At 52.5% G+C, this 70,958-nt stretch overlaps 1 long non-coding RNA gene across 1 annotated transcript; it reads right to left on the bottom strand.

The window, feature by feature from the left end:
* Window positions 1–25,499: 25,499 nt before the first annotated feature.
* On the bottom strand, window positions 25,500–39,015 carry LOC134477143 (uncharacterized). Its single transcript, XR_010049055.1, has 3 exons — window positions 38,357–39,015; window positions 25,879–26,022; window positions 25,500–25,712 (listed from the first exon to the last, which is right to left on the bottom strand). It is a non-coding gene; the product is annotated as an uncharacterized LOC134477143 (long non-coding RNA).
* Window positions 39,016–70,958: the final 31,943 nt, after the last annotated feature.

Below are 70,958 nucleotides of genomic sequence, written 5' to 3'. Positions count from 1 at the left end.
TAGTGATGGAGATCCTGTCTCAGAATAAAACATAAGGAGACCACAGCAGCTTGGCCCTGCGTTCTTGAGGCCAAGAACTGTGTCTTTTGTCAGTGAGACTTGGCCTGTCCATCTGTTGTCTCTGCCTCAGTTTCCTGATCCCTAATGGGAATAACAAGCCCTCCTCGATTTCATTCTACAGGGGTACAACGGCGTCACAGCAGTAGGCTTCCATTCGGAAGTTAAGACGACAGGGTACTCTGCATTTATTTCCCCAGTACCAGGGACTGAACCCAGCTCCTCACACTGAGCAGCAGTCCCAGATCTTTCTACTTTTAAATTTTGAGGTTTAATCTCACTAACTGGCCCAGGTAGAGCTACAGAGTGTGATGCTCCTGCCTCAGCCTCCTGAAGCAATCCCTTCCATACAGTCTTAGGTAAATCCTCGGGGTCCTCATGCACACACACACACACACACACACACACACACAGGTACGTGAATGCCGTTTTGTGGTACCCCCTCCCGGGTGGCACGGGCCCATGGGCATCCCTAGCCAGGGCCACAGCAAGGCTGCTGCCTCCTCCCTCAACACCCAGGCTGCTCAAGTTTCCTGGTGAATGGCGTCAGATCCAAAAACCTGTCACCGGCACAGATGGCATTGCTAGCACAAAGGAGAAAACCAATTAGAAGTGAAAACACAAACGCAGACTCGCGAATGCGAACAAATTGTTTCAGTGTGGGCGAGCAGCACACAGGAAGCCGGCTTTTTTCTCTATCTTCCCCAGCACTGGGGATTGAACCAGGGCTCTGCATGAGCGGCAGCCCCTGCCCTTTTTATTTTTTATGTTGAGTCAGGATCTCACTAAGCCACTGAGCTGCCCAGGCTGGGCTGGAACTTGCGATCTTCCTGCCTCATCCTCCAGAGTGCTGGGATCACAGAGCTGTACCACCACGCTTAGCCAGGAAGGCTTCTTTTTGCTTCAGCAGTGCTCACCAAGTGCTGAAGAAACTACCCCATCCCTCTGCTGACCTTCTAAATCCAAGCTTTCAGACCTCACCTTGGTCATCAGAGGACACTGTTAACTGGGCCCCGTCACCCACATAGCAACAGAACACTGCTTTTCACCCAGAAGTGACCACTGGGCCATAAGTAGGCTTCAAGACACAGCCTAAATACTTGCATTCATTCAGTCCATCAACAAACCACTGTAGAGGACTATATATATCTAAGCATTACCTCTCCACCTCAGCACTAACAGATCCCCAGGCAAAGCCCACAGGCCAAGGCAGGGACAATCAGCTACCAAGAGTAGCAATGGAGTGGGATGGAGTTGGCACAGCCCATGGGGGAGGCAGGGCAGGGCAGGCACCCAGGCAGTGCCCCGGTATCGCTGGCTGCTTCCAGTCTGTGTTGCAGGAGACTCAGGGTGCAGAGCAGGGCAAGAAGATGTGAAATGTTTGGGGCTTGGCCAGAATAGGAGGCCGAGTATAAGTAAGAGCCCCAAGAAGCTGTCTTGGTCACTTCCCTATTACAATGACACAACTCTGACACTGAAATGCAAAGGAAGAGAGAGAGAGAGAGAGAGAGAGAGAGAGAGAGAGAGAGAGTCATGAGGCTCACAGTTTCAGAGGGTTCAGTCCATGGCTGGCTGCTCCTAGGCAGGGACATCATTGCTAAAGTGTCCGGCAGAGGACAGCTGCTCACAGCATGGCAGCCGTGAGGCAGAGAGACAAGGGAAGAACCAGGGACAAGAATGCACTCTTCCAGGTCACACTCCAGTGACCTCCTCCTTGGGCCCTGCTTCCAACAGCACAGTCAGCCCTGAACTCACCCATGACAGATCTGCTGATGAACCTGGAGCCCTGTCTTTGTGACTTTTCTCATTGCTGAGACAAAATGCTGGACACTCACAAGTTAAAGGAGTAAAGGTTTATTTCACCTCAGAGTTTGCAGAGTTTAACCCCATAGCTGGCTCCAAAGCCAGGCACTGTGGCAGATGGGCATATATGTGCAGTCCGTGGCAGGGTGGGTGGGAGGACGCTAGCAGAAGCAAGCAGACCTCCCTTTCCCTTTCATCCCACCCAGCCTGCAAGCCTATTGGTTGGTGCCACCTACTCCCAGGGCGGGGCTTCCATTCTTCACGCCCCCATGAGGTACTAAACCCATGTAGTTATTGCTTGCCTTCAATCTACATTCACATTCTAGATCCAGCCACCTCCCAAAAACCTGCCTATGAGCACATGAGGCTTTGTGGGGACACCGAGACACAAGCTGTGACACTCCCACAGACCTGTCACCTTTCACATACGTGGGGCCTAAACCATGACAGAGGCTCATGCTGATAAAGAGGAGCCAGGTGCTTTGCACTAGGACAACAGGAAAGATACTCAAAAGTATCCCAAAAATCAGCAAGGCCACCACCCTCCCATCAGAGACAGAATGGGCTCCTCTGAGATTTCAAGCAAAATCTGGGAGGCCGGGTGGTAAGTGGCAGTCATAGTCTCTGACCTAGGGCTCTCCCTTGAAAAGATTCTGTCCTGAAAATCCCTTGAAACAAATTTGCATGTCTGTATCTCTGATGGGAGAGTGGTGGCCTGTGAAACCTGCCTGCCCTGGGCAGGTAATGCCAAGGTCCACCTGAGTGTGAGCTCTGTGGGGCCTCCTTGGACCATGGCTGCTGGGTCCTCCTACAGAGGAAGCCACGCAGGCTTTCTGTGGACTGTGACGGAGCCTTCCAGTAGAATGTGCCTCGAGTCTCAAAGGAGACTGTGGACTGGGACCTGTGGCAAACGCCAGGGCAGTGGGGACTTTGGCCACTCTCAGACATGCAACCTGGGGACTAGAGGCAAAATTGACAGTCTGAGTGTTGAATGCCCCCAAAGACCAAAGCACTGCAGGCCTGGTTCTTAGGGCTGTGGCATGGGGGTGAGCCGTGTGTTAGAACTAGAAGGAAATTACTGCACCCCAGCCACTTTTTCATCCTGGGAAACCACAGCCCAAAAACCACACAACTGACAAATGGTCCAGCTAGAATTCCAACCCACAGGGCCCTGACTTTCAAGAGTGCTCTGCTCAGGTTCCTGGCGCTGTCTTAAGGGCGGCGTGGAATCTCATGCACATAAAGTTCATTTTTTAAAGCAATGCATATTTGTATATGCAATCTGACTTTAACATAAAATATTAGGACTTGGGGCTGGGGATTTAGCTCAGCAGCATAAATGCCTGTCTTGCAAGTGTGTGGTCATGAGTTCGATCCACGGTACTGATAAAAAAAAAAAAAGACACACATAAAAAATATTAGGATTCACATGTACACCTCTGAGTGTGAGTGTGTATGTGTGGTCCTGGGGGTTGAACCCAGCGCCTCATGCTGGCTCTGTCGCTTGACCTCTTATGCTGTGGTCACTCAGTTATCCAGGCTGGACTGGAACTCACGATGCTCCTGCGTCGGCCCCAGAAGTGCACTCAGCCTGGGTGCTGGGCTGACAAGTGCTCACCATCACACTCTGATGGGGTTACACCTAAGTGTGGCCAAGCAGCTGGAGCTCCTGTGGGACCAGGTTCCCAAACACCTGCGAGGTTGTGGACTCCCAGCCCCACTGCAAACCTGAGCCAGCTACACCATTGCCCCGCGTCTCTTCCCATAGTGACCCCGGGCACCTGGCACTATGTCCAGTGCAGGAGTTCACTTTCTGAGCCTCAGGGATTCATTTCTCCAAAGAATCTCCAGAGTAGAGCCGGGCATGGAGGCACATGCCTGTAATCCCAGCACTTGAGAGACTGAGGCGGGAGAATCACAAGTTCCAGTCCAGCCTGGATGATTTAGCAAAGAGCCTGTCTCAAAATCAAAAGGGCCAGGGATGTAACTCAGTGCAAAGTCAAGCCACTACCACAGGGAAGGAGCAGGAAAGGAAAGAGAGACTAGGAAGACGCAGCCAGCTGTGGCAAGAGATCTGTCTCCATAGGAGGTTGGAATTAGCAAGAAATTCTGCTCCTCGGCCTGCACTCTGTGTTTTTGTTTATTATGCTGTGACTCACGGTGGCCCTGGCTGATGGGCCCTGTGCAGGCAAATCTGTTCATCAGGGCCTGGGCTCGGACACTGGCCTGGCTGGGCCCCGGGCCCCCAGTCACTGTGGATCCTGATTAATTTTGCCGGAGAGCCTGGGACAGATCCGCAGAGGGTGTAATGCACCTTGGATGGCGCCACAATGAGCACCTCAAGTATTTGAGCAATGCGAGGAGCGATAGCCATCAGCAGAGCTCCTTTCTGTCCTTTTCCGTGATTCACCCAGAGAAGCAGGCACACAGAAGCCCCGACTGGCTGCAGGGCTTGGAGAAGGCGATTTCTCTTCTGTGCATCTCCCCGCGCTCCAGGGCGCAGGCAGGCAAGCCCCAGCCGGCCCAAGCGGCCGCAGGACCCGCAGGCAGTCCCAAGCAGAGAGCTGCCCCAGCCACCTCAGTGTCTCCAGCCAGTCTGGGCCCCAAGGAGGCTGCTGTGTTCCTGACCGCCTCCTTTAGTCTGGTCTTCAGGGCTCCTGAGAAGTGTAAAGTTGTTTTTGAGACAGAGTCTCACTGTGGAGTTCACGATGCCCTCTTATGCTGGTGATCCTCCTGCCTCAGCCTCCTGAGTGCCTGAACTACATACATGTACCAGCACTCCCTGTTTGAGAGCACATCTTTGGCTTGAGAAAACAGATAAAGGTTTATCTCAAGCAGAAAGGGGCAGCCTCCGGGCTTATATCCAGGTGTAAGGGTTACCGGTCCCTTTGGGTGAGGGGTTGGACTCAAGTCGTCTTGAGTCTCCTGCATCTCCAGGCCTGTTTTATCTTTTAAGTCTTCTATGTAGCCCAGATTGGCCTCGAATTCACAGGGACACTCTTGCCTCAGCCTCTTGAGTGTGTGCCCTCACACCCGGCTGAAAGTCTTCTGACAAAGCGCAAAGACTGAGACCTCAGACGTGAGTGAAGAGGGCAGGGGCTCTGGCTATCACTGGCCCAGGCCCTGCAGAGCCCATCCTAGCCCTCGGGTGGGAACCAGGGGCAGAGGAGGGCCCATGCTGGGAGTTGCCCCTTTCCAGACTATGCCATGGCCAGCAGGAGACACAGACGCAGAGCCCCTGAATTTTAAAACCGAAGTTCTAAGCTGGGCCTGGTGGCACATGCTTGTCACCCCGAGCTCTAGAACCCGAGGCAGGAGGGTCTCCAAGAGTTCTTGGCCAGCCCGAGCAGCAGGACTCTCTCTCAAGAACCAAGTAAACGAAAACTTCCCACCCAAGCTCACTCCACCTTCCCTTTCCAATTCCATGCTGAGCAGGAGGGCAGACAGGTCAGCTTCAGAGAAGCCTGGCCGCCTGCCCTTAGCCCTGGGACCACAGGGATGGCTATGGGAGGTGGGAGTCACCCAGGACTCCCTGGCCTGCCGATCACAGCTATGCTCATGCTAAATAAGATGTGCTGGGGCTGCAGACAGCACAGCTGTGAGCCTCATGCCCCTGATTAGCCGCATCCGGCCCTGCCCTGGTTCCGGACCCTGTGCCCCTATCCAGCCCCAGCCCTCCCCAGGCCGCCCGCTCACTGTGGGCCCAGTGGAGACACAAGGCCCTGTGTGGAGGAGCCTTCCTCCCTCGAAGGCTCAGAGTCCAGTGCTGCCCTGGCTGAGATCATGTCTGCCACATCCCATGGCATCACCAGAGGGCAGCAACACTGGTGCAGGGGGTGAGGGGAGGACACTTCGGGGACAGTGCTCACTGGCCAGGCCTGGGAGCTTGTGGTTTGGTTTGGTTTGGGTTTGGTTTGGTTTGGTTTGGTTTGGTTTGGTTAGGTTTGGTTTGGTTTGGTTTGGTTAGGTTTGGTTAGGTTTGGTTTGGTTTGGTTTGGTTAGGTTTGGTTTGGTTTGGTTAGGTTTGGTTTGGTTTGGTTTGGTTTGGTTTGATTTGGTTTGGTTTGGTTTGGTTTGTTTCAAACTAGGGTTTGAAGTCAGGGTCTTTGCACTGAGTGCCCGCCTCCTCTGGTTTTTTTGTTTTGTTTTGTTTTAATTTTGAGACAGGGTTTCACGATGGAGCCTAGGCTGGGCTTGAACTTGTGGCAATCATCTTGCTTCAGCTTCCGGAGTGCTGGAATCACGGGGGAATACCACCACACCTGGTTAATGTCTTGACCTGTGATTTTTTTTTCTATTGCACAGTAATACAACAAAAAGCCCTCACCAGGTACAATTTCAATGTCAGAGCCTTTTGGGAACCCAAACCACATAGATGGTCCATCCCTTCAGGTAGCAGCAGAAACAGGAAATCCTGTGAATCCTGCCCAATCTACTTTTCTTGCTGAGCATGAGAAGTCTGATTGCCAAGCAGAGGGTAGTGACTCACACCTGACATCCCAGCACTCAGGAGGCTGAGGCAGGAGGATTGCCTTGAGTTTTGGGGCCAGCTCGGGCTACAGAGTGAGACCCTATTCGGCAAAAGAAAAAAACAAGAAGAAAAGTTTCATGTCAGTCGGGTCTCAATCCTATTCGCCCTCCCGAAAAAGCCGACTGGCTCTGTCACCAGCGCCTGGACATCTCACTTCTCGGAGCCCTCAGAGCCCCACACAGCATCACCTGCTCCACGCACTACTCATCCTGGTGCTGGGGCCCAGAGCGCTCTCCCAGGGGCTGGTGTCTGCAGCCACTGTGTCATCCATCCATCGGGGTTTCAAACGGGAGGTGAGTCTGCCCCTGCTGTGCTGTCTACATTTTTTTTTTTTTGGTCTTTTTTTTTCGTTTTTATCGGTATCAGGGATCGAACTCACGACCGCCTGCTTGCAAGGCAGGCGCTTATGCCGCTGAGCTAAATCCCCAGCCCCTGTGCTGTCTACATTTACACATTTATTCTTTTGGTTTTTTGATACAACGTTTCACTATGTGAACTGCAGTCATCCTCCTGCCTCAGCCTCCCAAGTGCTGGAATCACAGGTGTGCATCACACGCTGGGCGTCAGTTTTGTCATATCTCAAGTCTTTTACTTCTCTCTTCCTTCTCCTAGTTGGGGACAGGCTCAGGGCCTTGAATACCGAGCCAGCCCCCACCCCACTCCTCTTCCTCTGGTGGATTCATTCTGCAGAGCCGCCCTGACGAAAGGGTTGAGGCAGAAAATGTTCTTGAGCTCTTTCAAACTGGGTTTTTTTTCCCTTAATTTACATTTGATTAACAATTTGGCTGGGCTTAGCTATCTATTTGGAAAATATTTTCCCTCTGAATTGAATTTCATATTTATTTATTTATTTTATGGGTGGAAACCAAGCCATGGGTGGAACTCAAGAGCTGCCCGGGGAGCTCCACCCCGCCACCCCCCACTTCTTTCTGTATTTTTTAATTTTGAAGCAGAGTCTCACTAAGTCACTACATTGTCCAGGCGGGGCTTGAATGTGTGGCTGTCCTGCCTCAGCCTTCCCAAGTGCCCCGCCACACCTGACTTTCCTGACTGTAAAGCCCTGGGTCCCTGTTTTTTGTGTTGTGTTTTGTTTTGTTTTTTCCCAGGGTGAGGCAGGAGTGTTTCTATGATGTTTTTTTTTTATCTACCATTATTAAATATTACAACCCTAGATTCTTTCCATGCATTAACAGTGGGCATCCAGAGGACCTCTGTGTAATTTTCTTCTGTAATTTCTGTGAGCAATGGCTCTGGAATTCCTGAAATTCAGATAAGGATTTTTGGACTGCTTCAGGATACTTTTTCAAACGGTTTTAACTTCTCTATCACAGTAGAGGTCTCTACAAAAATGTGGCGACCTCTGGCTAAGCCACGTGTCTGTGGGCTGAGATGCATCTGGGTGCAGTGGGGCACATCTGTCATCCCAGCACGCTGGGAAGCTGAGGTAGGAGAATGGAGGATCCTTGCTAAGTATCCCGTTTCAAAATAAAAATTGGAAGGGCTGGGAAGGTAACTCAGTGCAAAGGCTTCGGTTCAGCCCCAGTTCAGGGCTGGAGGGAAAATGAGGTTCTAAGTGCCTCTGTGTGAATATGTGGTATTCCAGCTGATGAGTATTTTTATTTTTTGTTTTTGAGACAGGGTCTCACTAGCTCAGGCTGCCTTGAGCCCATGCTGACTTTGAACTCAGAGACCCTCCTGCCTCGGCCTGCTGGATTGCTGGGACTACCCGGTTAGAAAGCCAGGACTGCTGCGCTTCCCATGTGCGGGTCTGTCCATCAAGTGCATGCATGGAAGTGTGTTTGTCCATCTGTCCGTATGCCTGTCTAGCCTACTCCATGGCCTCACCAGCTGTCCTGTCCTCCTGCCTCAGGGTCCAGCTAACACCTGGCTGACAGGTGCTCACCACTGCTGCCGGCTCTCAGGCCTGGGCATGGGAAACATGGCTTGGACAGGGACAGCCAGAAGCAGCCACGAGGAGCTGATGGACTGTGTGCTGAGGGCAGTGTCCAGGAGCCGAGGATGAGGTGGGGGCTGAAGCCGTCGGCCTGCTCAGAGCACTCAGGCTCCTGCTTCCACTGGTGTGGGATCAAATCCAGGGCTTCACACCAAGCTGCATCCACAGCCTTTTAAATTTTTTAACCCAGTCACTAAGTAGCCCAGGCTGGGCTTGACCTGACCAACCTTCCCTGTCTCAGCCTCCCAGACTGCCAGGACAACAAGTGTGCACCAGCAGGCCCGGCAAAGCCCCTCTGAGCGTGGCAAGGTGCTGGATGCCGAGGGACCCTGACAAGCTACATGGTCACAGGTGGAACCTGCCATTTCACCCAGGAGATAACTGACCGTTATGCAGGGCGGAAAGGGGTGCTCATCCCCCCTCACCGGCCACAGGGACACAGACCTGTTGAGGAGACAGGTAAAAACAGTGCAGAGAGCAGGTGAGGCCCCCTATAGCCACCTGCCCGCCCAGGGCCGGGCACGCTGTGTCGTCATCTCACCTAATGGAGCTATGGGGCTTACGAAGCATCGTGATGCATCTTTTTCATTGTTGTTTTTCCTTTTGTTGTTTGAGAGAGGATCTCACCATGTTATAGGGAATCCTTTGCTGCCATGTTATAGAGAATCCTTTGCTGTCCTCATCTCGATCCAGGAAGGTTTATATTTGTAATCCCATGGAGAAGTCACTGGAATTCTAGTAAGCTGATTCCCACCTACACTTCCGGTGCGACCCACAGGAGAATAAAGACACTGAGACAGAGACACAGTAGTGGGGAGCTAAGGGGTCCTAAGTCCAGCCTAGACGGTGTTCACCGGAACAAAGGCCTTGCCCACAGGTTTTCCTAGTTCTCCATGAGGGGAGTGGCTCGGGGGTGGGTGACAGTGAGAGCGGCAGGAATGCACACCGGGAGCGGAGTTAGGTAGCAGGCCTGAGATCATCTCTGCGATAAGCAGAGGACAAAAAACGCAGAGACAGCTGGGGATTGAGCTCAGCGGCAAGCACCTGCCTGGCAAGTGCGAGGTTGGATCCCCAATACAAAAAGCAAAACACAAGAAACGCAGAGAGAGAAATCTGCATAACACAGCTGAGGTAACAGCTAATCATTTGGGGTCTGTGCTAGAGTTCTGATGTAAAATCATTTTTGCCTTGAGAAGTTGCAGCCTCTGGAGCACAGCTCTCCATCCTGCCCAGCTCAACCACGTATTTGGGGGTCACTGGGCAGGGAAACACTGACCTGTCCCTTTGCTTCAGAGATGACAAATCAGCCCCTCAGCTAACGCAATTTACATTGCTTAGAGCCAACTTGAAGTGGCAAGGGAATAGCCCAGCCGGCTCTGTGCATATCAATACTTGGCGATAGAGACACGTTTATCCAAAATGGAGATAGAAGAATCAAGGAGAGTCTCCTGGGTGGTTCCCCACACTACATAATTCAGAGTGGCCTTGAACTCATGGAGCTCCTCCTGCCTCAGCATCCTGACTGCTGGCTTAACACATACGCACCACCATGCCCAGGAGCCCTAGATTCCTACAGAATTAGGAATTATTTCAGAAAACCCTGGCCCTGTAGAGAGTCCCTGTGGAGAACTATTGTCTTCAGTGGTTTTTTGTAGCCTGTTGAGCTTCAGCAAAGAAGCCCAGACGATTCCCACTCCGAGCCCCACCGTGAATGAGCCGCCTTTCTCCGTGCACGCAGCTGACAGTCACAGCCCTCAATAACGGCATTCATTGCAGGAAGGCTGTGCGAGCCAGGAGGCTGCACAGCGAGCTATATTTAGAGAACTCTCTCGTCTGGGTTTGCAGCGCTGCAGATTACTGGGAGACTCGGCTTTAACCCTTTGATCAAGCGCTATGCTTTTTTCGCTGACACTATTGGACAAAACGGGAAGCAGGCTCCAAAAAATCTCTTCATTTATGAGTTCAGCAGAGTTTGGCCAGGGGAAGAAACCAAGGAGGATTTCACAGAGTAAGTTGGGTGTGGTGGTGCACGCCCATCATCACAGCACTCAAGAGGCTGAGGCAGGAGGATCACTGCAAGTTTGAGACCAGCCTGGGCTCACGCAGTGAGATTCTGTCTCAGAAAATTAAAAGCAACACCAAAACCCAAGAAACCTGAGCTGTAGCTACCCCAGACGCTTGTTCCTCCATGCCCCTCGACTGGTGTTAAGCTGAGCACCACCCAGCAAACCCCTGACTGTTGCTCTGTCCTGGTGGCTCCACTACTTGAAAACACGGCTCAGTCTATAGATTGCTTTATGCACAGTTTTGCTAAGTTTATTAAATGTATGTATCCATTCACGAACACATGCAAAATATGCTCACTTTAAATAACAAGCCAGGTGTGGTGGTGCATGCCCATCATCTCTGCACTCAGGAGGCTGAGGCAGGTGGATCCCCTGGAGTTCAAGGCCAAACTTGACTACATAATGAGACCTTTCTCAAAAACTCAAAAATAACTATGGTGACATACATCATAAATGTGAGATGCATCTGGTGCAACATGCCCATCCCATGCAGGGCCTGGTAAATGCCCTGTCTGGCCCACACAGCTGGTGACAAGGTGGAGCTCTGGGTGTGAGGTGCCCTCAGGGCTTCCAGTGGGATCAGTGCTGGGCTGGGTTACAGCCTGGCAGCTCTGGGCCTTGTGCTTTGTACGCTGTTCCTGCATCTTTTTTAGCCTACAGCCTTGTGGGGCTCAGACCTTCACACTGTGCTTGGGAGGGTCAGTGGAGATCCCAGGGGACTGGGGAATACCGAGGGGTCTGAGCTGTTAAAGCGACAGATATGTAATGTGAGCTGCACCACATCCATGGTGGATGTATGCATTATGCACGAGGAACACACATTCGTTGCTGTAGTTGTCACTGTTTTGGGTCTTGCTGTGTAGCCCACATTGGCCTCAAACCTGCAGTGATCCTCCTGCCTTAGCCTCCCAATGCTAGGATGAGAGACTGTACCTTCATGCCCATCCACCCGGGCAGTGCTGGTGGACATCGCAGCCTGAGGCTAGAGAGAGCTGTGCTCGTCCTGGATGTCGGCAGCCGGGTCCCTAGGTCCTGTCCCGTCTGGTCTGGGACACGCAGAGCTCCTCCTGTGGGCAGAGCTGCATGGTTTCTCTCCTCCCCGCCTCTCAGAATTCACTGCCTGTGCTGGCCCTGGGAGTTGTGCCTGTGATCCCAGAGCGCAGAGTGCCAGACCACGAGCTAATTAGGGCTTGTCACGCACACCATGGCACCTCAGTAATGCACCAATTAACAGTTGCTTTAATTACACTGAGCACATGAGATTAATGAAGAGCTGGGCTCATGAGCTGAGGACTACCATGGAGTCTGTAGTGAAATCTGCTCCTCCCCAGAGCCTGGGATGGGGCACTGAGCCTGCAAGGGCAGAAGGAGGAGTCGGTTCATCACTGGAAGACTCAGGCTTTTATGTCAGGAAGCTGAGTGCAAATCTGATTTCCCGCTGGCCAGGCATGGTGACACACACCTGTCATTCCAGCACTGGGGAGGCTGAGGCAGGAGGACTGCTGGGCTCCATAGTGAGTTCAAGTCTGGCCTGGACGAGATAGTAAGACTCAAGAAAAGAAAGATGCATCCCAAATGGAAAGGAAAAAAGCAAGCCTGCTTTATTTTACAGACAGCATGATCACTTACACAGAAAAACCAATGCAATCGATCACAAACAAAAAGCCCTGTAGAATTAATGAGTGGGTTTTTCAAGGTTGCAGGATAGAAGATCAATATACAAAAGTTGATCACGTGTCACACACACTGGCTAACCTTTTTGGTCTCTCTGAGCCAGTTTTTTCTTTCTCTTTTAACCTATAAAGTGACAAGAAATCTAGAGTGTGGGTTGCTTGGAGGGTTAGAAAAATATACTCTGTTTCTTGGGCAGATTTAAATAACTGCTGATTCTCATATTTACTTATTTAAAGTTTTTGTTTCTGTTTTGTTTTTTGAGCAGGCCCTTGGGAAGTAGCGAAAGCTGGCTTTGAACTCACACTGTAGCCCAGGCTGGCCTCAAACACACAGAAGTCCTTCTGCATCAGCCTCCCAAGTCCTGAGATCACAGGCTGGGCTCAGGCCCCCTAACCTTCCTGTTTCCAGTGCTGCCCCCTGTTACCCTCCGTGTGCCCAGTCCCTGGAAGGACCTCTCATGCCCGAACCCGATGAGTCAGTGTTCGTCTAAACTCTCCGCAGCTCCCGATGGCCACGGCAAGGCCAGCATCTCAGCCTGAGTCTGCACAGGCACCTGAGCCACTCCTCAAACTGGGCTCCAAGCATCTGGCATTTTTGTGCTTCCCAATTTCCTGTCTCTTCTTGAAGCCTGGCTCTCCACACCTTCCTGCCCACACTGCTTCCAGGGAGCTTGCCGCCAGCCCAGGCTCCCGGGAGCCACTGCTCTCCCACCAAGGTCACTGTCCTGTGACCTTCATTCTGCCCAGCTCCTCAGGCCACTACCACGTCCTGTCAGTCTGTCCCCAGCAGCTCTGCTTCTGCCCGGTCATCCCAGCACTCTGGAAGCTGAAGCAGGAACATTGCCTCAAGTTCAAGACCAGCTTGGGCTACGTAGTGAGACCCCATCTCAAAATTTTAAAAATGTGTGTGGGGAGTGTAGCTGAGTGCAAAGGCTCTGGGTTCAAACCCTAGGAATGAAAAGAAAAAAAAGCCAAACAAAAACCACAAGCTCAGAGCCAGGGATTTAGCTCAGCAGCATAAGCGATTGCTTGGCAGACTTGAGGTCGTGAGTTCGATCCCCAGTACCAAAAAACAAACAAACAAAAAACCCACAAGTTCTCAGCCCTGGCCGGTGAGCAGTGTCCCAGCACAGTCCCTCCAGGGTCTCCCAGCTAGTGTCTCCAGGGTCTCCTAGCTAGATTTCACAGTTAAGGAGGAGGTCGTATCTGGCTCATGGTTTCAGAGGGGTCAGTCCAGGGTCAGCTGCTCCCAGGCAGAAACACCATGGTGGAAGGATGCTGGGGAGCAGAGGTGCTCAGTTCATGGTGGCCAGGAAGCAGAGCAGGGCAACAGCACCAGCAAGGGTTGGGGGGCTGGGGATTTAGCTCAGCATCATAAGCGCCTGCCTTGCAAGTGTGTGGTCATGAGTTCGATCCCTGGTACCAATAAAAAAGAAAAAGACAACAGTTGGGCCCCCTCCAAGGTCTCCTCAGGGGCCTCTCTTCCCACCAGGCCCAGCCCCACCAGCACAGTCACCCCTGAATGTCAGGGATTATTCCACTATGGAACATGGTGCCCCGCTCCATTGCCTCTCTGAGGGTCTCTTCATCAAGTCAAGTTGCTAGTTTAGCTTTCACTAAAGCCCCAGTCTCATTTCCTTGTGTTTAAAATACAGGTCACAGGCTGAGCATAGTGGCTCAATCCTATAATCCCAGAATGTAGGAGGCTGAGGCAGGAGGAAGCCAAACTGAAATATGGAGGAAGACCCTGTCTCAAAATAACAAGAAAGAAAAGAAATAGAGATACCGACTCCTATTGCAGGGGCTGTTCTAACTATTCCAGTAAACACCCCGTCCCTTGTTCTCTTCCCTGAATCCTTCAAATCCCCAGTGCTTTCGGGGTGACTGGGTAGACATGTGCAGCAGGAGCCTTCTTTGGAAAACACAGCTCCCCTTAAAGAGGCCCATAACTCCTGCACACGCTGCCCATCTGCTCCCCAAATGTGCTAATTAGCAAGGAGGCTGAGGCTGATGAGGGGGAGAAGCGCCCGCCCACCCATCCCATGGCTCAGCAATGCAGTGGCCACCCACTGCATGGTGCGTGGATGCTGAGTATAAACAGGACCATGGATCGGGCCACAGAATGTGATCCTGGCTTGGTCAGTGGCTGTAACAACATACCAGGAATGGTAGGTCGTTAAGAATAGGGGTTTAGGATAGACCTCGTAGTCCCAGCACTCTGGGAGGCTAAGGCATGTGTGTCACAAGTTCAAGCCCAGCCTGAGCATCTTAGCAAGACTCTGACTCAAAAGAAAAAAAAAAATTAAACAGGCCTGGGGGTGTAGCTCAGAGGAAAGGCCTGGAATTCAATCCCTAGTAACATACACATGCACACGCACCCCAGTAGAGGCGTAGTGAGCTCAAGGAACTGTGGCAAACCAGATTGCCATGTGTTCGAGTCCAGCCTGGGCTACATACCAATACCTGTCTCAGAACAAAAGGAAACCACTAGAGAAAGAAACATTAAGTATTGTGGTCATCCTGGTTTTAAAAATAATGAAAGAGAGCAACCCACCAGGACCCCTTCTGTCTCTCTCTCTCTCTCTCTCTCAAATAGAAACTTTCTTTCCCCCAATAAATATATTCTGCTCTTTAAAAAAATTAAAGAAAATCCACGTGTGGTGGCACTAGGGAGGCTGAGGCAGGAGGGTCACCAGGAGTGTGAAATCAGCCTGGGATACACAGTGAGTTCAAGGCCAGTGTGCATAGCAAGAACCTGTCTCCCCAAAAAAGGAATATTTAAATAAAACACATTAATATTGAAATCTAATATAGTATATTTAGAACATATAAATGTAAACATAGAATATATTATACATATAGATACATCATGGTAAGATGATAGATAAGAAGAAAATAAATAGGAAGATAAAACCAATTGTGTGTCTTTTATTAAATTTCCGAAAGTGCCAGTTTGATGGAGCATAACTATAAAATACTCTGAGAAGTTTCTGTTTGTTTGTTTGTTTGTTCTTTGAGACAAGGTCTCACTGTGTAGCCCAGGCTGGCCTTGAATCCAAAGCGATCCTCCTGCCTCAGCCTCCTATGTGCTAGGATCGCAGAAGTGTGCCACCACCTCTGGCTCCAGGATTATTTAAAAGATTGGAAAAGCTGAGTCAGAGGGGAAGTCCCAGCCCCTCTAGCCCTGGCGCTCCTAGAGGCAGCCCCTTCTTTTCTTTCCAGCTTGGGCTGGTCCTCAGCAGCCCATCAGAGGAGTCCACCCACTGGGTCCAACCTGCAGTTGCCCAGCGAGGTTCAGTGGTGTAGATGGAATCACACAGTAGAAATTTTGAATAGTCCAGCCCAGTTTAGGAAACAAATTCAATCAGAAAGTGTCATTAGTGGCAATTAAGAGAACGCATCCATGACTCTGTTTACCTCAGGGGAGAGGAGCAGGAAGCAGCTCTGTGCCTAGGTTGGAGACCCCAGGTGGGGTGGATGCCCTGTGGCCTTGAAGGGTAATAAAAGGTGGAAGGGTCCTGTCTTCCAAACCAGTCACTCATCTCAGCACTCTGGGAGGCTGAGGCAGGAACATCCCAATTTAGGCCAAGCAACTTAGACCTTGTCTCAGTAAAACTGCAGATGGAGCTCAGTGCAAAGGCTGTGGTACTGGGTTGGGTCCCCAGTACCACAAAGCACCAAGCTTAAACCATCCAGGTACTGGTGGCTGGACAGTCCCAGAAGTGGGGAACTGCGGCCCTGAGACCAGCTTTGGGGAGCATCTGTAGTTCACTCTGTTTTCTGAGAGTCACTCTATGCAGCCCAGGCTGGCCTAGAATTCTCAGCAACCCTCCTGCTGAGTGCTGGGACTCTATGCCTGCACCTCCATGCTCAGCTGTACCCCCAGTTTCATGGCATTGGGACTGAGACAGCGTCTCATGACCCAGATTTTCCCAGACAACCTGCTAGCTGTGCAGGCTGGATGTCAGGGTCACCTGCATTACCTGTGTAAACAGAGCCCAGCTAGTCCAGCCTGGGGGATCCTGCTAAGACGAGCACCTCGGTGCTGCGCTGCCCCAGAAGACCCACCCAGGCCCATTCGCCAGGCTGCTGCCGTGCTCTTGGCCGGATGCCGCCCTGGGTGTTTGTGAGACCTTTTGGTCCTCCCAGAAAGCTTGTTTTCCCAAAGGTTACAGTGGGATCCCCTAGGGAGGGATGGAAGTCCCAGGAGGTGTTAAAAGGGGATCAGGGCCAACGCTGCTGAGCTGGCGGAGAAGAGCTGTGACCCTAGAAGTCTCCACGGTGCTTGGAACAGAGGGAGCCCAGCCCGCCGGACTCCATGGCCCTGCAGAGCTCCACGACGAGAAAATAAAATAATTCACAGCATCTTACACTCACCTCAGAGATTTTCTTTTTGAAATAAGGTTTCACTGAGAAGCCCAGGCTGGCCTCAATCTCACAGGGATCCTCCTGCCTCGGCCTCCACAGTGCTGAGATTACAGGTATGTACCAGCAATTTTTTTTTTCTTTTTTTAATTTAAGGGGTTGGGAATGCAGCTCGATGGGAAAGTCCTGGGTTCTGGCCCCAGTGCTTATTGAAGATAAACAACAAAAGGAATTTTGATGAAAACCACCTCCCACCTCCTCCTCATTCTCCTTATTTGGACACAGATATGGCCCCATGTCACTACGGGGACTCATTGTGCAAGGCTGGGGTGTAGCCCCTAATCACCCCCACCCTGCTTCCTCAGCATCCAAGGAGGTCCTGGACTGCCACCCCAGGGTCACTGTGCTCCGGAATGCAGCGCTCTGGGGGTGAGTCAGAGGTTTCCCGCTATCAAGAGCCAGAATGAGGGCAGATCCAACACGGCTGCCCCCACCGCAGCTCCAGCCCCAGCCCTGGCCTCATCCAAATAAACAGCGAAGCCCCAGCCAGGCCACAACCGAGTCCCTAATTGCGCTTTAATGAGGCTGGGCTCTGTTCCGCCAGGGAGCTGTTTACCAAGCAATTTCAGCTGTTCTTCTGCCCTGTGCAGGATAAATGTCACTCTGTCCTCATGCCGGCCAGGGAGCCACCGAGCAGGTTCTGCAGAGGGAGCCAGGGGCACAGAGAGGTGGAGCGGGCCTGGACACTGGGACCCACAGGACCCCCTGGCTCACAGAGACGGGGCCACCCTTGGGTAGTAGGGACCCTGAGACCCTGGGGACCCCATGAATCCAGCTTTGTCATGACTAGTAAAAGGGAGGCTGAAGCGTTGCAGCCTCACTGCAGCCCATGGCCACCTGTAGACTGTGCCTCCCTGGCCACAGGGTCTGTTTTGCATACAGGGGTGCTGAACTCAGGGCCTCCACTGTGAGCTCTGTTCCCAGCCCTTTTTTATTTCTTATTTTGAGACAAGGTCTCACTAAGAAGCCCAGACCAGTCTCTAACTTGTGATCTTCCTGCCTCAGCCTCCCCAAGTGCTGGAATGGCAGGTGTGGGCCACCACCAAGCCCTCCCTGTGTAAATGCACTTCTGTGGCTTTTTCCGTGTCACAGAGCCTCTGCAGCCCAAAGCCCCTGGCTCTGGTAGCCCCAATCCTGATGCTCAGACATGCAGTCCCCCTTTGGTAGTTTCATGTCTCAAGAGGCTTGGTGACCAGGAAGAAGTCGGTGACCTGTGCTAGCAAGCCACGTCTCCCAGTCTTTACTGATCAGCCGACACTGGGGCCTGGGAGCAGTGATTGTGCCGACCCCCACGGGAGAGACAGGGACACCCACACTATTGTGCATTTGCTGGCCACCAGCTTGCTGAGGGGTGCCTGGAAACCAGGCACGGGTGCAGGCTCTGGGGACAGACCCAAGAGCCCGGCCCCTGGAGAGGAGAGCCCGCGCGTGGAAGTCAGCAGCTGCCTGCCCGGGCGCCTTCTCAGCACCTGGCTTCCATTCCCCACATCTGGCCTCCCTGGCTGTGCATCGCGCTCCTTCCAGGAGCCGGACGTGCGAGTTCCACGGCTCGCTGCTTTCCGCGCCCCCGTACACTCCAGCCGCTCCTTGGGGTCCACACACCCCCAAGGCGGCCACAGCATCAAAGAGGAGCTCTGTTCCCCTCTGACGCCTGCGCCGCAGCTGTCCCGGGCGGCCGGCCCTCCGTCCCTACTAGAGGACCCTCTGAAGTCTCGGGTAGGAAGCGCCGGTTCAGACAGAGGTCACCTGAATAGCCGCGGCAGCCCCAAATGTGCAGGAGATTTACGGGAGCAGGGAGGCTGGCTGTCGCGAGGCCGTAAATCTCCGGGTGCCCTGGACGGGAAGGAGGCGCGGCCGGCACTAAATCAGAGCCCAGCACCGCGCGCGCCCGGCTGCAGGCGGGGAGCGGCTGTCACACAGCAGGACTGATGGCAGCGCCGCCGGAAGGGGCTTCTGTGCCTGGTGGGCCGCGCCTGCCGTGGCCGTGGGCTCTGTAGGTCTCATTCCAGAAGGCACAGTGGCCAAAGCTCGGTGTCAGATGGCCTAGCACCTCCTAGAACCCTCTGGGTCACTCAGACTCCCCCAGGTCCTTTTGGCCAGTGCCCCCCAGCAAGCTGGCCTCAAAGAGTAGCACCTATGGGTAAATTAATAAAATTTTGAAAATAAAGAAGAGCATGTGTTTAACATTCTATCCCGACTCCTTTGTCTCCACCAAGCCCAGCTTATTCAGCACTGTGTTTCTGGTTCCTAGCACTTAGTATACAGCAGGCGTCCAACACTACTGATGGAATGAATGAATCCAGGAACAACTGATCCCTTAAAGGCATACACCTTGTGGCCCTTAATTGGAATGCGTCCATTTGGTGAGTAAGGACTGCCCAACAGATTAGTAAGGGCTGGGTAGGTCTGTGGATGATTGACATGTAGGCTAGTCAATTAAAGGGGAAGGCCCGCCCAGATGCAGGCAGTACCAACCAATAAGCTTGTAGCTTTGATGGAATAAAAAGGGAAAGAAGAAGGAAGTGTTTTCCTTTTCTTAGGAGGAACTCCATTGCCTGCCCTTGTGGACCTCAGTCCCCAGTTCCTCAGGCTTCTAGCATGACTCTTCAGCCTTCCAACACAGACTCTGACTTTGTAGCACAGACTCACACTGGTGACTCTGCTGTGAGCTTCTTCTGTTTCTGAGTCCTCCAGCTTGCCAACTTACAGGCTGCCATTTTGGTTCTTCCCCTCTGACTCTACTGGTAGCTATTGGATCTCTTCCTCTCTGATCCAGTGAGCCCACCTAGAAAGACCCTTGTAAAGTTGTACAAATATTTATGTGGAATATAATCCCCTGGAGAAGAGAAAGAATTTTCAGGGTGCCCTGCTGATCAGAGCTGGTGTCCCGAGCCCAAGGACATGGTTCCCAGAGAGGCCTTGCTGTGAGGGAGGGGTGGGAGGTGGCCCCCTTGTTGTGGGGCACCTGCGTGATGGAGGAAGGATCCTGGGTGGCCTTGAGCAAGTGCCTTGTCTCAGAGGCCTTGAGGGGAAGCTGTGGAGGTGAAAGAAGTCACAATAGAAGCCACTACTGTGTATATACAAATGTATGCACACACACACACCCCAATGTGTCATTGTTTCAACTCCCCGTTGAAATACCCTCTGTTGTATACTGTGGCCCCTGATTTCGGGGTGTTCCTCCCTTGCCAACTTAAATATGGCTCCTTCCCCTTTAAATTTCTGGTTCTTTTTCAGGGAAACCGTCTGGGATTTCCATCCCCTTGAAATCCTCTGTGATAAGAAAGACCTCAGTACTGTTAGCTCCTCTTTCTGGTTACAATTTTACATAGCCAGCGACTTCCAACATTTATTCATTCAACCAACACAGACCTTTGTTCACTGAACAACACAGCAGCGTGGCCGGTGTGACCATCTGTCTCAAAAACCTGAAGACCAAACAGGCGGCCCTTTCTCTCCCATGGCTCCCAGGCTGTTCTGTGAAGGAACAGAAGAGAGTTAAAGAGCAAACTGTCTCAGCTACACTGGCAGTAACAGGCAGCCCTGAACATCTGAGGCTAGTTTCTCATGTTTGTGACGGTCTGGCACCTGTGTAGGGTGGTGGGCAGGTCCCTGTGGTCATCAGAGATGGGCAGATACCAGGCAGGTGAGCAGGGCCGGCTCAGGGATGGGTTCTATCACAGCCTGATAGGCAGAGCCAACAAGGGTTTTTAGGTGACCATATGCAGTGTTCAAAGGGGACAGTGAGGTTTGTGGGTTCCGAAAGCCTCCACTGGGCTGGCTCGCCTGTCTCACAGCCAGTTGACTCGGCACTATGGGTCCATGTTTAGGACATACCTTCAACTTTACTTCAGGCTTTTTCTGTAAGGCCAGTGCATCTGGAAGATATGGTAGTGGCTGGTACCACTTGCTTGGCTTTAGAAGCAACCCAGGGATGGGTGGAGTTCACTCCTGTCTGGTTGGTCATGGGAGGTCATCTTGGGATCTATATCTGGTCCCTTCCCTTCCTGTCTGACTTTGTCCCCCTGTGATTCCTGGACACCATGAACTGAGCAGTTTTGGTCTGCCAAGCCCATCCACCATGATGTTTGTGCCTTGAAGCAGCTGACCATGGACTGAACCCCCTGAAACCATGAACCCAATATACTTTTCCTCCGTTAGATTGTGAGGGTTGGTACTGTGGTCTCACAACGGGAAAGCCGACTGGCAGAGCATGGGCTAAGGAAGGTGCCCAGCCCTGACATGTGACATTTGCCTGGGAGGCCAAGAGCACTGTCTCCCACAGTCGGCTTCAAGGTGAAAGTCACCATCCAGATGCTGCTGACTTTCCGAGGCGGAAGTAACTGTTGACCATGCTAGCCAGGGGGACTGCAGGGTCCCTGTCCCAGTCCCCTCCCTGTGTGCGGGGACCCTGGGCCACCCAGATCTTACTCCCTCACTTCCCCCATACCCACCGTTGTCCCGCAGTGTCTCAACCCCTGACTCCCAGTAGAAGGGACCGAAGACACGGCTTCAAGGCAGATCTGAAGAGGGACGAGCCGAGTCCACCATGCGCAGAACCAAGTCTGTTTACAGAAGAGCAGTGCCCATGTGGCCTCCAGCTCCAGGCTGACCCAGGCTTCCAGGGGACAGAAGGCTGGGGGAAGTGGAAGAGTCAGAAATAATGGGAGATGAGGGAAATGAGTTTTCCCAGATCCAAAGCCGGAGACAGCGAGCAGTTTCCAGACCTTCAGGCCGTCAGGGAGGCCCGACCCGAGGAGCAGCCTCCAGAGACAGAGCTGCTGCTGGCTGCAGAAGGTGGGCAGCTGGACCCTCAGCTCTGCATGGGTGGGCAGGTTCCTGCTGCAAGCATTTCTCACACTTGCCACACACAAGCAAAGCAACGATGCGTGAAAGAGCCCCTCACTGAGAGGTTTAATCCAGCACCCCGAGATACTGACTGCTCCCCTGGAAGAGAGCTGGCCTCAGTCACTCAGGCGTCTGTTGTCCCTGTTACACCCCATGGGGTGAGCACATCCCCCATTTAATTTTAATTTGGTCTTTTGAGGCAGAGCATTGCTGTGTATCTCAGGCTGGCCTTGAACTCAAGGCGATCCTCCTGTCTCAGCCTCCCGAGTGAGCAGATGTTCACCACCAGGAGCCAATACCATAGGTGGCTTTTTATAAGAAAGAAGAGCTACATTGTAGGTTGTGCAACACAAGGATACCCTGTTCTGGGTAAAGCAGTTTTCATACCTGGAGGGAAGCAAAATGGAGCAAAGGTTGGCTGTAGCCTGTAGTGGACACCACGTATGACAAAGTGAGTGGCACTTGTGGATAGAAGAGCCATTGCTGGCACCACGGCTGGAACTCTGGGCCCATGAGGCACTTTCTCCTTGCTCAGGTGGTTCCACCATACTGTTAATGTGATTTGAGGTTGGGTCCTTTGGTTTTGCATCTGTGTCTTGAACACAAAGACAAGAAACGCCTGATTTTCCCCATGGTGCCCACAGCCAGCTCAGTATTGCTCACTCCCAGCCCACTTCTTGGGGTCCAGTCTCCACGCAGAACTATTTGGTGCAAACCTTGATGTGGAGCCTGTGTGTGGCTCTTGTCAGTGGCTGGTATGGCCCACAGTGAGGCTCGTGGTCCCCAGAACCTTCATTCCTCAGGCCCAGCTCCTCCACACTGTGACCCATGAATGTACCATGAGGTGTGAAGGGGGACACATCTAGAGTTTCCCATTGTTTGCACTTGTGGAGGTCACAAAAACTAGCTTGACCCTCAGTGAGCCTGGTGATTGGAAAACCCGGAGAACACTGAAGTTAAAAATTACGACAGCAAGAGATGCACTGCCACAGATCCCCTCAGATCCCCACTCAGCTCAAACACTCCTCCCATCTTCTGTGCAGATTTCTGCAGCAGCTCTGGAGTCCTCTTTCCTGAGGGTCTTTACCAGATGTGATCCCAATAACAGTGACTGCTGTTGCTGAGAGCCAGCCACCAAAAAGGTGGCTCATGAAAACACAGTGCAGTGCCCTCCTTATCCGCCTCAGTCCCCAGATCTGGCACCATGTGACTCCAGGCTCCTCCCCAAAGTCACCATGACCATGAAAGGGAGAGGTTTTGAATCCATCCAGGACATGGAGGCAGCCAGAACAGCACACTAAAGACCCTCAGAAAAGAGGACTCCAGAGTGCTGCGGGAAGTGACCAGGATGTTGGGACATGTGTGTGCAAAGTGAGGGGAGGATCTGAGGGGATTCATGGCCATGTATCTTTCACTGTAATAGATTTTAAAAATTCAAGCAGTCACCATATTCTTAGTCACACCCCATATCTGGTGGCTGAGTCTCACAGAGCGCTGTGCACCCACCCACGTCCTGCTTCCTAAGGCCTCTTCCCTTCCCTGCTGGGGGATGCTAAGGCCCAGGGCTGCAGCTGAGCCCCTGTTTCCCAGGCGTCACGTTCAGCTTGTCACCCGCCCTGTCATTTGTCGCTGTGGATCTCAGTGCCCAGCTTTTCCCTCTGCAGAAGTCTCCGGCTCATCTAGCACTGATTCTGCAAAGCAGGCAGTCTGAGAACAATGCAAAATCAGGGCTTCATCAGGATGCTGCCTGTGATGCTGTCTCCCAGCCCAGGCATCAGCTCGGTTCTTCCGGGATGCAGGGACAAAGGATGCTTGAATGTTAAACATGTACTGGGGGCAGGGGGTGGACAGTCATCTACATCCATGGATTTCTACCAACTCAGCCAGAGCCGCGACAGCTGAGGGTTCTGCATCTCGTGAGTCCTGCATGGTAACTGTGCCTCCTCGAGGGGCCTTGACAGTGGTCGGAGAAGAGACCCTGCTTAGCTGCGGGATTCGAATATTAGGAGGCACTGCTCTGTAAAGGTGCTGGGGCACACGTTGTGTTTTTCAGGTGGCTATTGTGAAAGGCAGTTTGAACATGCTGGGGATGGAACCTGCTTTGGGCAAAATGCCTTTACAGTTCCTGTGATTTACCTGCAGAAGATTTCAAAGAGAAGCGTACCCCACTGCGCTGAAAGAGCCTGCAGTAGGAATGGAGGCCTGCTCTCTCCTAGAACCTGCACCGGCTGTGTCCACAGGTCTCGGGTGGAGTTCAGTTATTCATGGAAGAGGCAGTTGAGACAGAGTCTCACTGTGTAGCCCAGGCTGGCCTCACACTCCCAGAAACCCTCCCACCTCAGCCTCCCGAGTGCTGGGATGACTGGGAACGCCCCTATGCCTGGCTTTCCACATCCATCTTTTGAGGAGGTTGGGCGGGGCCACCAGTGAGCCTCTACAGAGGAGGCCTCCAGTCTGCCTCGTCTGCCTGGGACAAAGTCACTGTCCAGGCCAGCGACAATCAGTTTCTTAGTGATCCTGCTTGGACCACAGCGACCTCGTCCACCCAGAGACTTCTGTGCCCAGGACAGCCAGAGCCTGGGCCCTGACACTTCCTCTGAACCATACACAGGCCACTGGGAGACACAGGTGGCTCAGCTCAGGAGAGGTCCCGAAAACTCGAAGGAGGGACTTTGACATTGCAGGGTGTGGTGATGCATTCCTGCAACCCTGGCACTTGGAAGGCTGAGGCAAGAGGATCACCATGAGTTTGAAGCCAGCCCATGCTATACACCAAGACTCTGTCCCCCCCAAAAACCAATACCAATGATACCCCCTTTTGTTGTTGAGAGAATTAGGAAAAAACCATGACTGCCTAGCATAGGAGCATAGGGCCAGGCAGGGAGGTGTTCAGTAAATGCAGCCTGCCATTCTTCCCTTCTTTCCTCCTGGTTTTCTTGCCAATACTGATACTGAACTCAGGGTTTTCTCACTAAACTACACCCTCAGTCCTTATTAATTAGTTAGACTTTTGAGGCAGGGTCTTACTATGTGTTGCTAAGATCTCCAGGCCGGACCAGAACTTGTGATCCTCCTGCCTCAGCCTCCCAGAGTGCTGGGATGACATGTGTGCATCTTCTGTTTCTTGACAGGAAGTTGCTTTCTCGGGCTCCACCTCCATCTTGAGAGGTGGCAAGAGGTGGCTTGGCAGGAAAGGAGATGAAGAGAATCCTTCAGCATCTCCAAAACTGGTCCCCAGGAAGGTCGGCTGGTGGCAGACAGCCCAGAGCGCAGGAAGACAAGAGGCCTCCGGAGAACGAGGAGGAAGAGGTCACCAAAGGGCAGAAGGAGGCACAGCCAGGAGACAGGGGCTGCTGCTGCCTGCCTCAGTTTCCCCTTGGTCCTTTGTTTTGTCTGAGACAAGAACGAAGCTGTGTCATCCCTGATCAGGCCATCCCTGACGAACTGTGTATGAAGACTGTGTAGGAGTCCCAGCCAGGGTCACAGCCCAGTGTGTCCATCTGTCTGGTGTCACCGCTTGCTTCAGGTCCCCCTGCCTCAGGAAAGCCAGGGACTCCCCTTGGCCTCTGGCCCTGAGAAGGGTGGTGTCCCCTATGCCCACCCGGATCCCCATCTCGCCCAGGTAATCTCCAGAAACCGGTGCCGCGACCCCAGACAAGGGGCAGGAGGGTCCCATGCCGGCCGGGCCGCAGGCAGTGGAGTGGGAACCCACCCTCCGCCCCCTGCTCCTGCTCAGCCTTGGGAGGAGGGCTGGCCCCACCCCACCCTGGCTGCCATGTCCCTGCAGCCTTTTCAGCTTCAACCCAGCAGTTCTGTCAGGAATCAGTGTCACCCGGGAGGCGGCCGGGCCTGGCCGGGGACTTCCCAGCTCCACCGCCGGAAGGCGGACTCTATTAGAAAAGGGAAATGTTCCTCGGCCCTCAGATGGCAAGCGCCTAAAAATAAACTAATAGACCTTAAATTAACTTTTTCTTTCTTCCACCCCAACCCCCCACGTTTCCATCAAGGCTTCTTTTCAACTGGAAGGAAAAGCATTTATTATCTGAGAGTGACACGCAGGAAATTAGACTTATAAATTGTGCTTAAAACGTTATAGTTTCCAACTTTCTTTAATGCTAATCTTCACGCTAATAGGTTGTGAGATACGTGTTTTGACGTGAGAGGTTTTTTCCTCTCTAATTAATTCTCGGCTGCAGCACAGGAAGCATTTGTGGTGGAGGAATTCCAGGAGCATTTGGCGCTGCTGGAGGAGGAGACTCCTGTCAAGTCTGAGGGGGCCATGTTGCCAGAGAAGCTTCTAGAAGGATTTTTCTCAGTTGCTGTTAACTCTGTTCAAGCAGAGCCGAAGTCCTCCACTGGGAAATGGGACACAAAGGCCTGTGTTGCCTTGGTGTTCTGACCCCAGTTATTTGCACAGTCCTGGCCTTCCACCCTTCTAAACATGGATTTCCTGTTCCTGTGTGGGAACCTTCAACTTCTCCCACCCGGCCCAGGCATAGTTTTCGCCATGCCACTCCCCACCTGGAATCTCCATGTGACTCCGCCATTTTTACATAGGTTCTCACAGCTGTAGTCCACCTTGAGCTCCTTTGGTGTCGGTTCTCCCCGATATGAGAGGACTGCTCTCCACAGCTCACGCCATGACTTCTGCCTCAGCACCCTTTCCTGGACACGTAGGATGACATGGCTGTTAGGTGAGACTGAGTGACCTGTGTTGAACTATGACTTGTAAAGGCACTGAGCCACAATGCCTTGGGATGTCACACACGTTAGTCAGCTTCTGACTTGGGGAAAGCAGTGCAGAGAAGACAAGATTCACCTTGGCTCACGGTTTCTGAGGCTCAGTCCATGGTCACTTGATTCCATGGTTTCTGGGCCCGTGGGAGGTGGAAAGATCATGACGGATGGGCGTGTCAGAGGACAGCTGCATGCCTCCTGGCAGCCGTGAAGCAGGGAAGAGAGAGTGCTCCAGAGAGAAAGGGCTGAGGCTGAGACCCAGTCCCAGGGTCACATCCCATCCAGCCCCTTCCACCAGCCCATACCGCTGTACACTCATCAGTGGGTCAGCCCATCAGCAGGGTGGGGATCCTCATGACCCAAGCACGCTCTGAGAGCCCCACTGTGACCACAGAAGCCTTTAGGGGAACACTTGATCCAAGTCTTAACCCTATATGAAGAGATGGTAACATGGCAGTCAGGTGGACATGGGAACACACGCCTGGGTCAAAATAAAAAATTAAAAGGGCTGGGGATGGAGCTGGGGCCCTGGGTTTTTATCTGTCCTGTCCCTTTGGATGTCGAGTTCCAGGCAGACAGCACATGGGGTTACAGGGGACACTGTACCCCTGCACAGAGCTCTCCATTCACACCCCGGGGGCCTCACATGTGAAAGTCATTATGTCATTGTTGTTAGCATACTGGGATTGAACCAGGGCCTTTGCTCTAAGCTGCATTTCCAGCCTTTTTTATTTGAGCCAGGGTCTTGCTAAGTTCCTAAATTGCCCAGGCTGGGCTCAAACTTGTAGTCCTCCTGCTTCAAACTCCAAGGGTTCTAGGAATCATTTTTTTCACCATTTTTTGCTTTCTTTTTTGTCTTGAGACATGGTCTTGCCAAGTATCCCAGACTGGCCTGAACCCTCAGACATCCTCCTACCTCAGCCTCTGAGCCTGGGATGGCTGGCTTGGGCTTGCTCCCAGCCTGCTCTGCTCCAGCCCAACCTCCTTCCCCTGTCCACTGAGATGGGCGGATCTCCAGCAAGGTGAATGTGCCAGGTACCTCTAGCCCAGAGCTAACCTCACCACAAGGCTTTGGCCTCCTTCTCCTGTTTGTAACCGGAGGACATGCACTTTTCTGCTTCGCCAGGCAGCTGAGATAGTGACATGTCCGGTGGCTATGCTGGAGTGCCTGGGTGTGGAGAAGCAACCATGCCACTGTCCAGGGCACAATGGGACCAGCAGGGCTGAGTCCCCACACCCTCGGTGTCCTCTCTGCCTCCTCCTGGAGGGAATGTGTCCCTGGCCACAGAGGCTGTGGCCTCAGTATCCCCTCAGGCTCCCCAAACCTTGCTGCATGCGGTTCCCTTGTTCACACAGAAGGTGCAGTCTGAGTCTCATGGGGGACAGTAAGGGACACGAAGGAGGATGGCAGGGGACCCACTGTGAAGCCAGGGGGCCATGGGTGATGGGAACAATAGACACGGTGGATGGCAGTGGCCTCAGGTCCCCAAAAGGGGACTTGGCTGAGGTACGGCTTCCCACAGGGACCCAGAAGCAGCCTTGGTGACCAGCTGTCCTGCCCAGTCCTCCTGGCAAAGGATACATGTGACACCATGGCACAGGGACTCTCCCTGCTGAGGACACTGTGACGCTGAGCCCTGGACACTCGAAACCAAACCAGCAAGGAGAAAACCAGAAAAGCTGCTCTAAGCCAGGCAGGGCTGCCAAGCCTAGGACCCCAGCATCTCAGGAGGCTGAGGTAGGAAGATGGCAGGGCTGGGCCAGCAGGTCAACTTAGCAAGACCCTGTTTCAACATGCAAAATGAAAGAGGACTGGGGATGTAGCTCAATTCGGAGGACTTGGGCTCGATTCCCCAGGACTGGAAAGAAACAGAGAAAGGAAGGCAGGACCAAAAGCCACCTCCTGCCCCCGGCTCACTCTCCAGGTAGCTGCAATAGAAAGGACAGTGACAGAGGGCTCCTGGTCCAGTGCTAGGAGCAGAATCCCCATGTTCCCATGGCTGCAGGGTGGCGGGGGAGGGCACGGGGTGGAGCTGGAGGTGGGGCGGTTGCCCTCACTGTCTGCCAACATTCATTGCACACAGCGCCAAGCCCTGGCCCTCGGGGACAAGTCTTAACTGTGGAGACACTCGCTGAGCATACCCTGCCTCAGTTTCCCCACACAGGAAGCGGTGACTATGGTGGTGACCAAGTCAGCGCAGGTGAGGATGCTGGCCCTGCGGGCTGTGCTGGGGCTGGGTTTTCACCAGCAGGAGTTGACAGGGCCTCCGTATCCCACAGCTGTTCAGTAAACACCGCACTGGCTAAAAGCAGGGTGCGTGGAGGAGCAAAGGCCTGGGGGAGCTCTGGGAAGGTGGTTAACAAAGAAGCCACTGCAGCGTGAGACGGTTGTCACCTTTACCTCCAACTTCAAGTCACAGCCAATTAGAGTTTGACAGTTCTTTTTTTTTTTTCCTTTTGCTGGATGGAATCCAGGGCTTCCCACTGAACTGCATCCTCAGCACTTTAAAAAACAAATCTAAATTTTGAAACAAGTTCTCACTAAGTCATGGAGTCAAATACATGACCCTCCTGCCTCAGCCTCCCAAGTGTGGGGGTCACAGTGTCTGCAGCACATGTCTGATCACGGCTGTGTGTCCTGCAGCCACCAGGTCAGTGCTCATCTCACATCCAAGTCGCTCTCGGGCTGCAGCAGATGAGTGCACCGTGGCTGGGCTTTGCCTGTCACCTGGAGAATGGTAAGCAAGGTGACCAGTGGGGCTCCCTGGGAGTCAGGCATTGGTGTGAGGGGCCTGGCACTGGCTACCAAGGGAACACGGGGGCGCCATGCAGGCCTCTTGCTTCCTTCCTGGGGCCTCTCGGGGGGCACAGCCCCACCGTGTGGGGACAAAGGCCCCTTTGAGGCCCCGCGGGGGCAGTGTGGCCCTGAGGGCGGCATCCGGGCAGGGGCGGCGGTGATGGATGACCAGCCGGCACACAGGCTATTTCGGGGCCTCCTGCCTGGGAGGCTGAGTCCCTGGGGCGTGGGGCCACTGACCCGGAAACAAATGAAAGGCTCAGCCTTCCGACTGTTTCCAGCTGCCCCTCAATCCGGAACCAGGGGCTGAGAGGAACCCGGGACACAGCCTCCGGCCAGCATGGACCCCAGAAGGATTGTGGGCCCGGCTAGGCTGCCCAAGAGGCAGCTGCCATTGAGGCACAGGGTAGCGGGTAGGGGTGCTGAGGGCCCCAACACCCTGACTCATCTGCTTTCTCCACAGAGAGCCCCAGCTCAGCGCCTCTGCCATGCTACCCTCTCACCGGGCCTAGGGACCATGACATGTGGAGGCTGCCAGCTGTCCCTGAGCTGCCCCCTGCTGGTCACCACAGTGCCCCTGAGGCTCCAGGCAGTCCTCAGTGTGCCAGGGAAGTACTTTGTAGATGGAGGGATGAGTGGGCAGATGGGCAGAAGAGGGATGGATGGATGATAGGTGATGGGTGGTGGATGGACGATGAATGGATGGATGCAGGTAGATGATGGATGGATGGATGGGAGATGGCTGGATGGTGTATGTATGAATGAGTGGATGGATGGTGGGTAGATGACGTGATGGATGATGGATGATGTGCGGGAGTTGAAGGACAGATGACAGACAGAAGATAGATAGGTGGATGGCGCTGATGAGTGGATACAGATGAGTAATGACGACGAATGGGTGACTGATGGTGGATGTGGAAGGAGACCTGATTGAATGAAGAGCCAGTGCTTACACAGGCCACACAAAGATGAAAGCAAGCTGACAGGAGTATCTTTTATGTTGCTTATTAATTTGCCCTTTCTCATTCTCTGTCTGTTTCCTCTGTACTTGGGATTGAACCCAGGGCCTTTATACGGAGGTACATCTCCTGCCCTTTTTCTTTTCCTTGTTCAGTTTTTATTTTGAGACAGGGTCTTGCTAGGCCACTAGGTTGCCAAGGCAGGGCTCAAACTTGCAATCCTCTTGCCTCAGCCTCCCAGACTATGGGCCTATTCTCCACAGCCAGCTCTGCTCAATCATTAGGTGTCAGCACAAAGCCCTGTTCCCGGGGTCCTTCCCACACAGACCTGCTCTTCTCCTCTTGTCACGAGCCATGGACAGGCCTGACACCAAACATGGTGTCATGTTTGGGGTTATCATGGGCCGTAATGCTGCCCCTGTCGTTGGGGGAGGACAGACCGCAAGACTCCTCAGGGAGCACCCAAAATATCAGGTTCTGTGAGGAACCACTGGAACTGAGCCGGGGAGCAGCCAGAGTCCCTCGACCATGCTCAGGGACCCCGGCCTAGTGGCCTCCTCCCGCAGGCCCTGGGAGGTCTGCGCAGGGCAGGAGGAGCCACGCCCGAGTTGGCTAGCGCACGCCGCGTCCCGTCTGTGCCTGCGCAGCCCTGGACAGGCAGGAGGAGGTCTTCAGGTGAGCCGGAGCCCGACGCAGGTGTTGTAAGCACCGTGTCCACGTCCCGCGGTCATGTGACCTGCAGCGCATCTAGGGCAGGCGAGAGACAGGTAGCAGCGTTTTTCTGCCTCGCACGCCACCGGTGAGGACAGCGCCTGCCCCTGGGGCGCTGGCGTCCTCCAGAGCTCCGGGCCGCCAGGCGGGGCGTGGCTTCTGTGCTCCAGGGGTGGCACAAGGTCCGAGTTGGAACTGCGTATGTCCAAGGCTAAGGCACAGAGAGCGTGGCTGGGGGTGGAGGAGAAGCGGTTTGGCCTGACGCGCTCGGGCCTGCTCGCGTCTGAGCCCTGCACACCCGGGGCAGCCGCGCTGGCTGGGAAGGGACCTGGGACAGCCTGTCTGCTGCGCTTGCCCCTTGCCTCAAGGATGCCACTGCCCAAGGCCGGAAAGGGGCCCACATCCAGCCAGGGTGACATGAGAGCCACAACTGTGGCCCGCAGCAGCCAGCGGCTGGAACAGGGCTATGTCTGGCTGTCCAGTGCAAGTGGAGGGGCTGCTCCCCTGGGACCAGAGCACCTCCCAGCAGTGGGAGGACTGAGGGTCACAGAACTGTCCTGCACCCCCGAGCGAGCCCAGAGACACCAGGGCCTGGTGGTGGCACAGCAAGGGATCAAGACATGAGAGCCGGCCAAACAGCTCCCCGAGATCCAGGCCACAGCCTGTCCAGCTGGGATCCCCAATGCTGGGCTGCTGTGAGAAGGACCAGGCCACACAGCAGGAGGTACGTGGGGCAGTGAACGGGGTTTCCAACTACAGCATCGATCCTGTCCTATCCCACGCTGGCACCAGAACCATGTGCATTCGGGTCCCTGCCTCCTGCCCATCTGCCCGCAACCCCTGCTCCGGGGCTTGGATGTGCTGTGGATTCTGGGGTCTGACTGCGGCAATGAAGCTTGAAATGTGAGCTGAGTACACTGGGGTGTGCTCCCATGCACTGTGCCTGCGTGTGTCATGAGTCACACGTATCTCACATGCGTGTGCCCTCGTACCTGCTCCTGGGAGGCTGGAGGGGAACAGATTTCCACGCAGCTCAAAGCAGCACCTAGTGCTGGACCGGGCACACAAGGCAGCCAGCCCCTGAGGGGACAGCACTTTTAGGGGGGCCAGGCCTCACCCCTCAAGACCAGTGCCCTGCCAGCAGTGGGGACACAGCCAGGACAAACCCATGGGGCCCTTACTACCACAGGAGGACAGGAACAGCTGGGCTGGGATAGGACATTGCTGGCCCCAGCCCACTTGGTATCCTAGCCCACACAAGCCAGGCCTGCAGGCAGCTGAGGCTTGGAGAAGAAAAGGGCCACAGTGAGTTCTGAGCTGGATGTAGGGATGTACACCTGTGTCCTGGCATTCAGGGAGGCTGAGGCAGAGGATCACAAGTTTGAGCCCAGCCTTGGCAACTTAGTGAGACCTTTTTTCAAAATACAGAATTAAAAGGCTAGGGGCTGGCCTTTGTTGTGTTTGAGTCCCAGTGCGAAAAAAGGCAGGTAGAAAAGGAGGAGGGTGGCAGTTCAGTGTCTGGGTCTCAGAGAGGCACCATGAGAGCTCAGAGCACAGAGCTGGGAGCACAGCCTTGGCAGTCAGACTCCAGGAGGAGCCATAGGGCTGTGTCTTGCACCCCAGAGTTGCACCCAGGTGCCAGCTGGCAGGGAGAGGTCTTGGGCAGCCAGGGCTCCAAGAGGCATCGACCAAGACCCAGGCAGGATTCGAGCCCAGCCCATGGGTACCTCAGGCCTTGCCGAGGGATGTGCATTCCCTCCCTTAGAGCCAGCCCGGGTGTCAGAGCGGCACCTCTGCCTGGACTGGGTGGGACCACCAGGGACGTCGTGGACCACGGAAAGGCAGCAGCGTGGGGGCTGTGGGCAGAGCCCTACGCCTATGACATCACCACTCCAGCCTTTGTTCACTTACTGGAAAAACTAATTTTTCTCTTTCTTTTTTTGTCTTTTTCTTTTTTGAGACAGCGTCTCATATGCAGTTCAGGCTGGCCTTGAGTTCACTTTTTAGCCCAGGTTGGTCTCAATAAGCCTCCTGCCTCAGTCTCCCCGAGTGCTGGGATGACAGGCGTGCATGCTGGCACTGGTTACAATAAAGCTAATTCATTCGGGTTTCACAGGATGAGCCTGGAAGCCCCTAGCGTGAAAGCCATGCATAAGGCAGAGTCCTAGCTTCAGGCTGGCATCCTTGGCTGTGCGTAGCAGTGCTGAGGCACGATGGGTAATAACACAGCCAGGGTGGGCACTCTCGGACCCCGCTGAGAGGCTCGCAGTGCATGGCCCAGCAGGGATTGCCTCACCACAGTGGGCAGTAAAGGTGAGCAGGCCACCCTGGAGGCACCATCCCCTCAAGGGGTGCATGCAAGTAGCCCCGTCCCACTCTCTGCCTGGAGGGCTCAGAGGGTCCTTGTCCTTTGAGGGAGTTTCAGGGTTGACCCATTGCCCCTGCTCAGCTTCCTCCTTCCCCTTAGCAGCACCCGATATGACCGGAAAAATCCAGCTGTGCCCAGGTATGGCACTGTCTGCCTGTCTTCCCAGCACTCTGGGAGGCTGAGGCAGAAGAGTCCTAAATTTCAGCCACGTCCGGTCAATTTAGCAGCTTAGCGAGACCCTGTCTTACCGTAAAAACTAAAGGGCTGCAGCAGAGCTCAGGGGAAGGCCCCTGGGGTCCAACGCTCGGTTTCCGTGGGCCCCAAGCCCTCTGCGCAGGCACAGCCATGGTCTCACACTGGGGGGGGGGGGGGGCTGGGAGTCCGGCCAGCTGGAGCTCCAGGGTGGTCAGGGGGCCGCATGGGGGTGGCGAGCAGCCCCGACCTCCTGCTCCGCCAGCTATCTCCTCCATCTGTAAACAGCCCGGCCCTCACACCCGGGGTGACAGCATGTTTGGACTCTGAGGCCGCCTGGTGCCTTTGTTCTCCAGGCTGAATGCAGGGGCTGCGAAGACCTGGCTGCCAGATAAGGCGAGGTGTCTTTCGGGGTTATGGATGGTGCCCAGCGGTGACGGCACGGGGTCCCCTGTGCAGCGGCTCCAAAGCCAGCCTCGGCAACTCCAGCAGGGGCCGCAGAGAGCTTCTACTGGAGGCACCTCAGTCCCCACAGTGCCCAGGGGGTGGAAGTGAAGGAAATGAGGTACCCATGGGCTGGGCTCGAATCCTGCTGCTGCCATGCCTCCTGGGTCCTACCTAGAGCCCAGTCAGGGCCCAGGGCGCTGCTGTGAGAACACACCTGGATGCGGTACTTTAAACAGCAAATACCTGCTTTCGTCGAAGCTTGGGCAGGAAGTTAAGGTCTAGCATGGGCATACTTGGCGCCTGGCGAGACCATTCCTGCTCCTTCTCGGGACCTTGGTCCCCACCAGCCAGAAGTCAGCCCACAACGCTGCCCAGGTGCAGAAAGCCAAGCACCGTCCAGCGAAGGGGCACCCCAAAACCCATGACGCTGTGGCCTCGACTGCTCAGCCACGGGCCTGGCACTGTGCCACTTCTGGCTCCCCACCAAAGTCACCATGACCACGATAGGGGGAGGCTTTGAAACCATTCGAGACATCAAGGCAGCCAGGACAGCACAGCTAAAGACCCTCCCCCACGTCCTCCCCCTCCCTTTCCCTCATCCTCCTTCTTCCCCTTTTCTCCTTCTCCCCTCTCCTCCCCTCCACTGCGTCTCCATGCCAGTCTCTCCACAGCTGCTGTCATGCCTCCTGGGTCCTACCTAGGGCCCAGTCAGGGCCCAGGGCACTGCTGTGAGAACACACCTGGATGCGGTACTTTAAACAGCAAATACCTGCTTTTGTCGAAGCTTGGGCAGGAAGTTAAGGTCTAGCATGGGCATACTTGGTGCCTGGCGAGACCATTCCTGCTCCTTCTCGGGACCTTGGTCCCCACCAGCCAGAAGTCAGCCCACAACGCTGCCCAGGTGCAGAAAGCCAGACCCAGCACCAGGCTCCGGAGTCGGGGCTGCAGCCTGGAACTCCACAGGGCACCTTCTCAGATATGCTTATCCCTGGTTTTCTGGCTTCTCTCTCATGTTGCACTAAACCAAGGAGTGCACCAGGCTACATCCACAGCCCCATTTAATTTTTATTTTGAGACAGTCACTAAATCAAAGGCTGGACTGGAATTGGAGGCGATCCTCCTGCCTCAGCCTCCCAGTGCTGCGATCACATGTGTGTACCACTGCACCCCACCTCACACAGGGCCCAGCCCTGGAAGGCAGTACGGGAAGTTCCTCTCCTCCTACCCAGCTGGGTCCCTTTGTCTCAGGGAGCAGTGCTGTCCTGAGGAGAATCTAGAGGGCAGGAAGAACCTCCTCTGCTCACAGTGAGATAGGCAGGAAGCAGTCTCTGTCCAGGGGTGGTGGTGCTGCCTGTAAATCACAGCACACAGGAGGCTGAGGCAGGAGGGTCTCAAGTTCAAAGTCAGCCTAAGCTGCATAGCAAGTTACTGGACTACATAGTGAGACCATGTCTCAGAAAAGGAAAAAGGAGAAAGACAGTGAGAGAGAGAGAGAGAGAGATGAGAGGGAGGACCTGACTCGTGGGCACTGTAGGACGAGAGAGCGAGTCCTGGAGACCTGCCTGGACCCTTGAATGTCAAGGGGCAAAGTGGGAGCCACATTTATTTCAGGACAAACACTTGTCTCTGGCAAACAAGTGGCTTCCGAGTGGCCAGCTGATGGAGGCCGCAGGGCAAAGGCATGGAATTACCAGGTTCCCCGTCCTGCTTCTTCCCAGCCTGCGAGCCCAATGTCCATGCAGAGACACAAAGCAGCAGCAAAGACTTTGCTTTTAAACCCTAGTTTCGCAAAGCCACCCTGCAGCCAATCTCTGCTTTCATCTGCGCCAGAAACCACGCATTTCTTGGCAGGTGCACGCACTCCCTGATGCCTAGAATGCTTGACACAGCACAAGACAAACCGGGGCATAGCTTCAGTCTGAGGAGAGTTGCCCTGCAGCCCCAGCCTCTGTCTCCCTCTGCAAACCAGACTGGGCAGCCCTGACCTGGGGTCAATCAGAGGCTGCAAGGACTCATTATCTAAAAGCAGAGGAGCTGGGCCACCGTGTGGGACTAGCATCGTCATAGTATACCAGACCCAGGCCCACAAGGGATCTGGGGAGTGACCTGGCAGCCTCACACTGGCCCTGCAAGTCCCCTCTGTCTCAGGAAAATGGAGACAGGCTGCAACTCTACGGGCAGCTGGAAGTGGAGCAGGGACCCAAGAGAAGCAGCCCCAGGCAGGGCTGGTCCAGGCCACGCAGCTCCTGGCCCTCCTTCCTGTCCTGCCCCAGCACGGACTGTGGGTTGGGTAGGATGAGAGCATGGAGGAGGAGACACTTCCTGTCTCATGAGCACCTAGACAGAGCTGGGGTCTTGGGAGGGGTCCCCACACCTGGCCTCCTCTGGGCCTACGGAGAAGAGGCCTGAGCTCTGGCACCCCAGGCCCACTGTGGACCATGTCCTTCCCCAGGACAGTGCACAGCCCCCATCCTCACTCAGCAGCTGGGGAGACCAAGGCCAGGCACCTCTTGAGTCCTTCCTGCCAAGCCTGAGCCCACCGAGTGGGATGGTGCCCCCACCTGCTCCTTCCCTGGGGCACCGAAGGACCCAGTTCTCCCCAACCTGATTTATGGGCCACTTTGCTCCTTATCTGTCTGCTGCAATGCTGTGACCTGCCCGCTCCAGGAGACAGAGCTGGGGTCGGCACCTCGGGGTCACAGGTCACCATCACCTGCCTGGGCAAAAAGGGCTGAGGGGTTACCTGGGACCCAGCCGTGGTGACCCCAGTATGGCTCAACCCTGTGTCACCTCCATGGGACTCAGGAGGGAAGAGGAGAAGCCCTGGCCGTTCCTGGGTCCTATCTGCCCCAGGGAGATGCTGGTGCCCCCATTGAGCATGGTGGATGCTCTGTGCATCCATGTCCCCATTGCACAGATGGAAAGAGCAGGACCAGAGGACGAATGGACCTTGACCAGGAGCAAGAGAGCTAGGCAGCAGCCCCAGGGCCTCCCCATGCCAATGCTGCCCCTCTACAGCCAGGGACAGAGAGGAACAGCAATGTGTAACGGGGTGTAGTGGTGCACACCTGTCATCCAAGCACTTGGGAGGCTGAAGCAGGAGGATTGCCATGAGTTCAAGGCCAGCCAGGATTACATAGGGAGAGTTCAAGATTAGCCTGACATAATGAGACCCTGTCTCAAAAACAAAAAAAGAAATGAAAGAAATATGCATTATCATATTTCAGGTGTCAAGTGGGGGTCACTTAACTTACCTGGTTAATGGACTGGAGGAAGATTCATACCAATGTGTCTTTTACTACAATACTTTTTAGGGGTGTCCAGAGAATTGAACTCACAGTGCAAGTGCAGTACATTTTAAAAAATTATTTATCAGATCTTTCAATCATATCTCATAATTAAGATAGGATAAAACCACAATCAATACATTATGTTTTGGGGGGAATTAAACAAGTGTAAAAAGTCTCACAGCCTAGCACCTGTATATGTAGCACCTATCTTGTGCACTTATTGGGTGACTCCAGCTTTTAGAAGTTCTTATCTCCACCAGGGCCATGTATAAATTCCTCAACGTATCTAAGTCCTTCTACAACTTCATCTTCCTCGATCCCTACCTCACACTGTACACTCAACCCATACAGAACCACAGTGGTCACTGCTTCCAGTCCCCAGCTTTGCACAAGGTGATCCCTCTACCTGAGCATGGGCCCCCCTTTAACCTCAAAGACAGTTTTTGTATCGCCTCTTCTTTGAAACCTCCTGATCATTCATTTCTTCAACAAACTTTGCTGGAACCTACCATGTGTTGTGTTTTTCGAGTGCCAGAAACCATGACTGAGACATGGGCTAATCTTTCTGCCTCTCTGCTCTATTTGTGTTCCTTCATTTTATGTCTAGAGGCAGTGACTTCAGCCAGAGTGACATAATGGGTCAAAAGGAGTGAGATCCTCGGGGTGAATTAGGGACAACCTTTGAAATCATACCATTCCTGATTAGAAAAAAATACCAGAAAGCACCACCCACCCACAGTCGCTAAGCAGTTGTTGACAGCCACTTATTTTTGATCTCAAGGGGCCTGGGATCTCAGGGCTTGCCGCCCCCACCTGCTCTGTTTGTTATGATTTTTCCATTGCCAGCAGCCGCTGTCCAGCGGCCAGGAAACAAATATTTCACACTTTGCTGGAAGGGACAAAAGAATTTAGGGGCCAAAACAGGAGTCAGATTGTTATACTGTTCTAAATAAGAATGTGTGAGTGGTTGCCAGGGATTCAAAAATGACGAGGATGGATATTGTGTATTCTGCTGCTGGAGAGTAAAAATATTATTTTTGGACAGCAGGCTAGGGATACTCCCTGACTGCACCCCAGGAAACAAAAGGCTGGATTAATGTGCACGTGGTGTTGACAGACGGAGGGGTCAAAAGACTGTCAGGCAGTGGGTGCCGGTTGCTTGAGTATAGGCACAGATTTAGGAACACGCAGCCCTGGGGCCAAATCTCTATACAACATGCTCCCCAGGCCCTGCGCCCGGCCTAAGGGCACCGCACCCCTCTTATGGCCATCCCCCAGGAACTGCAAGTCCTCCAATATGGCCCCATGGCAGTGGCCTGGGCAGACGGCCAAGCAGGGACTCAAGGATGACTGTGGACATGAACTGCAGGCATAAGAGGCCAGAGAAGCCAGCAGTGACCCACACGGCAGGCACCCAGCTCTGTGGGCCTGGAGAGCCTGTCCCCGCCCCAAGCCTAAGGGCCTTCCTTCCCTCCAGGTTCCCAAAGAGTCCTCAAACCTGCATTCTTTGGAAAGTCATCATTGTCTTGGAGGCCATAGGGCAGATTGTCACCTCTCTTAGTCATTTGCTTCTTCGCTGCACGGTTAGTCACGGTTTATAGAGGGCTCAATCCATGGCCGATTGCTCCAAGGCAGGGTGGTTTGACAGATGGGTCTGGCGGAGGAGAACTGCTCAGTGCAAGGTGAAAAGGAAGTGGAGAGAAGGGAGGAGCCAGAGGTAGACTAACCTCCTGGCCACGCCCAGGAAGTCCCTTCACCAGGCATTGTCCAATCAGCTTGCAAAGGCCCGGTCCCTGTGCGCACGCGCCTTTGGGGACATCCGGGACCCGCTTTTCCCGTGAGGAAGCTGACACCCAGCCTGGTCCGCAGACGCCCTGCTCGCCTCCTAGGGACAGGAAGGACAGGAGCCACCCCTCCCTTATGGCGCCCGCCGGCCCAGGGTGACAGGCTGGGAGGCTGCTGCGCCTTCGGCGCTGTTCTGATTCCTGTAAACCTTCGGAACCGACTTTTCTCCTCAAGCCCGAGAACCCGCAGAAGCGGCTGCTCTGCAGCGCTGGGAACTGGCTGGGGCCAGGCGCAGCCCGGCGCCCCTCCGTCCGTCTTGCTCAGCCCCCCACGCAGCTCCACGCGCAGCAAGTCTTGGTCCACTTCACAGGTAAGGAACCAGGGCTTCAGCTGAAGGTACACACACAAGAAACCGGAAATGACACCTACTTTAAATTTAAAAAAAAAAATTGGCACTGGAAATCGAACCCAAAGCCTTACCACTGAGCACCTTCCCTAGCCCTTTTCATAAATTTTGTAATTTTGAGGCAGGGGCTTGCTAAGGCACACAGGCGAGGCTCAGACTTGCAGTTATCCTGCCTCAGCCTCCCAGAGCTCTGGGATGACAGATGCGCACCACTACGCTGTGCCCCGATTTCTTCTGAACCCCTGTTCACACCAACAAAGAAGGCAGCTGTGTTTGCCAGAGGAAAGCAGGCACTCTGGACTCTGTGAGACTCACGTCACACATAACGCCACGCCACCCGACTCAGGCAAGTCCCCACACTCGGCGGCATGCTCCGGGACACCCGGCTTGCACCTATAGTAGCCGATCTACTGTCCACTTCTGCTTCCTTCCAGCGACGTGTGGTGTGGAGGTGAATGGATCCTGCTTCTGACCTTGAATGAGTCTGTGCAGTGCAGCCCTTGGCCTCAGCTCAGAGAGGCACTGGAGCCAGGCTGTGAGCAAGGAAGTCTAAAGAGACACAAGACCCTTCAGGGTGGGCACATCAAGGCAGAACCCGAGGAACAGGACAAGCCAAGTTCGTTCAGGTCGAGGAGACAGCAACAGGAGTAAGTTTCTAATCTAGGCACGGTGACACACAGCTGTAATCCCAGCACCCTGGGAGGCTGAGGTAAGAGGAGCCAGGATCAAGCCCAGTTTAAGAAAGGTAGCAAGATCTTATCTCAAAATAGGGGAGAAAAAAAGGACCGGTGATGTAACTTAGTATCACAACCAGAATTCTTTCTGCTGTGCTTCATCTCCCAGGGAACGCTATTATCAGGTCACTCACCTATCCTGGGAAGGCAGATTTCAGAAGGGTGGGCCTGTGGCGTGGCCTGGAAGAGTCATCTCCCTCCCTGGCCCCACCCTCTCTGCACTTCCTGTGTTCCACGCTGTGAGCGGCGCAGTTTCGCCAGGCCCCTCTGCTGTGTCCTGCTATTTTGGAGCAGTCGACCTTGGACTGAAACCTTAGCCAGAATAAACCTCTCCTCCTTGTGTGTTTTGTTGTAGCATCAAGAAAGTAACTAACACAATTTGTTTTCCAAGGCCCCCAAATGACAGTATTTTGTTGGGGAGGTCTTTTGTTTTTTGAGACAGGATCTCACTATGCAGTTCAGGTTGGTCTTGAACTCTCTGTGTAGCCTAGGCTGGCCTCTAACCCCTCTGGTAATCCTCCTGCTTCAGTCCAAGTGCTGAAATTCCAAGTGCTGGAATTATCTAGGCGCACTACTACGCCTGGCTAGGCAACAATATTTTTTTCTCCAATCAGATTCTATTGGTACACATAATGATCATGTTCCTCATAGGGAATTTGTACATACTAAAATGTGGATTTTCCTCCTTTCCCCTCCCCTTTCTTTAATCCCTTCTTTCCTCCCTATTTACAAAAACTTTATTTCTGTTTTCCTTCTTTTCTAACTTTTTAAAAACTTTTCTTTCCCCTTCTCTCCCTTGTTCCCCCATTATTTGAACATTTTCTCTCTATTTTGTAACACCTATTATTCATTTTGGTCCATATTTACACTGTCAGCTTCTCACAGCAGAGAAACAATGCAGTATTCACACATGTGTCCGATTTATTCCACTTAAGTTTGGTCTCAGGGTGCATCCATTTACCTAGAAATGTCTCGAGTTTATCCCTCTTTATGGCAGAGTACTCCATTGTGTGAAAAGCAACCACATCTTCTGTATCCATTCACTAGCTGATGAGCATTTATTTGGCTGTTACAAACTGCAGGCCACAGTATTTGAAAGGACCAGGAACAATGCTTGGCTGGCCTGTCCATGCACTGTCCTCTGACACTGTCTACACAGCCATTTAAAGTGGGATTTTCCATTTAGAGACCAGAGAGGTTCACAGGGCCGCCCTTGGATCTGCAGCTACTAGTGCTCAAAGCCTGGACAGGGTCTACACCTCTGCACTCTGCCTCTGTCTGGAATGATACACGCCCCTAGAAACTGAGTCCCTCGGTCTAGTCCTTCGGCACGTAGGCTAAGTTTAGCTTTTTTGATGCTGCTCCTGCTCCGTGGGGAAAATGCTGGCAAAGGTTTTGTTTTCGTTTGATTTGGCTGAAGGAGTCCCATGGAGGAGGTGAAGTCATGGGATGGCCGGGTCCCCGGGCTCGGCAGGACGTCGAGGTCCAGGAAGCTCTGCTGGGGCCGGCGCCAAGGACACCGGGGGTTTCCACCGTACCCCTGGGCAAAGCTTCTGTCCTCCGCCTGCCCACACTGTCCTGGCTTCCTGTTTCAGGAAGAACAGAAGCAACACAGAGGATCTGCAGGTCACAGACACACAAGGCTCTGGCCACAGTGGACCCCCTGGTGTGACCACAGCAGCACTGGCTACAAGACTGAAATTAGAAAAGCAACTTATGGCTGGGCATGATAGCGCACACCTGTCATCCCGGCTCTCTGGGAGGCTGAGGCAGGATTGCAAGTTTGAGCCCAGCCTGGGCAATTTAGTGACTTAGCAAGATCGTCTCAAAATAAATAAATAAAATAAAGGACTGGGGATGTGGCTCAGTGCAAAGGCCCTGAGTTCAGTCCCCAAACTGCAAATCATCATCATCACAACAACCAAGTTACACTATGGCACCAGGTGAAATGCCACGTGGAAAGAATCACACAGAGCTCTGCAGCCTCAGAGGTCCTCAGGCCCCCCGAGGGGCCTCTGCCGAGCCTAGAATCTGGTGCAGGTTGGGGCGAGGTTGGCCAAGCCAGGGGAGCCCAGCAAGAGATAGCCAGGCCCATATAGCCCAGAGAGCAGCCCACTGCACAGTTGGGGAGGCCATGGCCAGGGGCTGAGTTGCTGCCACCAGGGGGCACAGCAATAGCTGTGGCTGGGCAGGGAACCAGGAACAACCCAGCGTCTGGATGGCCCGATGCAGCAGCGGCTGCTGGCCTTCTTCCACCACCCAGCAACCCTGCCCTGCTGCCCAGGGAGGCTCCGTAGCCCCTTCATCCCCGGAGCGGCCTTCGGAACCAGTGTCCAACCAGTTTTTCTGCAGCTGGAGAGACTGAGCCCCTGAGGCATGACTCTTGACTGTGGAACCCTGGGTGGCAGTGGGTACAGTGCAGGCCCTGCTGGGGATACCATGGAGCCAGGTGCCTCGGGGGTCCTCACTGTGCCCCAGAAGGGCTGGGGCCCCAGGCCCCCTGTGTGGACACCCAGCGGGCTCCCCACCCAGCAGGAAGGAGTGGGGAAGCACAGGTCCCTGCTCCTGGGCTGCAGGCGATTAGATTAGCGTGATTAGCCAGCAGATAAGATTCCTGGCTGGGCTGAGGGTGTGGATGGACAGAGAAGGCTCGCCTGGCCGGCTCTCGGCTCTCCACCGCTGTGTGCTGTCCTGTCCATGGTGGCTCTGCAGCCCAGCCCCAGGAATGTCAGGAATCCCCGCCCTCCCGGCCTCCTGGCCTCCCTCCCTCCGGGCATCCATCAGCGCAAGCCTTCCTGGAATGTGCCTGCTCGCTCCTGGCACCACCAGGGCCCCCAAGCCAGGCTAATCCTGTCTCCATCCATCACCCCCTCTATTTGGGGAGCAGGCAGGCCACCGGTGGGTGGGGGCATTGCTGGTGCCTGGTGGGTTGGTGGGCGCTGGACGTATGAATGGAAGGACAGATGACCTGGAGAGACAGGAGGTGGCCGAGCAGGACATGGCGGGGTAGGGGCTGACTCTGCTCCACCTCTACTCGGAGCCTTCCGGAAGGCAGTGTGCTAGCTGGCAAAGGGGGTGAGGGAGGCTGGGGGGGCACTGTGTGGGACTGGGGTGATTGTCCTTCCTCATGGGCTGTGGTGCTCGCCTCATGGGTATAATGGCAGAGACAGCCCAGCGGGGGAAGGAAGCATTCAGGGATGTGGAAATGCTAGCTCCTGGCTCGACTGGCATACTGTGGGTATCAGCTCCAACACTGCAGCGCACCTGATCCCATATCAACGAAAATCTAAAGAAGAGATAGGACAACAGCTGGGCTGGTCACATGGGCCCTTCATCCCAGCATTCTGGGAGACTGAGGCAGAAGGATCACAAGTTCAAGCCCATGTGGGCTGCCTAGTGAGAAACTGTTTTAGAATAAAAGGTGAAAGGGCTGGGGACCCGTGACTCGAGGAAGTGCAGCACCAGCTCCTGCCAAGCACTGAGGGTTGCTCCCGGGAGCCTGCTCTCCGTGGCGGTGCCCCCATCACCCTTATGGTGGCTTGGTTCTTTCCCTGCCCCAGGGCCGTCTTGTCGCGGCGCCCCTGGTCTGAGTCCTGCATCTTTCTATGTCACACAGAGGCTGGGACAGTCAGAGCCTACCTAAGCTGCCCTCTGGGGCTAGGTGAGCCTGGCCAGTTGCTGGCCCTCTCTGAGCCTCCTTCCCTTGCCTGTGGCAGATCTGAGGCCTCAACCAGCACCAGGCACCAGCCTCGAGGCCTAAGATCTCCAATGACACTTGAGGGTGCAAAGGAGAGCGCACTTTCCCCCAGGCTATTGGGCGTTGGCCTGGCAAACTTCCCATGTGCTCTGCCTTTAGGAGGCCACATCTCGAGGGAAATAAATCAGTCTCGGCCCATGTTGTCCCTGCAGAGCTAACCAACCACAAACATTCATGGACCATGTGGGACAGGGCGGCTCACTCCTCCAGGGGACAGAGCTGCAGACCACAGGTCACCAGGGCTCAAAGCCCAGTGGGCCCTGAAAGGCATGGCCTTAAGCCTTCCTGGAAGAACTGGTGTCTGGTGGGATGGCCAGGGTGAGCGTACGTTGACCTCTGCCAGTCTCCTGCTGCTGGATACCTCCTGGGCAGGCAGGGAAGGAGGCCAGATCCTCCTCCAAGGGACGAGACCCTGGGAGGCTGGGCACCTGCAGGCTGGCCACCTGCAGGCTGGCCCTGGGGAAGGTTCGCCAAGGTCAAAGCCCCTTGGAGCTCCTGTGGCAATGGCCCAGGAGGGCAAAGGGGGCCCAACACTGTTGTTTGGCTCCAGAAGGATTTAATGCTCCGAGGCACAGGAGCAGGAAGGCAGGTGGGGGCCCTGGGTGGTCGTCCCAGCTCCCTGGTCCCCCCCCCCCCCCGCATGAGCCTGGGTGAGGGCTGCACGGTTCCATGCTTCAGTTTCCTCACTGTGCACTGGGACCTGCTGCAGCTGTATCAGCTCAACTGGGGCAACTGTGAGAACCAGTGCGATCATCCAGGCACCGGGATACACGGGTGTGTAAAAGGAAACATTCCCTTTCTTCGTTTTTGGAGACAGGGTCTCACTGTGTGTTCCAGGCTGGCCTCAAACTCACCATGATCCTCCTGCCTCAGCCTCCCAAGTGCTCAGGTGACAGGCATGTGCCATCGTGCCCAGCCAGGCTCCTAAGTAACTCAGTGTTTTTCCCAGGTGCCCTTTCCAGGTTAGGGCAAGGTGCTGTTCCAGGGAACCAAGTCAGCCCGAGAAGGTGACATCTCCTGAGACAGCAATGAGGGGCTGAGGGTTCAATTGGTCTTTGGGGTCCAGGAGCAGAGCTCTCAGAACACAGGTTGGTGGGAGGGAAGCGAGCCGAGCTCCATGTTGCTGGCCTAGGGCGGGATAGGGCATTTGCAAAGGCTCTGGTGGTCCTGTCCTGTGGGCAGAAGCCCAGAGACAGTGCTCTGCTCTGACAGGCTGCACGGCAGGAGCCAGGTTCGCAGCTGTGTCCTGTGTGAGCGGTGGTCTGCAGTGACCTGCTGGTAGCCCTTCTCCCTCATGAGGTAGCCCTTTCTGGACAGCCAGCTCCAGGGAGGGGAGGGACTGGGAGAGTTCAGTGTGGAAATGACCTGGTCATTTCCAGAAGATGGCCAGTGCCCAGCACCCAGGCGTGCAGCTAAGCAGCAGAGGCTCTGGTTCCAGGACACAGGTGAGCACTCACCAGCCTGCCCTTCCCAGTGGGTGCGAAGGCTCGGAGCTGTGCTCGTATCTGCAGCACACAAAGAACAGGGGGAGAAGAGCAGCAAACACTTTACAGACTGAGCACAGCGCAGACCAGCAGCTTCTGAGCAGCATGCGGGAGCAGGACACATCCCCAGCAAGTTCACACCTTTCCAAGTAGCAAGGAACACACCGGCATGCACAGTATCCTGGCGCATAAGCAAACAGCCCTAACACAGTTAGTGAGCTGAAATCACACAAGGCTCAGCGTGGAATTAAACAAGAAATTAACAGCTGGGTGTGGTGCCACACACCTGTTGTCCTAGCACTCTGGGAGGCTGAGGCAGGAGGATCACAAGGTCAAGCCCAGCCTGGGCAATTTAGCAACTCGCTAAGACAGGAGACCTTCAATGAGTTCAAGTCAGCCTGCGCTACACCCAGCAAGACTTTGTCTCCAAAAGCAACCAGAGTGACAGTAAGACCATGCAAAATTTAATAGAAAGTGCACAAAAGATTTGGACACATGCGTCATCAAGAGGAGACAGTAAGACATGGACTTCTGCATGCTCGTGAAGAGATGCTCGGCATCGCTGCCCGGTAGGAAGAAAAGAATTAAATCTCAGCGCGGTGCCAGTGTGTGCTGTGCCGGTGACGATGACCAAGACCAACACCCAGGAGGCCTGCCCACGCCCTGCACTGGTGAGGCCATGCGGAAGCGGAGTGGTCAGACCTGTGCTGGAAGGAAGGCAGTGCGGGCTGAGTGACATGGTCACTTACACGGGATATAGTGCACCCAGGCCGGCTCGAGATGTCCAGGGCATCGGGAGCCTTCGTTCACGGAGATGTGGCCGGTGACAACCGCGCCATTCCCGCAACACATGCAGCCCCACGTCCACCCGCAGCAGGATATCATTCAGCGTCCCTCTGCACGCCACGGCCGAACACTCAGGGATAAAATGAGCCAGTTCCCCTGCAGCGATGTGGGAAAATCTCCACTATGTACAAAGAGTGACAGAAGACAGATTTTCCCAAAATACGACTGTATTTATATAAAATCCTAGGAGATGAAAGTTAATCCTTAAGGATGGTAAGCCAACCCATTGTGTTCCGGGAACAGGAAATGCGGCAGAACTTGGGGATCATGCAGGGACATAAAGTGCCTTTTGGGGGCCGATGTGAGCATTATTACCGTGACGGTGACTTACGGGTAAAAAAGTCCAAAAATGCACTACACACTTTGGGTATGCATCAGTGCAACTTGGTTAAAGCTCTTAAAGGCTTCTTGTAATGGAGCATGTGCAATATGAGACCATCACTCTGAGCCAGTGTGCACTTAGCGTTCACAAAGCCTGAGTGAATTCCCCAGTGCCTGTGCGCGCACACACACACACACTCACCCACACAAGTGAGCAAAAGATGCGTCACGGGGCATCTGCAAAGGTGCTCACCATCACCAGCCCAGAGTCTCACTGGGAGTCAGGATCGGGGTGAAGGCAGGTGACCCCCAGGCTGGCTTCCCTTGCAGCTCTGTCCCTGAGGTCCCCAAAACAGCAGCCACTATGCCCCCCACCCACTGCATCCCTGTAAACGGGGAGAGAGGCAAGAGGCGGTTGATTGGGTCCCTGAGCACCCATCTCCCCATCAGCTGCTCCCACTCGTGTGAATTCCTCTGCTGCTCCAAATTTCTGTTTCTCCACTTTCTGCAGAGACGTGTGCAAAGTACAGTGGGTGTGACTGGAAAAGCTGGAAAGTGCCAAGTGACTAGGGGTGCACAGATGTGTATTGCAGGAAGGGAGTGCAGATGTGGGCAAAGGTGGAAGCCCCTCCTGTCCGATTAGCAGCCTGACTTTGGCACCTTGACCTCTTTCCCAGTGTCGCTGGCCCCAAAATTCCTCCTGCTTGAGGTCCAAGCCCAGAGGACATGGGCGGTGCATGCAGGTACCCTGGAAGCTCTGGTGAGCACACTCGAGCAATTCTGTCATAGAGCTGCCGCAGGCTCTGGGACAGCAAGTCCTGAAGTGAACACAGATGTATGACCTCAGGTCCTGGGCCAGGGATTCACCACATGCCAAAGACCCTTGTCCAACCTGGGACTCTGTGTCTTTTCTTTTTTATTGTTCGTTTATTTTGTGTAGCAATGGGGAAGGAATCTAGGGCTTTTGCACTGAGCTGCATCCCAGTCCTTTTCTAATTTCTTTTTCATTTTGAGACAAGTTGCTAAGTTGCTAAATTGCTCAGGCTGGGCTAGAATTTGTCATCCTCCCGCCTCGGCCTCCCCGTGTCCTTTGTGCCACCATGTGTAACTCAGTTTCTTAGCTGTGAATAAAGTGTGATGCATGAACACCTGTTCCTGATGCCTCTGTGGCTGTTCCTACAAATCCACAATTGTGTACCTGTTTCTTCTGGGCCCAGGAGCAGCTCAAGGTCAGAGCTAAGTGAGTTTCCTCCTGCATCTCAGCACCCAGCACCTGGGGGTGCTCAGCACTGCTTCCAGCCAGAAGTTCTTGGCCCAAACTTCCTAGCTGTGACCAGTGTGATCCTGTGTGTCAAGGTCAGGGAGTGGCACATACATATCCAGCTCAGTGCCCATGCCAGACCCTGGCTCAAAACTGAGGATGGAGGAGGAGGGGTGGCTGCTGTCCTGATGGCAGGGATGCCCTGTGGGCAGAGCCAGGGAGATGGCGGAGGCAGTGCAGAGCCAAAGCATCCTCCAGGCCATGGGGCGAGTGTCCACGCTGACCAGAAGTGATTTTGTCTTTAAACCTTACCCTGTGCCAGGAAGAAAATAATTTATTTGGCTTTTAAAAATATGTCTGGGTTTAGCTGTTGATTAGAAAAACTCCATGGGAGGGCAACATGCTCAGCAGTGGAGAGCTCAAGCCTAAAAATGATGACCTCACCAGGAGTGGCGGCACATGTCTGTGATCCCAGCACTCAAGAGGCTGAGGCGGGAGAATCGCTGCAAGTTCAAGGCCAGCATAGACTACGTAGAAAGACCCTATCTCAAAAAACCAAATGAACAAACAGCTGACCTTGGTTGGGGAAGATCTTTGGCCATAGTAGCCACCCTCAATGCCTGTGGACATGGGGACAGGTCCCTCACAGGCTCAGCACCTGAGGAAAAAAGCAACAACCTTGAGTGAGGGCTTGGCCTGCCCAGGTGGTGCCAACCCTGGAAAAGTGGGCAGGAGGGGGGCAACCTGATGTCAGAGTGGTTACCTACCCAGGAGGAGGGAGGCCTCAGGGTAATGGTCACCAGGATCACTGAGGCCCTTCCTCCTGCTGACCTGAGAGGTCAGACTGCAACCTACCCTGTGCTCCTGCGGGATAGACACTTCCAAATATGGAATCAGTGTCATCATGTAAGGCCATGAAAGTCCCCAGGAGAGAACCTCAGCCTCTTCGGGTCCATAGCAGAGTTGCTCTCATGTTAGCAGGTCTGGGAGAAGGGAACCTAGAGACTTTGAGGACTGGAGGCTCAGTCACCTTCTTGTCACTGGGATGGGATACCAGACATCCACAGCTTAAAGCAGGAGAGTGCTACTGCATTCATGGTTTCCGAGGGTTCAGTCCATGGTCAGCTGCTCCAAGGCAGGAATATCATTTGGCAGAAGGCCCTGGTGGAGGAGAGCTGCTCACAGCATTGGTGGCCAGGAAGGTGAGAAAGAGAGGAAGAGCCAGGGACAAGAATATACCCTCTAGGTTATGCTCCATGACTTGCACCTTTCAACCTGGCATCACCTCTGAACACAAGATTATCAAAACATGTTTTGGATCTAAGGTGTAACTACGAGGGAAGGCTGGGTCCACCATGACTGCAGGGAGGCCTCAGGAAAAATGCTTCACACTGTGGATCTCAGCGGCACCTGGTAGCCTTGCTGGACACACCCTTCTTCTCCCTCCCCTCAAGAGAGTCACAGGTATCCCCATTCAGTGGTTGCTTTGCCCTTCCCCATGTCTGATCACTTTCTTAGTACCTGCCCACAGGACCCTCCGCAGGACATTTCCTTGAAGGCAGAGCAGAGTTTAAGAACTCTGTCCTGGGGCTGGGGATTTAGCTCAGCGGCATAAGCACCTGCCTTGCAAGCAGGCGGTCGTGAGTTCGATCACTGGTACTGATAAAAAGTTAAAAAAAAAAGAAAAGAACTCTGTCCTGTGTACCCCCACTTTGTCTGGGGGGCACCCAAGGCTATCAATCAGTCCCTCGCTCAGCCTTGGCAATGAATGGGCCCTGGTGAGCCTGTTGCCTGGCTAAAGGGGTCCTCTGGGGTTTTCTCCTCTAGAAGCAATGTGCTCCATCTAGAACCACCTAGAACCTGCTTGTCACCATGATGGCCACCCTAGTGCAAATCCCCTCCTCACATGTGTTCCCTGCCCATCCCACAGGCTCTGTCCTATTATCCTGAGTCAGAGTGAGTTAATCAAAGTCCAGAGCAGCACACAGGGAGACAGAGGCCCAAGGAAGGCTACAGTCGGGGCTCCGGGTGTCCTGTGCAGTCTGCTTCCCCGGCCACCACTGTCTTGACCACAAGCGAGGCCCCGTGTCCACAGAGCTCTGGACATTGGCACAGTCTCCTCCACAGTGAGTTAAACAAGGATCTGACACCTGTGTGCATCCCTCAGGTGCTCAGAGGCACTGCGGTGACAACACGTGTGACAGTTCTGAAAATCACAAACTACTCAGAAAAGTAAGCTTCGGTTACCATCAAGCCACCCCAAGCCACACGACCTTTGCAGCTCTGCTCTTCTCTTTCCTCTCCTGTTTTTTCTTTTCTCTTCTCTTCTTTTTTCTTAAACATGGCATGAAAAGCAGCAGCCCCTTCCAGGGAGAAGCCACCCCCACCTTGGCCATGAGGAAATCCTCTCCCCACAGACTCTGGAAGCTAAATAGGGCCGAATTGTTTGGAAGAAGCTCCACTTCCTACCGCCTTCCCCAGCGAAGGAGGCCACCGGCACTGGGCTGACTTTATAAATGGAAACTGGATCCCTGCCTTGCAGGCTGCGGCGTGACTGAGCGCGAGCATTTGCTGCAGGTCAAGACCCCGGGCTTCCTCCCTGGACAGGAAGTGGGCTCTGAGTGCTTCTCCACGGCCTCTGGTGATAAAAGGCCTGCTCTGGCCCTGGGGCTGGTGCAGCTCTCTGCTATTTTCCCATCTCGCCTTAAGGGAGAGAAAGGAAAAAGAAAAACCCGGATGTCACTCTCTAAACAGGGGCTAAGCTCAGGAAGGAGGGCGGTGAGTGTGGCTTGATGCAGGGGCCACGGACAGCCAGGGATTGTTTAGCCTCTGTCACAAACATGGGTGTGGAGCTCTGGGGAAGTCAGGGAATGTCGTGCTGGCCTCTCAGGGCCTCTGGGCCCTACTCGCATGGCTGGTTGCGGATGGGACCCAGGTCCTGCAACCCCATAGCCTTGGAGAAGAAAGACTCACTGAGCACTTGTATTAGCATAACTGCAGGAAACACCCGGAAGAGGTGCTTTGCTTGGCTGAGGTGTTATTCCTACCCCCTGAAGATGTACTTTGAGGTGGCTGTGTCCCAGGGAGCTTTGGTTGCCTGAGTTCAGGAACATGGGGTCCAGGCATCGTGGAAGTACATTGGGAGCCTCACAGGCTGCTGCTTGGAGGGATCCTTGGGAACCAACATGAGCCTCTTCAAGAAAACCCAAGTGCTTTGAAATATGGCGCCAATTCCTGAGGCCCAGCTGAGCTCAGTTCCTGGACATCGTGTGCTCTAAGTCACCATCTGAGTTGACACTGGGCAACAGGGACCCAGGAGCAGGTGAGTCAGTGGCAGCCCTTTGTTTAGGCTCTTCCCAAACCAGCTGGATCTCTGTGTCCAGGCAGCAGGAAGGCTCTGCTCCAGGCCAGGGTGGAGGGGCAGCAGATTCAACCATGAAGTTCCACCCCAGGGATGCCAACAAACCACTAGAGACCAACGACCCATCAGGCTTCTCCCCTACCCCCATCCTCCACCCTCAGGTACCTGGAGCCTAGGTTCTGAGCCTCAGGGCAGCCTTGTCCTACAGGGCATCCCCTCTCCCCCCGCCACCCAACATGCCACTACGTTTAGAGGAGCAGCACCCTGGCCAAAATGCTGGTGCTCACCTGTAATCTCAGTCTGGGAGGCTGAGGCAGGAAGATTGCAAGTTCAAGATTGCAAGTTTAGGCTGGGGCTATAGCTCAGAGCATAGTGCCTGACAAGCACAAAGTCCTGAGTTCTATTCCCAGTACTAAATAAATAAATAAATAGCAAGCTTAGCCCAAACTTTTGGCTAAAAAGTTTTGGCAAACTTTTTTTTTTTTCATTTAAATGGGTGGAGATGTAGCCCAATGAAAAGGCCCTGGGTTCAATCACCAGTATAGTGGAGGAAGAAGAGAGAAGGAAGACAAAGGGGAAAAAAGGACTAAGAAGAGAAGAAAGAAGAGGGGGATGAGGAAGAAGAGAAAGAGAAAGAGGGGAAAGAAGAAGTCAAGCCTCCCAGGAAAGTGTGAGCTCAGGCAGAGCCTTTGGTATCCGTGCCAGGGCCAGGCCCAGAACTTCCGGTTCCAGACTTACAACTTCTGACTCTAGGCGTAGCACTTCTGACTCCAGGCGTAGAGCTTTGGGCTCCCAGGTCGACGTTCAAGGTCAAGCAGCTCACAGGGCATCTCCAGAGCACAAGGGGGGTTTGGCGCCCTGCATTTGAAAGGATCAAGTTCACAGCCAGAGTTTGCTTTGCCCTGAGGCACTGCCCCCCCCCCACGGTGGGCCTACTGTGGGGACCAAAGGTGGCACGGGCTCAGGGCTGAGGGTGCCTGCAGCAGATCAGGGGACACCTGCATTGTATGCCCAAGACCCTAGGCAGAAGACCTGGCCATCGCTGCCTCGCCTGCTGCACTTGCTGTTAGGCTGAGGTGAAGGGGGGCGGTGTGGTTCTTCACGCGTGGTGAGGATAGACAGGAAGATGCTCACCGTGGGGTGACTGCGTCACCCTGCTCCCGGGGACCACGCCGCAGCCCCCAGGGCACACAGGAAGCTCCTCCTGCCTGCTTGAAGGAAGCAGTGGCAGGGCAGGTGACATACGTGGGCAGTTAGTTTGGACGATGTCAGGAGCACTGCGACAGAAGGAGCCCCAGCTGCAGGGCCGTAGCCCTGGGTGTGCAGAATGGGCAAGGGGCAGGGGCTGTCCTGGGTTTGCTACCTGGTCAGCTTCTATTGCTGAGCATCAGTAACCCTGGGAACAAGGGGACAGCCCTTCAAGAACACCCCTCCCAGATGTGGAGTATCAGAAAGAAAACATGTAGCTGAGGGCAGGTAGGCCAGCAAGTACCTCTGCGAGCACAGCGAAGGATCCTGCCTGTGGCAGCTGCTCGCAAAGGCAGAACCTTTACAAGCTGATTGGACAATGGTGGCTTAGAAGGCAGGGCCTGACGGAAGGGGCGGTCCTGGGGCAGGCCCTGGAAGGGCTCCTCGGCCTCTCAGCTCCTCCCTTCCCTCTGTATTTCCTGTACACCACATCCTGAGCCACTCTCCTCCCCCAGATCCCTCTGCCCTGCCGCCCTCCCTTGGAGCAGCAGGTCATGGACTGAAACATGGGCCACCATAAACCTCCTCCTTTACATCTCTGAGTTGGGGTTTGTGTCCCAGTGATGTGAAAGCGATTGAGACAGTCTGGGCAGTTAAGCAAAGGACAATCCCATGTTGTAGGTTGTTCAGAGCACTGCATTCATGATCTGACCTGCCTAGATAGCATGAAGCTGCGCCTCCCATCAGCCCCAGGATGGTCCTTGGTCCCCTCTTGGGGGCCTCCACTACCTCTGTGAGGGACATGAAAAAACCAGGCAATGCAGGGTACAGAGCATGTTGTTGTTGTTGTTGTTTTTAATCGGTACCAGGGATTGAACTCACAACTGTGCGCTTGCAAGGCAGGCGCGTTATGCCACTGAGCTAAATCCCCAGCCACCAGATCATGTTCTTCACACAGCCATTGCTAGGAGGGAAGAAAGATGTCAAAGACGTGTGCTTTCCACTGACGACACAGACAATAACAGCATTGCTAAATAAGCATCAGTTTAATTGAATGAAGCTCATTAAAAAGCAATTAATGTTTCGGGGACTCCATTTGTTAAGTGAATGCTACCTCGGGCTGCTTCTTTATAGCTCCATGGCACACAACTGGGTCAGTCAACACTTATTCTGGGCCAGACTGTGTCCCAGGAGCCAGAGAGATGAACATGGTGGTGCCCACCTGTGATCCCAGCACTCAGGAGGCTGAGGCAGGAAGATCACTGTGAGTTGAAGGCCAGGCTGGGCTACATTGTGAGATCAAGGTCAGCCTGCACTACACAGCAAGACCTTGTCTCAACACACACACACACACACACACACACACACACACACACACACACACGAGAACTGACATGTGTATTACAATATCCAGCACAAGCCACAAAAATACAGGCTGGGACAAGAGGACGCAGGCTGAGACAGAGAGGAAAATGACACAGCCTGGGACAATGAGGTTCCGGGAAGTGCTCTGGCAGGAAGGAACACCCGGGCTGATTTTTAGGGACAAGTCCACCAGATGGATAGGTATGTTTTTTTTGTTTGTTTGTTTGTTTGCTTTGTTTTTGTTTTGTTTTGTTTTGTTTTGTTTTGTAGTTCTGTATTACGTGTACCCTTACACCGCTTTGGTTTGTTTTGTGTTTTTCTCTTTTTCCTCTTAAATAAAAAAAAAAAAAAAAAAAAAAAAAAAAAAAAAAAGAAAGTGCTCCCAGTTTAGTGGAGGGGAATACCCTGGGCAAAAGCCCAGAGTAAGTAGGGGAGGTGTCACGGGGATATTCTATTTATTCTCACTGCACCCAAAACCCTCTGCAAGTAGTGTAAACACAATGCAAAACAAATGTGCATCTCCCCCAGTGCATCTGAGGTGGGACCATGGCAGGGTAGTTAACCGTTAGGTCAGTGACAGCCTCGTGACCCAGGTCCCTTCCTGCCACCTCAACAAGAGACTTTTATTCTCAGGATTGTCCCTTCGTGGTTGCAGAGGGCTACCGTAGATCTGAACATCCCAGCATTACACGATAGTTTCAAATGCCCAGGCTGTCATTACCTGCCTCTGCTGGGCTCAGTCTCAGATATCAGAAAAGAGGGTGCAGCACAAGGGATCAGCTTGCAGGATTTCTGCAGCCCTGGGGCCCTTGCGTCTTCCTTGGAAAAACAACCATCATTGCTTTGGAGAGAAGCAATAACAGCCAGGCGTGAGAGTTCTCACTGCCAGCCCCTGCAGATGTTCTGGCAGCCCCAGCTGGGTACGGACCCTGAGGCCACAGCTCCCAGATCTGGGGTTAGGTTCAGGGCTGCCAAGGATGACAGTCTAAGGACACTGCCCTGCCTGGTGAGAGCAGCAGTCGACCTTCAGCCTCATAAAGCTTCCTAGGAAGGGATAGAATGACTGCTACCTCTCCGGCTGCCAGCATTTGCTAAGCAACCAGGCCCCTCCGTGGCATCTGCAGCTCTCTAGTTGCTATGGAAGCCGCTTTAGAAGGCTTGCTCACAGAGGATTGAACCATCTTGGCAGAGCCAGGCTCAGAGCACCTGGTCTGCCCTGGGCAGCACCTGCTTGGAGCATAGTGGGTGAAGCGGGACAAAGGCTGCAGCTCCTCTTGAGGCAGCCACACGAGCTGATGACACGCCTGCCACTCTGTCACTCTGCTGGAATCAGACTGTCCTCGGTCCTCACTGAGTGTATTCAATGAATGCTGTCCCTCTGCCAGATCTCGTGGTGGTGCACCTCCCTGAATCCCCTAGGGTCACTCTCATGGTCACACCACTGCAGCCTGCATCTCCTCCCTCCAAGTCACCAACGATCCCCTTCTGCATTGCATCAGCTCCCCAGGGACCACAGCCCCAGCTTGGGGAGCAACATCATAGGCAGCAGGAAGGGGAGGACTGTCTGGTGTTTTGTGGAGGGTGACTTAGGGTCCGTGTCTAGTCCCTGCCCTTCCTCTCTGACTCTCCCCCTGCTCTGCCTCCCAGCCACCATGAACTGATCAGCTTTTCTCCCCCACATTCTTCCACCATGATGCTCTTGCCCTGGACTCAGCTGACCCTGGACTGAATCCCCTGAAATCATGAACCAGACGAATCTCCTCTTTAAGCTGTGGTGCTATCAGCTACAGTGGAGGCAGAGAGGAATACAGGGCTCACTGCCCCAGGCATGAGAGCTGCAGGCTCTGGGGTCCCAGAGGAGCTTGGTTGACATCCAGGTCTCTCCATGAGCTCAGTAGTCCTGTGCCATCCACAGTTGGAACAGTAAGAATCTGTGTGGTAGGTGACTCGGGCTGTGGAGCTGTCATCAGGCAGGGTTAGCTTCTCGACTGTGCTCCAGGAGTGTCCACCATCCTAAATATGGGGAAGGTCATGTGCCGTCAGCATCAGATAAGCCGATGACTGTCACCTCCATGCCCACAGCAGCAGCACATGCCCCAGCTGCACAGAGGCAAAGATTCTGCTTCCACAGGACAGGTTTTAGTCAGACAAGAAAGAGCCCAGCGTGACCACATGGGAATGCAGAATTGCATGATAGATGAGGATCGAAGAGCAGAGAGACAGTGCTGGGTGACTGGGCTACCCGGGCCAGGGTGGTGGGGACCCCCTTGTGTCACCCCAGGGTTGATTCCCAGCATCAGCAGGACCAGCTCAGCCCTGGCCACACAGGCCCTGCTAAGACAACCCTGTCACTTCTTGGCTCTTTGCGATCTGAGCCCAAAGTACCAGTTAAGGCCTATTTTTTTCTTCTCAAAATAAGATTCCAAATCATCATATAAGAAAAGTAAAACATGCTCATTAACAAAAAACCGGAATCACTGCAAAGCGGCTCAAGTAAAGGAACAAAAGGGCAATTGCCATTGATTTCTAGAGCCAGAGTTTATTGTTAACATTTCGCTTTGAATTGGAGATTGAAAAGGAGGCAAGCAAAAGCTATAGAGAATACAGCCTTCAAAGAGAGCTCCGTTTCTAAAGGGACAGCTCAGCCTGGCCTCTCAGGTGAGAAGCAACTCAGTTAAATATTTGAAAAAATATTTTTAAGACCCAGCCTCACTTTGCCAAGAATCTCACAGACCTTTACTGCTGAAGAACCTCAGAGGACTCAAGGCCACAGCTCCAGCTCCTTCTAGATCCCTTCTGCTCTGAAGAAAGCAAAAACTTTGAAATAGGACTAGCCAGGTTTAAATCTCAGCTTTACCAACTGCTCCTGAATTCTGTAAACTGATGACAGCTGGGCACAGGGGTACATACTTATAATTCCACATTCTGGGAGGCTGAGGCAGGAGATCCCAAGTTCAAGCTCAGTCAGGTCAACTTAGCAAGAACCTAGCTTAAAATATAAAATTAAAAATTTAGAACAATCCCAGCACCAGCCTGAAGAAGAAGCCATGCTCCAAGGCCACACAAAAGCGCTCCAGAAGAACCCATCATCATCAGCCTGGAGAAGAAGCCACACCCTGAGGCCATGGACAGTGGCCTGGGGAGTTCCAGTGAGCCCAGTGCTGACCTGGAGAAGAAACTATATACGGAGGCTCCACCACCACCAGAGGAGCATCAGTGAGTCACTGTCCCATGCCTCTCTGCCACTCCAGGAACCCTGAATCGGAGGTGCCCAGTCCAATCCACTACACTGAAAGATGGGCAGCCGATGTAGGAAGTATCCAGGATGCAACAATGTGTAGATTCCAAGGAACACAGGAAAATGCCAAGGTGAAGGAACAAAATGGAATCTCAGACCTTAGCCCACACGGAACAAGCTCAGGAGACACAGACACAGCAGACATTAGAAGTCACACATCTGAAACTTCTGGACAGATGACAACTGAAGTAAAGAAACAACTTAGTTCTTGTATTGTCTGGTTAATTTTACATGCTTATGTCTGATAGTGTGGACAGCTATTTTGAAGACAACAAGAGACATTATGGTAGCCATTGTTAATTTCTTATTATCTTGTTTTGAAGTCCTGTATTATTTTTATTGTTTTGTTTTGTTTGGTCTTACTCTGTTTTGTTTGATTTTATTACACCTGATGTTATGGGCAGCTATTTTGAAGATAACGAGATACATTATGGTAGCCATTGTTGATTCCCCATTGTCTTGTTTTGAAGTGCTGTAGTATTGCTTTCATTGTTTTGTTTTGATTGGCTTTATTCTGTTTATTTTGTTTGGTTTTATTCTCTTGAAACTGCAATAAAATTTTTTAAAAATTTAGAATGACGTGGGTATAGTTTAGTGCCAAAGTCCTGACCTCAAGCTCTAACACATACAAAAACCTGACGATCTCTCCTTGCAAAGATAAGGAAAGGATTCACTTCCATAATTTTGGCAAGACTTCAGAACTGGCTGTGTCCTCAGAGAGAGCTGTGAAGTGACTCTTGGTGGTTCAGATAGACATTCCTTATATAGTCAGAGACTGGACTCAGTGAAATATGCAAGAAGTGACAGTCATCTAGGTTCAGTATGGTTGTCCCCATTCTGTGGGAGTATGGTGTGATCATGCATATATGCATGCAGGCACACATGTGTACACACTTACATGCATACACACAAGGCCAGCCTGACCCATCTGCACACACGTGTACCTTCCTGGCTCACTGCCATCTCATCTAGGCACTGTTTCAGGATTGCCACCCCCATGCCATCTACTAAAGACTTTCATCTCCCAGTGCCACATCATTCCAGGGAGGACATCTGCCCAAGCCAGAACCTTGAAGTCGGGTCCCCAGCCTTGCCACCACCCTCTCCAGGTGCACTGCCGACGTCCCCTGAACTTCTGCCCAGGACAGGAAGGGGAGGTGGCAGAAAAGGAGGCATCACTAAAAGACTTGTTGGGAAACATCTCTATTTACAGCTTATTTGAGAAGATGAGGAGGAAGATAGAGGAAATCTGGTCTCTCACTGTGATCATTAATTGGGATGTGTCAACAAGGCTTGAGAAAGATGGCTGAGTGGATTGGTCAACCCTAGTGTGTCTGTGGATGACTGACACGTGGGCCAGCAAACCAAAAGGGGAAGACCCACCCCAGAAGTGACTGGTGCCAGCCAATAGGTTTGTAGCATTGGTTGCATAAAAAGGGAAAAAAGGAATTTCGTTTCTTCTGTAGAAGCCCACTGGTCTTCACTGTTCAGAGGCTGGTTTCCAGTTCTTCAGGCTTCCAAACCATACTCTTCAGCTTTCCAGTGCAGACTCTTTGGCAGAAACCCACACTGGTGATGCTGGAGGGAGCTTCCACTGCTGCTAGATTCTCTATCTTTCCAGCACACAGACCACCAGTCTGGATTCTTTTGCCTCTGACTCCACAGACAGCCATTGAGCTTGCTCTCCTTTTGACCCTTAAGCCTACCTAGTAAACCCTTATGTAGTTATATTTTATACTGCTCTGGTTTGCTAGTGAACCCTAATGCCCCTCCCCCACCTCTTCAACCCATCATTAACCTCTCCCGGCCCTGATCCTTAGATCCTTTGGAGCCTCCCCTCCACACAGGTAGGCACATCCATTGCTCCCCTTCAAGAATAGCAGGAAAGAAAAGAACAAACATGCCCCAAGCCTAAGGGAAGACGCCAGCAGTCTGCTTGCTCTCAGGACCCTTTGTTTCTGAGGGTCTACAAAGTTTGTGTTGTGTCCACCTAATTGAGCTGGACCCTGCTTTCCAAGATTCCTTTCCCCAGACATGGCCTGGGCTTTGACTCCTTAGGCCTCTTTAGCCCAGCCAGGTGCAGGTCCAGCTGTGCATGCAATTGCCTGCATGTCACCTGATTTGCCCAGGTGCCCTGGTGCCCTGGCAGGCTTCCAAACCATACTTCCAGGCTTCCAAACCTCACAGGAAACTGTGAGGGCCAGAGGTTCCCAATTCCTCACTCTGGTTCCAACATGGTCTCGCTCTTCCTACTTCAAACCTGTCCCCCCTGGCCTGCTGAGGCCTAGGCCAAGGCCATACACAGTCTCGTGTGGACAGCTTTCAGCATCAACAGTTTCATCGAGCCTAATTCGCATTTCTCAAATCCTTCTGCATCACTTTCTGTCGTCATGTGACCCCAAAGAGCCCTACTGGACCCTGGCACAGCACTGTGGCTGAGGAGGAGGTCTGGAACCACCCAGCCTGGGTTCAGATCCCAGCAATGCAGCCCCGTGACGGCTGTTGACCTTTGATCTCGCCACTCCCTGTCTCAGCTTCTCCATCTGTGGAATGGTAAGGAGAAGAAGAAGCACGTTCACGTCATGTGTAAAGCCACTATAAGAGTGTTTGCCACATTGCGGGGTGCTGTTAACACTGGCATCTCAGTATGTCTTCAGACACATGGCAATAGAACACAAGGGCATGTTTACCTGGCAGTGGAAGTAGATTCAGAAAGGCTAAGGGCCTTACACAGCACCACCTGGCTGGGACGTTACCTTGGATTTTATCCCTGAGCTGTCTGACTCCAGACTCTACGAGACAAGGGCAGCTCCCCACCATTTCTTATTCCTAACCCTTCTGGGAAAGTGTCTCTTGGATAGCTTCCAAGACCCTCCACTCACAAGGACCTTAATCATTTTAATCAAGAACGGAAATACTCATCAACGCAGGCCTCTGTAGACGGATTCAGAGGATTTCCAGAAGAGATCATTTCCCCTTAGCAGGGAGTCTTTTTTCTGAATGTGGTGCGACTTCACCCCTGATTAATTTGCAATTTCAATTAATCAACAAGTATTTATTTAGCACTCCTCTCTACAGCGCTGTGCTAAATGCTGAAACAGACTTCTGCGAGACAGTGTGGAACCCTATCCTTGTCTGTTCGCTCTGTAGTTTCCCCTGGGCTAAAAGATACAAATGGTAAGGAGACCAATGGCTATGAGTCACTGGAATGGGTTGGAGGAGACTCCAGAGAAGCAGGGCCACACCCGCATGACCTGATCCTGTGGATGTAAACTTATCTGAAAAGAAGACCTTTGGGGCTGGGTATTTAGCTCAGTGGCATAAGCGCCTGCCTTGCAAGCAGGCAGTCATGAGTTCAATCCCCGGTACCGATAAAAAAGAAAAAGACAAAAAAAACAAAACAAAAAAAAAAAAAGAAGAAGACCTTTGCAGAGGTGATTAAATTAAGCCCGTGTGATCATCAGTTGTCATATACAGACTTGACTTCGGTAAGAACCCTTTCGCCTAGCAGACTGGTAAACACTGAGTGGGTTGGTGGATGATTGACGTGTAAGCCAGCAAACAAAAAAGAAAGACCTGCCTCAGATGTGGGTGGTACCAGCCAATGTGCTTGGAGCCTGGACAGAATGAAAAGGGAAAAAAGAAAGCATTTCCCTTTGTTTTTCAAAAACTCCAAGTTTTACCATTGCCTTTGGACCCTGAGCTCATTTCTTCAACCTCCCCACACAAACTCCAGCCCTGCAATGTAGACTTACACTTGTGATGCCAGGGGTCCTTCTGCCTCCAGCTCCCTTGGGTCCCCCAGCTCTCCAGCTGGAAGGCCACCATTGTGGATTCCCACAGACAGCTGCTGTGACTCTTCTGCTTTGACCCCATAAGCCCAACCAATAAATCCCTTTATATGTGCATGCATATTTCATATTGATTCTATTCCTCTTGAGAACCTTAACTAACACAGGCTGTGAAGATGAGATCATCATCCCGGCTTATCCAGGTGTACCCCCAAACCAATGGCAGACGTAGTTATGAGAGAGAAGCCACAAACATTCAAGGAGGAGAAGGCCTTGCATAGACGACGAACTGGGGGAGCAGGGCCTATAAAACCTGAAGTTCTTCCCTAGAACCCACAGAGGGAATGTGACCCTGCCAACAACCCGAATTCACATTTCTGGACTCTAGGACTTTGAAAGAATCAATTTCTGTTGCTTAAAGCCATCCACTTGGGGATGACTTGTGAGGTCAGTCCTAGGAAGCTAATACATTGTTTACCACTGCGTAACAAATTACTCCAAGCTCAGTGGCAAGAAGCAACACTTGCATATGATCTTCCTGCTTTGAAGGCAGGAAGCTTGGGTTCTCAGAGGCCAAAATGAAGCCCTGGCCTGGCCACACACTCACCGCAACACCTCAGGGTCCGTCTGGAGCTCACAGTAGCTGAAGGGCTAAGGCCTCTGTTCCCTGGCCAGTGACCATCCAGGGTCACATGCTGTACCAAGTGACCATGTGCACTCCCTGCCATGTGGGCCCCTCCACTGTCAGAGCCAGTGATGGCACGCATCCCTCAGGTTGAACCGTCTCTGTCTGATACCAGCCCCAATTTAAAGAACACACATGATAGGCAGACCTGCCACAGCATCTCCTGCCTCACCTGTCACCCAGGCATGGGATTCAGCTCAGTCCTGTTCATATTCACACACACCAGAGGCACAGGGACGTGCAGTCTGTTTTAGAACTTCACATACCATGGATCATTATCAACATCAAATATAGGCATGCTTGTGAAATTGTCTTACCAATGACAACGCTGAGTGAATGTGAAAGATAATTACTTCTTTAAAATGCACAGTAGTTAGTTTTGCATACGAATACTGAACTGAAGTCCTTCACCCTGAGCTGCTCCCCAGCCCTTTCCATTTTTTGAGATAGAGTCTTACTAAGTCCCTAAGTTGCCCAGGCTGGGCTGCAACCTGTGACCCTCCTGCTTCATCCTCTTGGAGTGTTGGGATTATAGGCATGAACCACTCTGCCTGTTTTAGGGTCTTTCTCTTCCTTTTTGCCTTCTTTGAGGATTGTTTTCCAACAAAGCACACAGTACAGCCCTACTTCTGGCTGGCTTGGGACCATGCCTGTGTCCATGAGAAGTCGGTGAGTAGAGCCCGGGGGAACTTTCCCTTCTTGCCTTCTCATCCCATCACTGGGGATGGTGGCTTCCTCCAAGTTGGCTGTGGAGGGTGTGTGCAGACCCAGGTACCACCTGTCAGGCAGGAACACAGGCCACCACCGCAAGCTCATTTAATCACTAATGCGGCATGTGCAGGGTGGCTGGAGTTTGAGAAAGAAGGTAGACCTGACCCGGAGAGGAAGCAGACACAAGGAGAAGTGCTCGCAGGTGGGCGTGCTTTGAGAAGTCACTGTGGCTGAGCCAAGACTAGGTGACAGTGGTGGTTTTTCCCTCCCTGATCTGAGACCCAAGGCAGGTGGAATACTATGACCCCATTCATTCTGTTCTTTCCTTTGGGCACACTGAATCCTGTCTTGTTACTTTTCGTGACTGCATAAAACACCTGACACTCACAGCTTAGAAGAGCAGGGGTTTATTTTGGCTTGCAGTTTTCAGAGATTTTTTTTTCAGTCAATAGTTGCTGGCTTGAAGGCAGGAAGGGGAGGGTGGAACGGTCTGGAGGAGGAGAGACGTTCACACCATGGAGGAGAGGAAGCAGAGAGAGAAGAGAGGCTTAGAGGAGGGAAAGCAATCCTTGCAGGCCGCGCCCCTAGGACTGCCTCTTCCCAACAGACCACGCCTCCGCAAGGCAGCTATGGATTTTTTTCAGTGGGTGAATCCACCCGGTGACCCAGTCATCTCCCAAAAGCAGGAGATCAGATATAGATATAGACCAAGGGAGTCAGATATAAATCGTAACAAATCCTTTCCCCCTCATTTTAAAAGAAACCCAACATCAGATCATTTAAGTCACTGGCTAAGTCAGTGCTAAGATATATAGCACATATATACCAGGCCTGCCCTGGTCTCAATGGAGGAACCAAACCCTGTTTAAACGTAGCTTCCTCTCTCTTTTTGAAGATTAATAATATAAGAGGATGGTGTAGCAGAAATAATTGAGATATTACACAACGACTTTTTTTTTAGTCAGAGGACTTAAGCTGTATTTTTATTGTTCTTTCTTTATCTCCTTCATCCTTTTGCCATGTGGAACAAAAAACACTGAAAGAATAAAATAAAATTTTTGTTAAGCTACATTTTAGTTCTCTCTGTGTTGAGATACAGTATCTGGCGCCCACAACTCTAAGGAGGAGAGGTTAATTTGCCTCATTGTTTGTATAAGTTCCAGTCTTTAGTCAGCTGGGTCCAAGGCAGGGCAGCATGCAGAGGGCCATTGCAGAGGCAAAACAGTCCATGGTAGGGTAGGCAGGAAGCAAAGAATGATCAAGGGAAGAGGAGGGAGATGGACCCTTCCAAGGCCATGCTCCCCAAGGACCTATCACCTCCAATCAGGACCCACCTCCCATTGTGCTTGGCTGTCAACTCATCAGTGGACAAATCCAGTGAGAGTATCTCACCTCCATGATCCAATCACCTCCCCAAAGACCCACCTATGAGCACATTAGGCTTTGGGGGACATATAGATAGAAAACATAATACCACACATACTGAAAAAACTTTCAGAAGTAAGCCCTTGAACTACAGTCTCTGAAATCCAACCCACTTTGAGGACAGTAGCTCCTAAAGCTCTGGAGCCATTAGCAGGGATACTGCCCTGTTTAGAGTCATGGCTGCCCATTTTTAGGAAGTGGCAGAACTGATATTTTTAAATAAGGTTTAACTAATAGCTATCTCTTTTCTCCCCTTGTCTTTATCCTTCACAAATATCATTGCCTGGTTTCTGAAGCCCAAAGCTTAAAACTGTGGGCAAGAGGACAAGAAGACATGATGAAATGCTCCAAAGTGAAACCAGTGTCAGGGAGGACTGAGACAGACCCCACGGCCCAGGTCAGTTTGACAAACATTTGTTGACATTCCCACCGGTAAGATTAAAGTATGACAGGGGCTCCCAAGAGCTCACCCTCTAGTGGAAAACATGAAAAAAGAATGATCACATTACATTTTGTTCCTGATGAACTTGCAAAGCACTCTAAGGAGACTGCAGGCAATTCTTACACCACGGAGATGGTATGGGGGTGAGCAGAAAACCACCAAGACATTGTGACCTTCAAGCTGAACTTTGAACCATGAGGCTACATTTTCCAGTCAAGGAGAGGACGTTCTGGGTAAGCAGCATGAGCAGAGGCCTGGATGTACATGGAATGACTGGATGAGGAGTGTGGAAGTCAGGAATGTTTTATATCTTGCCATTGTAACAAACATCCCCAAATCTCAGTTATAGTACCAAGAATCAGACTACATGGCCACTGTGGTCAGTGATAGGGTTTTCCTCCTGTAGGAGTTGCCCCTGTTGCTGGACAGCGCCCCCTTGTGTTAATTTTGCAAACATATAAGTCAAATCTCCCGCCCTTTGGGCCTGCGCAGAATATCCTCCTATCAGCTGTCAGGATGTTATTCTGCCCGCCCCTTTAGGTCCAAATAAAAAGGCCGTGATTGTTCCTGAAGCTTCTGAAGGCTGCCAGCGTCTCCTCAGGTCAGGAGTGTCCTCAGCAGACCTGCCGTGCCCTCAGTAAGGGCCTGTATACCTCCTTCCTGCTCTGTCCTCTCTCACACAAGGGGTAGGGGCGGGGAGGGGGAACAGTCAGCAGTAACTGCCCATGTTGTCTTCACTCCAGGGCACTGACTGATAAAACAGCCACCATCCAGAATTGGTATCTAGTATTGAAGCCACTGACCACGTGAGGCTGTTCACTGGGTTGCCATATTGGATGCATAGACATCACAGACCGTTTTCCACTTTGGAGAGTTCTGCTGGCCGGCCTGGTCTAGAATCCTGGTCTGCAAACTTTAGCCTGTAGTCTAAATCCAATCTATTTCTTATTTTGTTTTTTTAAATAAAAATTGTATTAGAATAGATTCCTGCTGGCCCAGTGGGGTACCATCTAGGATTCTTCTCATGTGGCAACAGTGGACCACAGGCTGAACGCATTTTTAGGAAGTTTCTTGTACCTGGGCTGGGCCATTGCCCATTGTTATGGAGAGAGAAACAAATCCCCACGCCGCATGCTTCCTCTGCTCACACTTCATTGGCCCAAACCAGTCATCTGTCCCAGCCAACCACCAGGGAGCCAGGAAATGCAGTATTTCCTGCATTTCCATTTGTCTAGGAGGAGGGGAAACCTGAAGCTTTTGACACAGGGCGACACTAGCAGAGGACACTACTAGATGTGGCCCAGAAACATCAACTGGCTCCAAAGCACCCAGAAGTTTGAACTTCAGCCCAAAAGACTTAGGATGTCATCAAGATTTTGAGAGGAGGGCATAGGTGGGTCCAAGAATCATATTGGAAAAGAGGTTGTTGGATAATGGATGGGAGTAACCAGTGCTGGGAGCTGGGGAAATTGGGGAAAGAATCCCAAAGCCTTGGGTCAAGGCCTGAATTTCTCCCTGGGCTGATTGTTCTGGAAGAAACACTGCTCTGTCCTGACTGGTCGGAGCCCACAGCCAAGGCAGCAGGATGAAAACTGAGGACACTTGTATAAGCACCTCCCTCCTGCAACCAGGCATTGTCTGAACATCTGAATACTACGTTAGCCTCCCCACAAGCCTGTGATGTGGGCTATTTTATCTCCATGTGATGGAGAAGCTTAACTGTCAACTTGATTGTCTTGGGAGCGGCGTAGGGGATCAGCAAAGCACACTTCTGGGTGTGTCTGGGTGGAGCATGGATTTAGGGAACTCTATCAGGTTCATCTCTCTTTCTCTAGCACTTCCTGCTCTGCTTCCTGGCTAGTAGGAGCAAAGAAGTTTTGCTCCACCACATTATTCCAGCTGGCCTTGGAGCCAGCTGACCATGGACTGACCTCTATATGCCTTTCTACGACATGGTTCTGCCTTGAAGCTGACCGTGGACTTAACTGTCCTTTACACGATGATATTCCAGCCTCCAAGTCAACCATGGACTGACTTGTTCCTGGCCTTCCACCTTGATATTTTGCCTTGAAGGTGACCATGAACTGAATTCTCCATGTCCTTCCACCATGATGTTCTGGCTTGATGCCGACACCAGACTGATTTGTTCACACTCCTCTGCCATCATGTTCCTGCCTTGGAGCCAACTATGAACTGAATTCTCCAAAACCATGAGCCAAACCAAGCTTCTCTTGTTAGTTGTGGGTGGCAAGTGTTTTGTCCAGCTGATGAATACACCCTATCTTCCATGGAAGGAAACTGAGGCCCAGTGGGATAAATAAGCTGCCCAAGCCTTTCAGTGAAGACTGGTGCTGGTATCCCAAGCCTGGGGTCTGCTACTGCAGGGCCGTGAGCCCAGAGCCACATCCACAGGCAGCTGCATGGGACACAGGGAGCCCTGCCGTAGCTGAGCCTCTGATGCCTTCCACCCTGCCCCTCTGACTGCAGAAAGCTACCTGTGTACAGAGCATGGCGCTGGTGCTTTTTCATCTCCAAAACACATCAACTGATTTTGTTTGGAAATGATTTTATAAGCCGCAGTTCTACCTCCTACATCTCCTCCTGCATGGCTGGGTCCCTCGCTAGGACTGTAAAGGACCTTTTCTTGACGCTGAGCTCCTGCCCCGAGAGGAGTCTGTAGACCAACTGTCACATCTCAGCTCCACCCACATCCTCTGCCTGAGCTTCTTTAATTAGGGTAAGAAATACGTTTATGATCCTGAGAACCAGCTGGTGTTATATTAGGCAAGTTCAAAGATCAATCCCTCCAGTAAGTTGCAGGACATTTCGGTAAAGTCAGAGGCCTGGCCCACAGCCAGCTCCAAACAAAATCATCTCCGGCAGCCCCAGCCATGGGCAGTGTTGGAATCAGGATGAAATCCTGACTTGGTGAACCTGGGGTCCCATGCAAGCCTCCCTGCCCGGCCTGGTGACCCTAGACTCATTTATTAACCTCCTTGAGCCTCGGCCTTCTGATGGTTAGAATACAGTTAGAATGTGAAGGAAAATGGCACCATGGAGACTGTGTGAGCTACTGAGCCACAAATGTTAGTTCTCTTCAAACTCAGTGAGTTCAAGCCCAACCTGAACTGCATAGCAAGACTGTCTCAAAAAAACAAACAGAAAAAAGAAGTCAAAGTAATGACTAAGAAAACAGTGAGATTCAAGAGAACACAGACAGACAAACAAGATCAGGAAAACAATTCGTAATACTAATCAGCTATCCAACAAGAAGACAGATACCTTTTATTTTAAAAAGGGACAAATATGTGGGTGTTGTGGAACACTCCTACAGTCCCCGCACTCATAGGGGCTGAGGCAGGAGGATCAAATTATCAAGATAAACCTGTGCAAATGTAGCCACTTAGCAAGATCTTGTCTCAAAATAAAAGATAAAAAGGGCAGAGATGTAGCTAGTGCAAAGTCCCTTAGTTTAATGCTCAGTACTGCAAAAGAAATAAACAGAAATCTTAGATATTAAGAACTTCAGGGTTAGGGATTTAGCTCAGTGGCATAAGAACCTGCCTAGCAAACACAAGATGAAACAAATCAATAAATAGAGGAAGTATTTCCATTTTGGGAGTTCTGAAAGTGAGGCCCAAGAGGAAAGGCATGGGAAACGATTCAGTGAATTGATGACTGGAAATTTCCCTCATTTTGGGAAAGATGCAGACATCCAGGTGCAGGAAACCTGTGAGTCCCAAACAGACTCTGCCATCAAAAACCCTCACCATGGCATTTTCTAGTGACATTGTCAAAATAACAAGACAAGGAGAGAACTCTAAAACTTGAAAGAAAGTGTGCCAAGGTACATTAAGGCTGCATTCTTTAACAGAAGATTTCTCAACAGACACCTGTGTGCCAGGAGAGAATGGAATGATACACCCTCTCTCCCTGGAAATAAGAATCAGCCAGAAAAGAATCAGCCTTGAAAACTAGAGATCAAAATCCCAGCCCTGATCAGCCTATCTTTGCCTCACCTGCTATTGCTGTGCTCTTGCTCAGTGGCTGTTCCAGCTGTTTTATTTTCAGAGAAACATGGTAGAAAAATAATTTCCAAAAGTTATCCTTAGGAACTGAAGCAAAAATAAAGACCATCCAAGACAAGCAAAAACTAAGAGAATTCATCGTCACTACAGCACTTGCAAAAGACTGTTGATTGTGCAGGAGGGTCTCACTAAGTTTCCCAGGATGGGCTCACACTTGGGACTCTCCTGCCTCAGTCTCCCAGATGGCTGAGATTACAGGTGTGTACCCAGCCAAAAGGTGCTTAGAGACGCTATGTTCACAAACAAAAGAAAAATTGCTACCATCATGAAAATCCATTAAAGTATAAAGCCCTCTACATATCAGATGCACAAAAGAGGAACAGAAAATAATCTTTTTTGGGGGTGGGATTTTTTTTATTTAAGGAGAAAAAGAAAAAAAAACAGAAAAAGGGTACAAGTTATACAGAATTTCAGAAAAAATAAACAGTAGGAAATCACTAGTTAACAGATTACATATTGTTATCTTAGAAATTATTGTTCAAGTTACAAAATTGAAGCATATAAAGTGGACTTTCAAACAGTGAGACTGGAAGCAGTCTTGCTCAATGATCCAACAAACCTCAGTACTATGGTCTATCTTATACACTTAAATATATATGCAGTTATATTCTTTAGAGCACTTTCTTTTCCTTTCTTTTGTACAATAAATAATCAAATCTTAACAATTCAGTACATTATCAAAGCACAAACATGAACAAAAGATACACAGAACTAACAAAGTGAATTACCAAAATGACAAGAGTCAGTTCTTCCCTACCAATAATGACCTTGAATCTAAATGGACTGTATTCCCCAGTGAAAACATTCAGACCACCTGACTGGACAAGAAGACCTGCCCAACCATATGCTGCCTGTAAGAAACTCATATTACCAGGAAAGACACCCACAGACTGAAAACCTGAGAAGACTTTAAAATACCCTCCATTAACAAGTAGTAAGCTATAAAGGCCCAGGGTTTATAGGCAATGTCTGCACTAGAATGACTGTGAAGTTTCCATAATCTGTGCACAGAGGTTTGCTAGCATTTGCTGTTCTTCTGGGCTGTCTCTCCTGAGTGCCACTTGCTGCACAGAAGCACCTATGTGATGCAGCAAAGCCCACCTCCCCTGCACAAGCTGAAAGCTCGCCTCTGGAGGTGACTCACAACAATTTAGATCAGAGTCCACAGTTCCCAGGACCTCTGAGGTCCCACAAGATTCTGTTTCAGCTCCATGTCACATTAGCTCTCTTTGCCATACGGTAGGACATCCGTCTTCCTCTCGGCCTTTAGCTAAGCAAACTGATGCTAAAGGGCCAGAAGGAGAGGCAGAGCACTATTTGCTGAGCAGAGCTAGCTGTTCTGCTTAACCAGTCTAAGGTTCAGCTCAGTGCCTGTTCCTGCCTCACCATCCACCCTGGACCTGGACATCAGAAGGTCCAGGACCTTGCTGCCCCAGCAGCCTCTTACGCATGCCTTCCCTGGGCAAAGTTAGACAGGATTTGTCTAATGAGGTTGAAAAAAGCAGGTTTTCTTTTCTGGCTCTGAATAATCAAGATTGTCCACCACCGGAAGCTGTAAATATATCACCCAAAATAGCAAAGAGCCTGAAGAAAACAGCTCCACAGTTGAAGGAAACTTAGTTTCTCTTTCTCCCATTAACAATAGGGTTTCTTTATTAATTTGTGCTTTTCTTCAGTATGAACTTTATTTTGCTTATCTAAATGAATGCAATCAAACAGCCCCAGGAGAGGCACAATTCCTGACAACAGAAACAGAACAGCAGTGAACTGGGCCTGAGAGCTCGGCCGTGGGCCGGAGAACGCTCTGTGATGATAGAAAATGTTCTGTCCTCTGCTGTAAGTGAGGAGCTCCAGCAACACCTGAGTATTAAATCTGTGAAATGTGGCCAGGATTATGTTTAAACATGGTTAATACAGATTTAAGCAGCCATGTAGTTAAGCAGCAATAGCTGGTTGCGATTATACTGGACGTGACAGACAGTAATTATGGCCCTGTGACCTCTTCCTACAGCTCCATCTCCTGCCCTAACAAAAGGCCACAGGAAATCTCTATTTTCTAGAGCTTGGTCTGGGGCAGGCGACTAGAACTGGAATTGGTCCCTCTCCAGTGTGGTGGGCGGGTTTATTAATCGTCTACACGATTGCTTTTGCCAGGGGTCCACAGCTCTGAGCCCAGACTGAGGAGCTCTGAATTCAAAGCTGTTTCTTAGGCTTGAATTTATGTGGTGTGAAATCTGTTAGATCATTCGCTCATCAGTAGGTTGTCGAGGATAAAGGGCTTCCAGGCCGAGGGTCACCCGTGTAATCAGAAACACACCAAGCCCCGCTTCTAGGAAGAGTGCGGCTTTCAGATGAAGTAGGGGTACGCGGGGACCTTTGAGAGTCCTCACCATCGCTAACATTTCCTCTCTTATTAGGAAAAGAGAGAGGAAATTATTTTTCACCATTGTCATTGGACTCCGTGGCTGAGGTGTGGGGTCCCTAGGGTTCACATTTGAAAGCAGGGAGCTCAGGGGAGCTGGTGAAGACTGCAGACCCCAGGGAGGCATTGGGGAGCACAAGGTCAGAATGAAACGTGGGTGAGAGGGAAGCAGACAGCCATGCCCCTCTGCAGCGCCCAGCGGAAGTCGCAGGTTTCAGTTTGGTGATCACTCCTGCACTCAACAAATAACAGCCGCGGCGAGAACTGGGTTCTGGGCACACAAAGGTGGTGAGACACCCGCTGACCCGGACTCAGTCCCAGCAGCGAGCCAGTCCCTCTGTGCCATCCGGGAGCATGGCCCAGAGCCTCCAGGCCCCTCCCACTCGCTCGGAGCTCCTTCAGAAGGCTCTGCCTATGAATGAGGTCCCAGGGCTGAGCCCGGCCTTCACACTGCGCTGTGACCAGGCCTTTTTCATTTTCTGAGGCAGGGCCTCACCAAGTTGCCCAGGCTGGGCTGCAGCTTGTTGTACTCCTGCCTCAGCCTCCCTGGGTGCTGCAACGTGGAGCAGACTCCCAAGTTTTTACACAGTGTTCTGAGGAGATCCTGATTAAAAGGCAAAGGCCTCTCTTCCCACGCAGAGCTCCTCCTCCTCCTCCCCCAGCCGGCCCCCAGCCGGCCCCCAGCATAGGCCCAGGTGACTTCAGTCCTGTGGAGCCGCCTGGAACCCTC

This window comes from Cavia porcellus, unplaced genomic scaffold (genome assembly GCF_034190915.1).
Source record: "Cavia porcellus strain 051 isolate PalLab524CR breed Dunkin Hartley unplaced genomic scaffold, mCavPor4.1 scaffold_8, whole genome shotgun sequence".
Lineage (NCBI taxonomy): Eukaryota > Metazoa > Chordata > Mammalia > Rodentia > Caviidae > Cavia > Cavia porcellus.
Note: the sequence above shows the minus strand (reverse complement) of the source record. Positions and strands in the feature narration are given on the sequence as shown.